The 60,948-nt window shown below is 42.4% G+C and overlaps 1 protein-coding gene and 1 long non-coding RNA gene across 2 annotated transcripts; one reads left to right on the top strand and one right to left on the bottom strand.

Annotated features, from left to right (window-relative positions):
* Nucleotides 1–939: 939 nt before the first annotated feature.
* Nucleotides 940–30,405, bottom strand: APCDD1 (APC down-regulated 1). The gene is made up of 5 exons (XM_084508287.1): nt 30,171–30,405; nt 21,174–21,357; nt 19,311–19,842; nt 7,526–7,847; nt 940–5,203 (listed from the first exon to the last, which is right to left on the bottom strand). The coding sequence occupies exons 1-5, from the start codon at nt 30,217–30,219 to the stop codon at nt 4,752–4,754; spliced, it is 1,539 nt and encodes a 512-aa protein (XP_084364413.1). The 5' UTR covers nt 30,220–30,405; the 3' UTR covers nt 940–4,751.
* Nucleotides 30,406–30,566: 161 nt separating this feature from the next.
* Nucleotides 30,567–34,801, top strand: LOC311432270. Its single transcript, XR_014689929.1, has 3 exons — nt 30,567–30,705; nt 31,314–31,471; nt 33,289–34,801. It is a non-coding gene; the product is annotated as an uncharacterized lncRNA (long non-coding RNA).
* Nucleotides 34,802–60,948: the final 26,147 nt, after the last annotated feature.

Below are 60,948 nucleotides of genomic sequence, written 5' to 3'. Positions count from 1 at the left end.
TGAATTCATCCATGCCCACAGCTTTGTGTGGAAAGGGTGGCCACTTCTTTCAGACTGTGGCTACTGCATTTGGAGTGCCTTGTAATTTAGGGCATGCTTCCTGAAAATCAAGCTCATCTTGCAGAGATCTGCTGTCACGTTTCCAAAAATCCTGAGTCACTTCTGAAAACTCAGAAATCGATCTAATGCAAAGCTTTTGAAGCTGGTGGTGGAAGTCTCATTGACTTCATTTCGCCTCTTCTCTTTGTGCGAGCGAGGGAGTAATGAAACTGCACAGCATTGAAGAAAGATGCTTTTGTTACCCTGTGGCTTGCTTTGCATTCTCAGTTCATTTTGGGTTTCTGTAAGAAAAGCGTCCTTTCTGCTCCCTGCTCCCTCCCCCAGGCTGTACCCTTAGAGCAAGTGAGATGCAATAGCAGAATAGCAATGCCGTTTCATCTGATTACAGTTCATTTATGAAAAAATATTTTCTTTCTGTGGAAACCACACCCTTTGTACTGACACGCAGCTGCTCCGACCATGCTAACCTTGCAAGCCAACACCAGCGTTGCTTGTGGTGTGCTTCCAGCCTGCGTTGCGGCTCGTTTTCTTCAGAGAACCTAAAGATGTGCTGCGAAGCCCAAATCACCCCTGCTGCATTCAGCAGAGCTTTTTCTAGCAATGTGTTCCCAAGTAAATGATATTTTCTTACAGGTGGTAAGAAACGAGCTTTTCTGTGAACAAGTCCCTCAACAGGGATTTTGGTTATCACTTCGAGACGTGCATCACTCTATACAGGTGGTGAGTCAACAGGAAACTAATGTGTAGGGTGCAAAGAAATTTTCTTTTTTTTTTTTTTTTTTAGATAGTTTTTTTATTTTAATCAATAGTTCAACAAGTGCTTAAACTTCCCCGGCAGTTTAATCTGGAACATCTAGTTGAGAAGAAAAATATCTTCAATAGCTTTACAAAAATAAAGAGATTTTCTTTTCTTTCTTTTTAAATCCTGCACTTTAAGCAAGCACACTCCAACTCAAGCAAGACAGACACTGCATCTTAAAACATGGACCTCTGGTCTTACAAATGACATTCTACCCCAGGGCAGCAGGCACAGTATGTAAACGGTATAGAAACAGAGCAGGAACAACTGTTACAGCTTTCTGATCCTTTTTTTTTTTTTTTTTTTTTTTTTTTTTGACAGCATGTATTAAAAAGCAAAGTTGCCCAAGAGATTCCTCAGATTACCATTTCTTCTGGCAGGTGGCTCCTCCACCAGAATATTACAGGGGTGACAAGTGGAAACCTTTCACCTGTTTTGGCAACCCTGGCAGTTACTGAAGATGCCCAAATTAATTGTTTCCCTCATTAATGCTTCTGAGCTTTGGTATGGGACAAACAGCTCAGCTTGTAGGTCTTCCACTGCTAAGCCACTTGTGGCTTAGCTCCTTCAGCAGTCAGGACTGCCAGCACACGAGGTCAGGCAGGAGAAACAAAATGAATGGAGTATATTGTCACAGATGTGTGTGGGGCCACGCAACAGTAAACTTAGCGCCTGATGAGATGAAGAGATCAAGGGAGCCCAGCTCCTAATCCTGGGCCTGTAACGTAGGAGAACCCTTGCAGGGCACGTGGGTTGACAAATAACACATGCACTCCGAAGGCTGACTTATCTGTGTCCAACTTGGCTTCTAGTGGCTAATAGGAAAATAAAAGGAAAATATGTAGGCACAAGGAGGGAAGCTGGTGCTGCAGCATATGCTAAAAACCCAGATCATAAAATCATAAAATTATGTTTCAAGTCAACAATACAAATAAACCAGAAGAACCATAATATACCAGAGCCAAAATAAACCAGAAGCAGATTTTTTTTTTTTTTTTTTTTTTTGGGGGGGGGTGGGTAATGCATCACAAAGGTCTCTTTCTAGCACTTCCTTTATAACCATCTCTGGGTGATAGGGAAAAAAAGGCACTTGTTTGGTTTTTATGTTGTGTCACGTTTGCATTTAGTGTAGCCCTATGTCTTGGCAAAGCTAGGTTGGTGCAAGTCAGTGATTCGTAATAAGGATTTAACTGGAGGTTTAGGTTTGGATGTGCTTTTTCGAGGTAAGAACTGGACAGGTCTTTCTCTTGAAACTGTTGTAATACTTCTGACGTTAAGCAGTTTACGGAGGAGCCACAACACAGTCATAAATTGCGGCTCCTTGCCCTGGTGAATGTGGAGCATCGTGCTGCGGAGTGGCTCTTGCTGTTGGGTTCAGTCCTGCGTTTCAAGGACGGGCAGATTTCAGCTGGGACTCGTGTTTGTGTGGGCCTTGCGTAGGGAGGGGTGTGAGGGTCTAACAGCTCCCAGCCATCTATATTTTTCCGGAGATGAGATCACCTAATGTGGTGAAAGAAGCTTGTCTTCTGTGGTCTAAGGGACATCACACCATACACATCCTTATAAATAGAAACTAACACGGGCTCACTCATGCACCTATGTCTTAAACAGAAGTTGGAGACTAAGCTACTATTTGAAGGAACTTGTCTGAAATCCTGTAATACCTCAACAACTTATTTGGAAACATGCTGGTGTACATTTGCTGAATAGAAAACTTGAGGTCTAGCTGGAGAAAATCAAACTCCTATCTGGTTTTGAGGTTCTCTTTCAGAGACTTCACATCCCTTTCTGGACCTTCTGGTTAAAGCTGTGCTCCTGATGCCTCTATGCTAACAACCATCCAGAACTCTTCAAGGTTTGATGGTGTGGAGCAGGAAACTATTAAGAAATGCTGAGCAGAGCAGCTGTTGTTCTCAGGGCTTGGTTTGTCATGGTGAGCTGGCTTTCAGCTCCTCCCAGTGAGCTGAAGGAGGATCTGGTACCAGGTGAATGGATGAGTGCTTTGTCTGCTGGCTACTGAGTCACCCTGAGCTCTGTTCTGCCTCTTGAGCTATTTATGGGTTTTCTGTGACATTTCATGTCTGGGGAAAAAATGTGAAAGGTGTGATGTGGTAGTGAGAGCCTGTGGTTGTTCCTTCCCCCTCTTCCTCTGGCTGTCTCGAAAACAGGTGAACTGATTTCTTTATCACTCAGGGAATTCCTGTCAAAGGCTGAAACCAGCTTGGAGCAAGCTGTCAAGAAGGCACAAACGTTGAGGAGGTAGGGAGCCTGAGTACAGCCATTTGCTACTTGGATGGCTTTTTCCTGCTTGCTTTGCTAGGAAGGTCCATGCTATCGCTGTTATTTCAAAGCATGCTTTTGCTGTAGCACACGGTATGGACGCTCACCTGTGCAAAGCTGAAAGAGCTGTATTCAAGATGGGCTTTTCCTATGATGCTAGAAATGACACATTGGAGGGTTCTTCCTCCTGTAGCACGGGACGGGGCAGCTAGAAGCTACTGCTGATGAAACACAGTGACCTTACTCCTTGTGTTGCTCTCACAGGTTCCCCATGTGAGCCAGAGCACGTGTGTATATCAGTAAAGGCCTCAAGGCTGAGCTGTGCCCTCAGCTTCCTCCCCATTAAAACTTGGGAGCATGGTTCATCCATGAGCTGTACCTCCTTGCTGGCCTTAAATATCTCCCCTGCTCTCTCTGCTTCCATCCATGTCAGTGTGTACACAAGAAGGTATTTGCCAGAGGGAGAAAATCCGAGGGTTTCCAGAGCAGGTGTTGTTGAGGGAAGCTCTCTGAGGGCTCTGCCTCTCCCAGTTTCCCAGCAGTGTCTCCCCATACCAGTGTGGGTGCAACCTTGGTGAAACCACGCTGTGTGTTTGGATCCTCCAGCAAGGAGAAAAGGGAGGAGGCGGCAGTGTTACAACATCCAAGCTATAACTACTGCACATGGAGTACACGAGGCCTCATGAACACGGGAACAGAACAAGTCATTTCAGGCTTCCATCAGCAACTTACCTGGGCTTTGTGTATCTGACAGAAAAAAAATGCTTTTTTCTGTCTGGCTTTAGGGGGGCTTGGTTGTAACTATTTACTCGATTTAGAGGGAGGTCCTGAAGCAACTACATAGCTAACGAAATCAATGAGAAAATGTTAAGCCACTGGTTAGTTTTACAACTTAATAGTTGTAAAAGGAAGTTGTAAAATAGTTGTAAAAAAAAAAAGTTGTAAAAGGAATTACAACTTAGTAGTTGTAAAAATAGTTTAAATTATTTGGAATATTTTTTTTTTACTTGAAGATATCAACCATTTACCACTGTCTCAATGGAGGGCTGTTGATCTGCTGTTTCTGTTGAGCTGTGAGATAAGGGCTAGATAAATCCTTGTAGGTTTTCTTCTTATATACATATCTACACCCGAGTCCTGAAGTCAGAGGGGGAAGCCACTGTCACAGTATTAACACTACACCGAGTTGTTCCCCAGAGTTAAATTCTGATGAGAAACTGAGTGTTGGGCTGAGAAAGTACCACAATGGTAAAACGGCAGAGACGACTGAAGCAGGATTGTAATGTTCACCCCAGCAGTTTAAAAAAAAATAATAATAAAAAGGAGACCCTATCCCTCCCCCCCCAGAAGTCTGCAGTCCTAAAGTGCAATTACTTTTGTGCAGTCATGTCAGGCCAGGGATCAGACTGGATGAAGTTCAAAGCACAAGAAACATCAAACGAGTGCTGTTTGTGATTCGAGGAGGGGGGGAAAAAAGGAAAAGAACAACAGTTCTCAGGCATTCAAGTGCATCAAGAAAATAAACGTCCCTTTCTTTCTGAAGAAAAACAACCCTCAGTCTTATGGAATCCTGGCTTTGTAGTCATGAAAAATAGTTCTTTTTTTTTCACTTCTAGCTGAGAATGTCCCAATATGTCACAGTACAAATAAACAACACCAAAGCAAGAGCTGGGGCGCTGGGATGTTTTGCCAGTGCCCTGCTGCTATACAGACGTATTTTATTTTCCTCTGGTGACTCCTCAGATCTGGGCACGGACGAAGCGCACTGAATTAAAGGCATCTGGTAGGACGTGGCTCTCTTTTCTGGTCGATCAGGGCTGGATCCGTCGCTGGGCCTCTGACCGTTGTAGAGCAAGTACCTGCCCCTGGCGTCCTGTTCCATCTTGAAGATTTCGTACTCGGTGTGCGGCAGGCGGATGCCGAGCGCGATGCAGCCATTGGTGTGGGTGACGTCTTGCTGGACCCCAACTTGCCAGGAGCCCTGCGCCCCGCACTCGTTCCCGTTGAAGACGTTGAGCAGAGAGGCTGTGGATACGTCCATGGGTGTCACCTTCATGTGGTTTACTGCAAGCGAGGAAGAGGGGGTATTAGCAGAGGGGCAAAGGCGACATGCTGCTTGGGGTATACCCAAGAAATCATCACTGAAATAGGGGTTCAGCCTTCAATCTGCCCATATGGGGCAGCACTATGTCCTTTGCAGGCAGGACCATAGCATTTGATGAAAAATGCACAGTAATATCAGTGAGGGAAGAAAATTGGAAAATGCTTTTGAAACTGACTCTTTTACTTCTGTATCTTATCTCTGCTGCTAGCAATGTCACAAAGGTTCAAGCAAGGCATGTTGCCAAATGGGTTTAGCGGCTATGGGGACAAGGTTATTTTAAATACGTCCCTTGTGTAGGTGCTGATGCTTCCTGAATTTGCTTAAGGATGTCTTTTGATCTAACCAATGGGAATTACAGCAGCTCTGAATCTCTTTGTTCTTTCTTAAATCAATTTTCTTATACTGTAGGTGTGGCCAGGAAATCTATTTGCATCATTTTACACTTTTGATATAACTGCTTCGGGTACTGAACACACACACACACACATTCAGTTGAAGAAAACCTGATGGCCGCATATCTCAGTCAGAGACTGAGCAGAGCTTTACATAAATTCCAGGCAATCCTTTCCAGATAAAGCCTGGCTGAGATACATAAAAGAGGAAACAATAAAACTCTGCTCATATTTTATTAACATCCATATTTATCCATAAGTAGGGCTATTTAGAACCTATTTTTATCATTTTAAAACATATGCTGCCTCGTAAAGCTAGTGAAATAATAATTTCCAATTGTAAAATTTGTAAAATACTACAATCTTTATATATTGCCTGTAGTATTTTGTATTAAGTATTTCTGAACTAGAGAGACTTCTTGTTATCTAAATGGTGACTGCGGCTTGCAGTATCAAACACAAAAAATGTTGCAACTTCTTCACTTCAAAATTACCTCTATACCTTTTGTAGGTATGCTACCTTTCATAGGGGTTTAGAGCACGTAGAGTTTTATTTTTCAGATGAGTTTAAAAAGTTGAGAAAAGCCAAATTGAAAGAGCCTGTGGAAGCTGAATAGAGATAGTTCTTGGTGTGCTTTTGGTACTGTATATCAAGAAAAGGGTTTCAGAATAGATTGGTGCTGACCAAAACACAAGTAAATTACAAACCCTCATGCCTCCCAACACACCAAACTCACAAATTCTTGCACAGGATGTTAATAATGTATGTGTCTTTTTATACTTAGATTTTTATACTTTATACTCAAATATTTATTCTGAAGTTTTACAAGCAGATATTTGACTCAAAGGCTCAACAGCTCTTGTTATTTGCTCTAGTTGGTATAAAAAGTAATCTATAGAGAGTGAACCGAAAAGTTTTAAAAGAACAAAATTAGTGACCTTGCTCTGTGAGGTAAATTGGCAGGTTATCAAACAGAAATTCAAGCAAAAACTGGATTTTATCCTAGGAGCTAAGCTGGAACATGCTGCATACAGCTAGAAAGAACAAGAGCTCTGACAGGCAGGGATATCTCCTGCCTCCTATGAAAATCCTAGATTAGTAAAACATTTCTCATAGTTAGATATTTTCCTAAATTGGAGATGTACAAGAAGCTATATGCTTTTCATATGGCAACTGAAATTAGGAGGGTAAGAGCCTACAGTATGCTCGGGGTTTCCACAGGCTCCGCTGGGGCTGGCACCGTGGAGGGACATCGTGTTTTGGAGATGTTTGTTTGTGCGAGTGGTTAAAACCACCGAGCTCTTTCTAAGTAGGCTGCTGTGGGGCTGTTTGTATGAAAAGGCTTTTCAGCCACAGGGACCTGGGTAGCGTCACCGCTGAGCGCTGCTTCCTGGTGTACTTGAGGGGGCTGTTAGATACATCCAGTATTCACTGCGGTGGGATTAATCAGAGCTGTCTTCAGGGACACCACTACTTGCTCTAGGCCCCCTTGGAAGCTGATGAAAAGACATATGCTACTGTATCTGTCTTTGCCAAAAAATGATTTATACCACTTATGACCTGAAATGCCTTCTGAAGTCACTTTTTTTTTTTTTTTTTTTCCCTCTATGCTGGAGGAGCCTTAGGACATGGATCTAATCTTGGGCACTTTGCTTAGATGTTTGAAGTCTGTCCACTAGGCTCCAAGACTTAGCGATGTGAAGACTTATTTTCTTGTGTTGCACTGAAGATCTCTCTATTTTGCTTCAAATGAGCATTGCTTCAGTGGTGTAAAACATCATGCATTGCCTGGGCAATCACAGAAGGCCTAAAACCACCCAAGAAAGGAGTAAATTCTGCAAATGATGAAATGAACTCGTTAGCAATCAAACCACCTTGAGCAACCCTACCTTTGAACACAAACTCTGTTCCGCCCATCACTTTGGACGAGTGCACTCCTCGGCTGTAGCGTCCCTTGGCGTAGATGGTGAAGGTGGGGTGTTTGCAGATGGGGTCGGAGTAGTGGTAGTAGTGGCCTTCCCAGGTGTTGTTGTTGTCGTGGAAGATGAAGTGCCGCGTGAGGAAGAGCACCTCCGGCCGCACCTCGCAGCGCTGGCTCACCCACTCGCCGTGCAGCCCGATGGTCAGGTCCGCCTTGGGGGGCAGGATGGGAGGGTGGTGCTCGTCCGAGCGGTAGATGATCCTGCACGCGATGCACGTGCGGTCGTGGTTCTGCAAGGAGGCAGAGAGAAACCCTCATTTCTTTGGGCAGTGGCCTGGGAGAACAGCAACCTGCTATTTTACACCTTTTCAGCTTTCCTGAGCCTTAACACAAGGTCGTGAAGCGTACCCTTTGTGTATCTAGAGGAGTCTTAACTGTAGCCTCTGCCAATTTTCTTCTCTGCGTCAGGCACACAGCTCTGCTGACAGCACCATGGATATGGGGACGTAAGTGAGCTTGCACAGAGCCCGAGGTGCTCCAGGCAGCAGACACGGCCTACTGTCACTGAACACAATGAAAGCTTTATGGCTCTTTCCACCAGGAATGAGGTCTGTGGTGTCTGTCAGGCCTGATGAAGGCCCACAGAAGAACCATTTTGTTGAGCACCAAACCTCTGGGATCCACATGGCCCAGCTTCCAGCCATGTCCCTGAGGGGTGAGGCCATTTTGTGATGCATGGATGGAGCTGCCCACCATGTGCTGCCCACCATGTGCTAATCACTTCTGCAAGAGGCAAAGACTCCAAAGCCAGCCTTTTCCATCATCTGTTGAGGATACCTGATCCCTCCTGGAGACAGGGGGATGAACAGGGTGGGTTCCTTGTGTCACCTACTTTGTTCAAGCTGTGAGGAGTTTCAGAGTGAACTGAGCTAAGAGCTGAAACTCCCACACAGCCACTGGGGAGAGGAATTTATATAGCATGAACGCTTTTTCTTCATGCCCCTTTCCAGTCCTCTTCTCTGTGATGTCTCTGAGCTCATCCCATTACATAAATTCTCAAATTCATCACTAATATTTTAAAGCCCACATGTGCTACTACAGAGTCATCATTTCTCTATTTGCTATCTTCAGCTCAGGGCACTCTTTAGGAAGCGCATTTACACATTCTTCATCTGTGCCCTCAGTCTGTCTGCTATTACAACCATAGGTAGCTTCTGAGAACCAACACACCTCAGGCAATGCATCCCTTTTACACATATTGAATAGGGTTTATATTTCCCTCCCCTCCAGGTCACATTGACATCAAAAGTCAGTGAAACCAATGAGTCCGCTGCCAGCTTCACCAGGCTGTAGAGTAATGGTCTGTCTGCAAAATAACTATAAATGATATAGCCCAGGGTGACCTGAACCAGTGTTGGCCAACAGAGCTGCTCTGAGGAGGAGGTGAGACCTGCTGACCTCCAGAGGGGCTTTCCACCCAAAACCAAATGGTCTTCTGGGGACCGTGTGTCAGCATACTACAGAAGAAGATGTCATTCTTTCCCATTGTGGAGCTTGTTAACTATTTTTAAAATTCATTTTCCAGCATCTGCAAGCAAGTACAAGGGCCATTGGTATGTTAATGAAAATACAAAGTATTTTTAATTGAGTAAATAAACTGAGACTGGTGAAGTTAGCAGATTTGTGCCATTGTAACTAACAGCAGAGACTGGTGCAAAATATGTAGTTCCCCTGAACACCGAAAGCACAGATAATACACAAGGACTGTAAAAATGGGGTGTTTTCTGAGACTGCGAGTTTCAATTTGGGCTTTCTTATGGTCAAGAGAGAAGTCAAGATCTGGCCTGTCTTTCTATTTTGCTACAGGCTTCTTGTGTGACCTTCCCATGGACTTAATCTCAGTTCACAGAAACAGACAATTACAGCTTTTCTGTTTGATGCATGACTTGTAGAAGGTTAAATAAAGACTGTGAGCTGTCGGAAAACAGACAGAAATGTAATGGGCCTGTATATGATAGATTGATAAATAAATATATTTGCACGTAGCTCTATTCATTGAGCAAACTTTCATGCACAATCTGACAGAAGTCCAGTGTCTTCCTTCCTCTTGTCTACAATAAATGCTCATCATCTGCAAGCTTGTTTGGGACTAATGAAGGGGGTCTGTTGAACCTCTAGCTCTCTTTAGAGGATATCAGTCTTTTTCTTTGGAAAGGGTTTGGTTTCACATAACCACAAAATCTGCTGTTGTCCTTGCATGGACAGTGAACCAGGCCAGGTGTCCATGAAATAAATACCTGTTTCTCCAGTATCGCTGTCCTGCCATGGGGCAGACAAGTGTTACAGCTGCCTAACACCTGGATGAAGTGGCTGTGGTGAATGGGCACTTGCTGCAATAAAAAGGAAGTAGGACAGGGAGAAGCTGGGGAAGTTATGAGGGAAGCAGGAGTATCCCTTTCAAAGCAGTGAGATACCAAAGTGGCTCAGGCATCTCTTAATGCCATACCCTGAATGCATTGCTTCTCTTAGATTAGTGCTTGAATTTAAGCCTACACTTTTCACTCTGATATTATCTTTCACAGAGTTATGAACTCTTTAGTGGAAGAATGTGCCACATGTAAAACCCGTCAGTACAATTTTTGTTCAAGTAATGTACATGAGAAAGATCTAGTTTTATTGTGAGTCAATTGGACTTAATTATGGAGTAATTCATGTTTAACAACTGAATGTATTTTTCACTGTTGCTTTTTCAGGTCAGCTGCTTTTGGTTCTTAATTGCACTGGCTAAGGCCTTGCAAATCACTCCCTTTCCATTTGTCTTAGGAAAGATTATTTTCTAAAAACAGACATTCAAAGAAAATACAGAACAGAGGCAGAAGACATTTGAGTCCAAACACAATCAAGTACTCTCTAATAAAAAGCTAATTTGAGCGTGACATAAACTAAAAAGCAATAAAATGATCAGTGGACAGGATGCACATCTGTTTCATGTTTCAAATATTTTAGGTGTACAGTGCAGTATTTTTAATACGGGGGTCTTATGGAAAGGAACAGCCCCAGGGATGGCCTCTGCTCGGTGTCTGCAAGATCCCTTCCCATGGAGATGAGGGGAAGGGAGCCTTGTTGAAGCTCTGCAATGCTGAATCCGTGCTGGCCCAGCTCCTCACCCTCCTGGGTGCTTCTCTGAAGCCAACTTGTGAATTAATCCATGAGGCCACAAGGGTTGCAATAAGCCTGAATCTCTGGCTGGAAACAGTTCTTGTATACTTGGGGAGAAAATAGTTTGTGATCTGAAAATTTCCATGAACATTTTTCCTTTTCCCTCCCTCCTGCTGCCTCAGCTGAAATGGTAACAGGGCCAGACTGCTCTGGAAGCCAAGCAGAGAGGTTTCTAATAAAAAAGCAAACAAGGATGAGGTTGCTTGATCTTCTTCCCAATTGCTGTGGATAGTCGGAAACACAAATCGTCTCAGCACATTTTATTTTTGTGCTTAAGTTCTATTGGATTCTGTGGCTGCCTAGAGCTAATTCTCCTCTAATCAATTCATAGTGTTTGTTATGGCCCAGGACAAGAAAACTATCGCGCAACTGGGATGTTCTCTCAGCAATGGTAAAATGGGCTTTGAATAACACGTAGAAAGATCTTTTTGGAAGGTGTTCTAGTTTTCTTTGAACAACTTTGTAGTTTGTTGCTGTTGTTGCCCAAGAAATCTATGGGCCAAACCCTTTCCAAAATGTATAGGAAATCTACTCTTTCCTTATGGTTAAACCAGAAGCTGAAATCATTGCTTAATATCAAAGAGAGGACCTGCAGGATATACTGCAAGTTGTATTTAGGGACAAAACAAACAAGCACAATTAGTAAAGAGGAGGTTGAAAATACAGATACTTTGAAAATACTGCTCAAAAATATTTACTCTATCCATTTTTATATGCTGAAAATGAGTCTGTATCTCAATTAAAAAAGATAAATGGTATTTGCCTGAAGCAGAGCCAGCTGATCAGCTTTTCCCAAGTTTTCCCCCGTAGAAGACTGTTTCTGATATTTTGCTATCATTGAATTGTTAAGGATGGAAAAGACCACCAAGATCATCTCGTCCAACCATCCCCCTACCACCAATGCCACCCACTAAACCATGTCCGCAAGCACCACGTCCAATCTTTCCTTAAACACCCCCAGGGATGGTGACTACTTAAGAGTCTGAGAGATGCCATGCATTCCTAGCAGAAAAGCATTTTAGGGGCTTTCTTAGGAGTTTTCTCAGCAGCAGTTTGTTTCATATCTGCAAGGTCTTGAAACTGACATGAAATTACACATTATTTTCCCAGAGTAATTTGGGAAATCATCTCACCTTCTCTTTTTATCTGGAGCTGCTGCACATCCTTCCTATCCCATAAGCTGGTTAGGAAATTCAAGCATCAGCTCTGACTCAGAAACACAGAAAAGTGCATGCTCTTTGCAGTCAGCTCTGCTGCCTTTGGACTCCCTCCTCGCTCTCCTCTTTCCTCCCAGTAATGCCAGTATCAAACGAAAACCCAACCCTTAAACTCCTGGCAGAGCAGTTGCTTCTTTCTGTAATCTCTCTCTTGGGGCTCAGGCCTTTCAACTTTCAGTTTTTATTCAAACTCAGATATTCCATGTGGCTACTCTAAGTACACCCATCCCTCCCTTTCCCAATATTATTGCCAGCTGGGTCTGTTCCCTCCTCCTGGGCTACTGTCACCACTGCTCCGTTACAATACCCAGTGAAGTCACATATTTCACATTTTTGTAGCAATATCTTGCCTTATCAAGTCGTATACTGACATTAAAAATATTTCTACAACATTCTTAAGCTGTTACGTCTGTTTTACCTGTGCCTCTGCAGGTGTAACATGGAAAGCCTGTTTGGAAGAACCAGGTTCTCAGCTGGCATAAACCCACCTTTGGCTAGCATTGATTTGCATTGGTTTCATGGCAAGAAGTGGGTATTATTCATGGCTGAAAGAGGACGACAGATTGCATCTGTACTGTATTGTGCGTGGCAAGGGCTAGCAGAAGACCTGCCACCAAGGGAAGATGCTCCTAAGCAACACGAAGCAGCCCAGGCTCTGGTTATTCACAAGTTTGTCTTGCTCTTGTGTCGGGGACTCCCCTCTTAGGGCAGATTCTGACCAAGAGAGAAAGCATTGAGGAAGAGGGGAAAGAAAAGACATGCTTAGCAGTGACCCCCAACTCCCACCTGAACGCTGTGTGTGTCATGGGCTGGGCTAGATAGGCCCAGGACGAGGCCTGCATGGTCAGAGTGCCTTCAGCCTCACCGCCCAAGAAGCCAGGTGCCAGGTTTTGGTATCAATAACTGCATGCTCCCAGGACAAGTACAAAGGCAAACCTCTGGAGAACATCAGCTGGGAGAAGGTGTCAGCTCAAGGAAATACATCCAAGTAAACAGAAAATGTTAGATGCTTTGCCTCACGCTGCCAAGGACCGAGTCCACCCAAAGAACACTTTTATGAATTGCTCAGGGTAGTATCAAGCTCCACTCTTCCACTGCTCCAGATAACTGCAGACCAAGACAACACTTTAACAAACGGCTACAATCTCCCTCTACCACAAAAGTGATAATTTGCAGGCTTTCCATGACCTCATATGAAGCTAAGTTGGCTAACATGCATTAGGCTGGCTCTGGGGAGTTGAAAAGCATGGTTGACAGAGTTGTAATTCAGCTTGCCAAAGGGAATGAAGAATAACAAAGATTTAGAACTTTAATTAAAAAATCTTGAAGCAAATGAAATGCTGGGGAGAGCGGTAACTCCTTTGCAGGGTTGTCAGTTTGGGATTTCTTTTGGTGGAGAACAGAGGAGCTGCATGCAGTAAGGAGGGTGGAGGTACGTTCAGATTTATCTACAAATATGTACCATATATTTTAAGATATTGAGGAATGGCTTTTATTAACTACTCCCAGGAAGAGAAAGATAGCGAAGGAATCTGAAGGCACTACCATTACACAACTGTCTGATCTATCACGTCGATTCCATTGCACAACCCTGCATAAAACTGAAATAAACATGACCGAAATGAAATACAAGAGTCTTCTGCTTGTTCCCTTATCATACAAGCTCCTTTAGCCTGCACCAAAGATGGGAACATAGATAAATCATGGCCTTTTTCTCAGATGAATTTACTTGCATGTCCTCTATCCAACAAAAATGATACTACATTTATAGTGACATGAATATTTTGGTAAGTATAAAAAAAATCCTGGAAAATATGAAGCAACAGTTTGATGGTCCGTCTTCAGGAGCAGAATATTAAAAAATAAAGCTGCCTTATGTGTCTATAATGCCTTTAAAAAGCAACCTATGTAAGCCTACTTATACTCCTACTATGCTACTGCATAGCAATATTGGCAATGAGTCCTCCATTCCCGCTTACAAAAGATGAAGTAATTGTGGTTCGATGCCAACGAGAAGGAAGGTGTCAGTAGTTTAGATATATTTGCTGCATTGATCTGAAGACCCTTCTTTTATTTTGCTAAACTAAATAGTTAACTCTGATCTGGGGTACTGTATTTGTGTTGGAGCAGACTTTTACTGTAATTGCAGAAGAAATGGTGATCAGTGAAGATGAATATGGTTTTAAAACCAACACAGCTTTTGAAGGTTTGGCTAGGAGCTGTTTGCTTCTCTTATCTTTGAAGTGCATCATACACATTGTTGTTGTTCATAAACCTGGAATTAACCTGTTTGAACAGTCTTCTCAATGTTCTTTCTTTGCTGCCCTCATAATTTCCCTAATCAAGAGTCTTTTGCCAGTAATAATGAACAAAAGAAACCCTTCATGTGTTGGCTTAATCTGGAAGTCTAGTAGCACTGCTCTGGCAAACAGAGGAGTTTTGTCCTCCAAAATTATGCTTTTTGATTGAGATAATATTTTGCGTATTTCTCTGAGGCACTTCACATGTTTAAGATCTATTTATTAACTTCTGCTTGCATTTCCTTGTGAGCACCTCCAGTACTCAGCATTCCCCCTACAGATGAAGTAACTGAGTTTCAAAGAGATGAACACCCACATTTTCAAAAGCTTAGAAAACCTTGTGCACTTTGTTCTTTTACCTCCTGGCTAAACCAAAACCCAAGCACCAGCCTCCATACGTGGAATCAGCTCCAGCTGCAAACACCGAGTGGTGCTGAAAGTCAGCTTCCAACGGTGAATAAACTTGTCAGAGACGATTGACAATTTGGGATTGCTTTTCCCTGGGAAAATTTTAATGAAAATGTGTGGCCAGCAAACGTTTGAACATGGCAAAGACAAAAGGAAAGTTACTCTAGCATGTTTTAGGATTCTTGTGACGTTCCAGACCACTCCAGCCTTATTCCTAATAAAAGATCTAACTTGAATGACCTGTCATCACAGCTGTGGACTGATCTTTCCTGTTACTCAGTCAGATGATAAAATAGCACAAGGAGTTCTTTGTTTACAAAATGGTATTTCTGAGGCAATTAGATGTGAAACCAGTGTCCTAGTATTGCTGTTGTAAACATTTCCTGTGTTTTTAGACAGAGCAGATGTCTCGGAAAACATCTTCTGTCCTTATGCACAGCGAGCGAATACTGCATTCAAGCCTTCCTTCATGCTGCAAGTTCCCCTATAGATTTGCAAATCAGGTGTGTTTTTATGACTGGTCAGCCAGGCTCCTTGGTATTGTCCTAATCAGTATTTTTTGTACAATACAGATGATGCCATCCAAGCAATTCCACCATCCTGCCCTTTCCATCAGCATGCTCTTTCCCGCTGGGTAAAGAAGTTCAACATGCACTAGCTTGAATCCCTTTCTAAACTCTCTACATCAAGACACATCAAAGACACATTCAACCCACATCATCAGCAAGTCCTAATTCATACCTTGAGCAAAGCTAGAGGACTGCTAAGATAAATCTATACAGTGACCTGTTAAACAGCTGCACTTAAGAACTTCCATGTATTTTACAAGAGGAATTTGTTTAAGGTATGCTCTTATCTACGAACATTTGTAAAGCTTTAAGAGATGACATATGAGATATTTTTAAAAGCTCCCTGGTTTTATATGAACACTTGAGATATGGTAATCTGTGAAATTATTCAGATTTGTAGCTCGGTATAAAGCTGTCTGGTTTTTGGACAGCCCTTTTGATTTACCATCCTGTGGTGAAATCACTGCAGGAGTTTGGAGAAGGTCCAATTCTATTTGTTTAAAGTCCTGATCATGTGGCTTTGGCATTCCTAGCATATCCAGCAATCATTTGCTTTTAATTACCATTCATTTCAACCACATAAGTAATGAACGTGGCTACCACATCCAACTTACAGGCTGTGTAAACTCTTGAGCTGGGTGGAACTTTCTTCTATATACGGCTTAACTATAAATTTAACTCAAAATCTGAATCCTCTTAACTTATTTTAGGCAGGCCTTTATAAGTATAAAATAAAAATAAATAAAAAGGAAATGAAAAAAGCCTTAAATGAAAGATTCCACACAATACACCTGATTCACTTCAGAAGCAATTTCCTGGCCTCCCCAGCCTCTTGGTATGACTGTAGAAACCTTAAAAAAACAAGTTGATTTAACGTTTCTATTTATTCATGGTGTCCAGTTTCCAGAGGAGTCTGTGACTTGTAGTTTTAAACTCAATTTAGCATTTAAACTCATTTTCAGCTGGGTCCCAGTGGAGCAACAATTAGAGAAGGAAAGGAGTTCAAAGAAGAAGGGTTATAACCTTTCAGTGGTATGTTTGCCTGAGCTTGAAAAAAAATGCATCTCTGTTACTATTCTTCCTCCATTCAGCAAACACCAAGTCATACAGCCAGGTTGAGAACCTGTTAGCAGACAGAACTTCATGGCTAAGAACAAATCAAAACCCACAAAGTCTTTCAAGGGAGCTAACGCTAAGGTTCATTTTTCAGGGGTACTATTAATTGTGCTACGCTGAAAACCTCTATCAGCAAGCCCAACTTCTCTCAAGATAAAACAAATCTCACATCAAATCTGAACAAGATTAATTCACCAAAAATACGAAGAGAACCTAGGCTGCCGCACACTTAAAATTTGAGTTCTACCTTCCCATCTTCTGCAGTTGAGGGCTCCAGCTGAGAATTGGTGTCCCTGTAAACCAGACACTGTATGTACACATGCATACATTGTAGGAGCCAAAAAGGCTGTGCAGGCAAACATTTGAGGAGAAACAGAGGTAAAGTAACTTGCCAGAACTCGTAACTGGACAAAATGGGTGTCGAGCACTGGTCTGAAAGTTACGACCTGGCAGCTCCATTTGTGAGGCTACAGGGGTTTCATCACGGAGAGCTGGAATCTGTATGTATTTTGGTGTACTCAGAGTTAACTTGTGCTTTCTATAGTAACAGCACTTTCTGTAGCCAATAGTACTCGTGTGAATGGCATTCCAGTGACAGAAATTCAGCCTCAAGATTCAGCCTCTGCCAAGATCTGGCTACCAAAAGTATTATTTGGAAGCACTGTACTTCATGAATACCAATGGATAACTTATTGGCTTGTCTGCCTTCCTACTCCCCCAGTTCTTGTAAACATACAGTATGAGATCCACATTGTAGGTTTTCACTCATTTCAGAGCATGCATAGCTCAGGACAGGACCTGCCCACCATGCCACGTGGGACTGTGGGCTAAATGCATACAGGGTGGCTCAGACAGGTGCCCTCCATGGTGCCACAGCTGGATGATACATCAGAATACAAGCTACATCATATTATGCCTAAGATAACGGGCTTTGTAATTTTAAGTGAGAGTTTCACTGCTCTCAGATAACTGTAAGGTCTTTAAGTTTTGTTTTTTGTTTTTTAACCTGGCTCGAGAAAGAAACCTCTTTATGCAAGATTTAATCCTTTTAATTGGAGCATTACATTTCAGAGGCATTATATTTGAGAGGCAAAAAAGTGATGCTATAGTAGTACAAGAGACAGGCAGGAAAATTGTGACTAGCCTGTCCTAAAATTACATCGGACTTGGGCAAAAGTCTTATTTTCAGAAAGCTGGTCAACAGCACACCTGATCATTCTGACTGTAATGAAATTACTACCAGGTGGAAACGCATTTGGCATTAAATACATTAGGCATTTACTATGTCATCTATCAGCCCATAATAAGATAACTAGACTTGACCAAATAGACCTGAAAATATAATCAGCTGGGATGGATTAAATCAGTAGTTTTGTCTCTATACATGTGGTCTCTGTACAGGTGGTCAGAAAAAGATCTCCCGTATTTGTTGAACTAATATAACATATTAGTTCACACAGCTGGTGTCAGATAATTTGACCCTACAGATTTCTTTCAAGGAAGAGATTTAGGAAAGAACCTTCTCTCCCAAATGAGCAAAGAGAAAGTAGATGCACTTGTTTGAATTAATTAAATAAAATGTAAACTGCCAAATCCAACATTTTTGATGAGGAATGTGCTGTGGTTCGTCTACTGCTGCTGAAACCCTCCAGTTTGGGAAGATGTATGTTTATAAAGAAGAAACACACTTGTCCCCGGTCACTTGAAAAGAGCGTAAGAATAACAGAAATGACAGCAGCGTTTGTATAGAGGCATAGATATGCAGATATCCATAGATATGCATAGATATGCATACTGCAGATTAAAATTATCACCAGACCAGGATATTAAAATGTTTCAAGTAAAGTCCTGAACTACTGAAGTTCAGAGGAGGAAGACACAACACAGGGCAGACAGAGCAGTTTTGAATGAAAGGGAAAGCCAAGGTTTTCTCATCTAAACTCTCACCTCCCCTGTTATGTTTCCTGCTACTGCTGATAAGCTGTGCCTGATGTTTGAATCAGTTGCAGTGAGATGATAAAAAATTCTGATAACCCATTAGCTGGAAGTGATCCCGCAGCAGTACCTAGCTGGAACATACTGATAGCAACTGCAGCCTGCAATGTGGTTCCAATTGCTGCATTCCTTTGAAACATCACCTGTAAAGATGTACAGACAGACCTCCTGCTTCTGGCCATCAATGTCTACTCTTCCTGCTTGATTTTTATTTGACTTACTATGGGTTGATCAGTTCTCAGTGAAGCTAAGGGCACTCTGAGGCCCCTTTGAAAACTGAATTATCAATGAAATTAGAGACCCATTCAAAATGCACCTGTTTTTCATTTCATTAACATGTGTGCGTGCTTCTGGATTCATGACCTGCAAAATCTGTCAGTTTTTTTTTCCCTTCACACTGTCCCTTTCATGTCTCTACCTTCCAATTTCCTCTTTTTCTCTCCAGGTTATGGATCACCTACCTTCCAGATGTTGATACAATTTGACTTCCTCTCTCCCTGACGCTCCTGCAACTAAACAAGCATCCACTGATGCCTCTTTCTCTTGCCTTTTTTCAGTGCTGTATCAAACTTTCTTTCTTCTCTGCTGCTAGCCCACAACAATAGTCCCAGCCAACAACTCTCACCTCTGCATACATGTCTTTGATTCCTTCTCCAGACTCAGAGTGGCCTTTGTTGAACTTAGCTCATCAGACTACTTTTCACACATTTGATGCAGTCTCATGAAGCACAGAAGAGTTTCTATTCACATGATATATGTTCTGTGATCTTTTTATAATTGACTACATCACCTGTAAGGCCACCATCCATCTCTTATTTTAGAACCACATCTGCATTTTAGATTACACTAGTACGCTGATTCAGAAGAGCTGAATAATGCAGGCTTTGTCACTGGTATCTTAAAAAGATGGCATTTATACACACACGTACCTTGGCATTTTGAAGAGGAGGTTGGTAACTAGAGGGTCGGTAGTACCTCCTCTGGGTAGCATCGGTATGAATGTCTCCGAGAAATAGCTCCTCCACAAGGTGATCTAAGTTGTGATGCAGATATTGCTTCTCCACACGGATCAGCTGGAGTTCATGCATGGCAAAATTCAGAGCTTTGGTGCATTCACAACCGTTCTCTTCTCTCAGCAAATCATAGCTCACATCCTGCTCCCAGGGACTATCTTCTGGTATAAATCCAGGACACGTGTGGTTCACCAACTCACTTAATTTTTTGGCTATTGCTTCATTGTGGCATATGATCTGTATGTTGCGTAGCTGATAGTCAGCCTCGGTACCCCCCCGGATGATCCAGGATGCTTGGCGAAGTCGAATTTTGCCACGTATAACTAACGTGTAGATAGGGTTTGTGCAGCGATTGCCACCATAATAGAACTGATAGGCTTTAAATGTGTTATTGTGGTAGAATCTGTATGATCTTGTGATGAACTCGGGGCCTGCTCTAACTTCGCAGCTGTGGGAAGATAGAGAGTGATGGAAACAAAATTTTAACAAGGCTGCACATCATGTATACTTCAGGTAACAAGAGTGAGCAACACTGCATGGGTCTACAGAGATACCTGGGTGCTCATGTAACTGGCATGAATGGGAGGGAAATTGGATCCAGGTATATACACCTGCCAATTTGCCAACCATTCCCTCTACTATTATGCTATTATCAATATATTTCTTCATGGAGATTGTATCTACCTAAGGGCTCTGTAGGTTTAAATACCTTGAGTCATATTTTGCTTTTCTTTTTTTGTCTAAGTACTGCCGCATGACTCAATTCTCTGAAAAAAGTAGCAGCATATTAAACATCTATTCTTCTCTTTTGCATGGTAGATTTAGCAAAAGGGCTGATAACATCAGAAAGCAAAATGCCAAATATCCACAGAACAGTGCAAAGAACAGGTTTCTACAGCTGCTGTACAGGCTTCTCAGTGGTGCACCGCCAGCTCTGGTCTGCAAAGGACCTGCAGGATCTTGTCCTCAGCTTTTGCACTCAAAGTTTCAACAGGGGTGGCAGTTAATGCAAAACTTCTACTTGGCTTCAATATGGACCATGTAGTATTGAGGTTGCTTAATGGAGTGTTTTTACTTTATTTTTTTTTCCTGAAGGTGTAAATAGAAGCTAAATTCCACTTCCTCTAGAAAATCCTTTTATACCTTCAGACTTGTCCCCCTTCTTTGTCATCCACACTGTTTAACATAAATACACTTCTTCCTGTTAAAAATCCCCAGACTTTCCTACTATAAGTCACTTCAAATTAGTGGGTGAATATTGCCTGCTGAGACATGGAAAGAAAAATAGCGCTCTGAATTAAAAGTCATCATGTATAGAGAAGAACAGAAGTGGTGAAATACAGTTTCTTAATTTCTTTGCTAATAAAACTTGTGCTAGACAAATGCTCTGAAAACAAGGATCCGTTTGATGGATCTAATGCATGTAGTCAAAGATAGTATAATGCTATGTTTGAATAAGCATCCATTTTGGCAACTCAATGGTCTCTTTCTTATTTGAAAAGAGATTTAAAGATACTTCACAGCATGCTGTTTAAAATCCAGACCACAAATTGATTCATCAAGACAGCTTTATAGCATGCTATTCCTATGTACATAACGCAGCTCCTTCTCCTTTTATGCATAAACATATATAAAGCATCTGGAATTTGGAGCATCACCATATTAAGGGAAGTATTTCCCCTGCTGGTTGAAGTGGGAATATTCATACTTCCTCTCTGCTTCCTTCCCCTTTTCTCTTCCACATACATCACTCAAGCATCTTGTTTGATCTTTCCTTACCCAGTGGATACCCAATGTCCCTCAATATTGGGAGGCATTTGCACAGTGATCCGGGCTCCATTGTGCAGATGTTTCAGCATGTGGTGACACTGTGACTCCTTGAAAGCCCTCCATGCACTCTTCTCCAAGGACCGAGGGTGGGACCTGCTGTCCGGATGAAGAAGAGCAGAACCTTCTCCCAGCCCTGCAATAGAAAAATAAAAATCATCAAGAGACCCTGGTGAGATCTCTTCCAACATCATAAAGGAGGTTATGAACATCTTGCATTGAAAGACACTTGTTCACACCGTTTTGTGCCTAGGAAAGCACTGTTTACATTCCTTGTCTCATCTGGAAAATAACTAAATATGGGACGCTCTTCCTTCATATCAGTCCATGAACAATCAACTAAGTAGTCTAGCTTTATGAAACATACTGGAGAAAAGGGCTTGAGCCAAAGTATTGCATTTCTAGACCCAGAGACGTGACCGAACCTGACTTTTACAGACACCTCTTTAGCCTCTGGTAAGGAGAATCAAAAACCTGGGCCTTGTAGCTTTCAGAAGGTCGCATCCAGATCCGGACGTCAACTTTGCGGTTTCAGCCCACCTCTAATTTGAATGCTTCTATAATAAACTTGCAAATAAAGACTGCTCTTTAAAGCCAAGGGAAAACAGATACTAAAAGCAAAGCCTCTGCACACAGGAAGCCTCTGTGATGACTGAGGTGGTCAATTAAAGGCAGATCCTGCTATTTTTATTTGAAAAGGGAAAAGGAATTTCAAAAGCTAATTTTATCTCCAGCACACAGTAATTTTGGTTTCTAGTAATGTATACATACAAAACCCACCAACGATCTTTCTACACAATATTAATTGGACAAAATGAATATGTAGCTTCAGAAGGAATGTGCCTTTACTCTTTTAGGCATCGAGTGCTCTTAGATATGTTGGAAAACACGGATCAAAAGAAAAACACACATCTAGAGGTTAAGAGGTGAAAAACATGAACCTTACATAACACGTTGAAAACCGTATTACTTTGCCAAAAGGAATTTAAGAACCGCTGGGCTAGAAAAAGAGTACGGGGTGGACTGGAGGGGCTGGTTGTGTGCCCTGGAAACCAGGTTTTTCATTCTGGGAGAGGGAAAACTTGGTAACACGTGCTCCCAGGGACAGGGGCTAGGATCTGCCCCCTCTTTTTTGTCGCTCTCTTCCCTGGTTTGGCTCAGGAACGGGTTGCTTCTGGTTGTGTGTGGCACAACCTCTGCTTGCACACCCTATGCAGCGCCACAGCCACCTAAGGCAGACCCTACTCTGTGTTCCCTAGGCCAGACATCTAAAGATTAAGCATGAAGAGCAGCCTCTAAATGCGAGGTCTGTTGTTCAGGGTAGTCTTGTGGCTGTGGATCAGTCCAACAGTGCGTGGTATTGCTAAAGAACTTGTAGGAAAATCAGCATTATTCATTTTTAGATAGACACCATTTCAAACCTTTGCCATTTCCTACCGCTAAAAGAAAACAACGTCAATGACTCATTATGTTCAGTAGGTCCTACATCTGCTGGAAGAAACTTGGGGTAATACCTGGGAAAACGCCATTGCCAAAAATATACATACATGTCAACTGTTTTCAAAGAGCAATTCCTAAGCTAAACAAAGGCAAGAAGTTATCCAGTAGATAAAGAATGACCAGAAACAATACTATAAATACGCGAATGTAAACGGTACTCATCACTGAATGATCTCAAGGTTTAATGAGAGTAATGAATACAGCCTCACAAAGTCTACTAGAAAAACTGGTAGCTTTGTTGCAGGTTACAAACAGTTCTTCCATCCGAATGAGAATTTATGGCCTTACTTTCTAAAGGGTAATAAACACGAGAGATGCTTTGATATTTGAGCATGCCGTCGGAGATGCCCTTAAAGGAGCCTGACTTTCAGAGGGTCAATACCTCTGCCTTGCTGAAAGTTCGTCTTCTCAGGTGTTTCTGCATTGCTGATCAGTCTCACTTAGGTGAGCACCAAACAACCGTCGTTCTGCAGCCAGAAACAGCAGTGCCATTTCAGAGGTGGTATGGCCACGCCAGGGCGATGCTCTGCTGGAGCTAACGATCTTTTGAGAGGCAGGATTTGCTAGACCGGTTCGGTCCTTCATGCACATCGCCTCCTGGCCTTAAGCCAGCATCTCTGCACAGCCCTCTGCTGTGCCTGGTCTGCAGCCCAGCTCACCTGGAACAGTACTCGGCTCCCTCAAAAGCTCGGGCTTATCGGGTTTATCTGAAACCTCGTGGCTATGGGGTTGATGTCACAGGCCCTTACACTGCCAGAAGAGCAAGTTCAGCCAGGTCCGTGTGAACTTACGAGTAGACTTATTTTTGTTGTTATGAATCACAGCTAGTGACAGAGACCTGCCCTTCCAATACCCTTCTCCACCTCTACAGCTCCACACACTCAAAAAGCCCACGTTACTTCAGCACGTCACTCTGAAATGAAGTGGAAGCTCCTCTTCATGGGTGCTGAGCCTCTTTTGTGTCAGCAGGGACGCTTCCTGCAAGGTACCCGCTCAATGCTGGAGCCATCAGTACTAACTGTTTCAACAGAAACACAGCTGTCAGGATGTCTCCTGCAAAGAAATTATCTCACCCTGAAAAAACCTTTGAAGATTTACATTTCTGACTTGATTTGTTAAGCACTTGAAATCTGCCATCAAGAGAAGGTTTTGAAATGGTTCAAGTAACTATTTCCAAGGCATATTTGTTATGCAATTTGCTTTTGGGCAGTTGTTTTTCCTAATTCATGTCATATGACTCATGAATACAGATGCACTTGAAAATGAACGATTTATCCCTTTTAACATAATTGAACATTTAATTTCTCCAAGCAAAAATCCTTTTATAGGAGGATACCATCTTTTATGTGTGCATATCAAAGGAGAAAATGCAGTAACTATGTTATACATTGCCGATTATTCCCTGGAGGAAATAATGAAAAGAAGGGGTTTTTGAAAAGGAGACAAACTTTACGTGACATTATACAGCATCTTTTTGATATTGCTTAAAAGCCAGTTGGGTCCCAACTCTCCCTGGATGTACAAGTGGATGTAGTTCTGTTTTGCAACTTGCAAGCAACAAACTGTACCCAGCAGATGCAAGGAAGATTTGCATCATCAGCCACCGAGATTTGTACCTGAAGAGAGAGTATTTGCACAGGACTCCATCCATCAAACTGTGACAAATGAGGACAGGAACAAATTTAGGTGATCAAGACAGGCACAAGGACACAAGGAACACGTCAGAGACTGAGGAAGAGATGTAGAAGATGCGTGCTAGGCAGCATCACATAGATTGGACATGACTATCAGGATGGGAATTATGGTGTATGATTAAAAGGCATTGATGGGACCCTTACCTTGCTCACTCCACTTCGCAATGTTTGTGTTGCAAGAGCAAGGAAATACTTAATTTAGCACAGTCTCCACCCTCACTGAATAATCATTTCAACATTTTTGTATGCACCTACATATGCCTGCATACATGGCTGCCATACAGAGGTGCCATAACTTCCCTTGAATCACCTGAAGATCCCCTGCAAAGACTGGCGATGTGCTTCCTACATAGGGCATTAAGCTGAACACCATCTCCCTGTGCTTTTCCACAGAGCAGGTAATCCGAAGCAGCACAGTGTCCCCTGCCCCCCTTTGGCTGTGCACAGTGAAGTGTTCTGCAAAACCAGGCTCTCAGGGGGCTGATGGCACTCATTTTAAAAGGTCCATTTGGCGATGTTAAGTGGGATGCTGCTGGAAGGCTCAAGGTTAAAACGTGCTTTCACAGAACTGGCAAAAGAATTTCATGGCTCTTAAAAGCCCACATCGGAGCCTAGACACAGTTGCAACATACTTGGAGCCACTGCTTTCATTCAAAGGGATCCAGCTCTGCTATTCTCTACTGCACAGACAGATGGTAGGCACCAGCACCTCCAGGACAAGCCATGTATTTCAGACTCAAGGTCTGACTTGCTTTATTTATCTATTTTTTGTGTTTGCGATATGAAGGAATCTTACACATTTGATAAAAAAAAATCCATCATGTTATCACTCAAAAGCTTGACAACCTTCAAACAAAAAACATTCTTTGCATAAGGCTAATAGCAGTACTTCTGTGAAGCCTCTGGTTAACACCAACTTAACTACACTATGACCATAGGCCATAAGATTTTATCTCCCTCCCCATGATGGCTGTTTAGTCAAAGGAGTGAGCCCAAAAGGAAAAGGAAAATTCCAGAACTTGTCAAAAATACCAGCCAGAAAAACAAAACAAAGAAAAACAAACACATTTTTGATGCATCGATATCTGTCTTCATTTCATAATCAAGCCCAAGTAGTGTAGATCACAATACAGCTTTAGCATCAAAGTTTTCATGGAAGACAGCACAGGAGGTGCTACAGCTCCATATTCTAGCTGGGAATCCCCTTCCAGGGCCTCACAAATCATGCGTTAGAGGGCAGACCCAACATCCATCTGAATGGGAAAGCGGAGCTGTGCTCAGCTGCCAGGCCAGTAAGGCACAGCTGGCAGCACGCACTGTACCAGGTGCTGATAAGGAAGAGGGTTCAGGCTCCGGGGTTCACCCATAAACCTCTATCTGATGTGGGAACAACAACTCTAGATAAAAATAATTGCAAGGGAAGATAGGTTACTTTCAAGTTCTTCAAAGATTTCTGCACATAGCTGCGAGTGAAATATGAATCTTAAAAGGGCAATCTGCTGGCAGCCCGTTACCCAAATGTGTTTCAAAAGTAGCTCTGTAAGAGCTCCCCGCCAACATTTCTGAAAATAAACTGTGAGCTGCTACACTAAATGGCTCGGTTTTCTGAAAAATAGTATGCAAATAATGAACAATTGCAGCACAGATAATGATAAGTACTGTTGTGCTTGAACACAAATTCTCATCTTTTAATTCATACCTAAACACCCCGGCCAATTCTCTTAGCTATTCCTGGTTGCAAAAGTATAACTCGAATAATCTTAAATGTTAAACTGGTTAGATTTAATCAGTTTAATTAACAAACACCTCTACCAGAATCTAAACCATGGCTTCAAATGTGGTCAAATGTAGTGCTGCAAAATGCAGGCTCAAAGCTCCTAGGCTTTTGGCAGGTTCACCCTTGGCTGAACAGGAGAATAAAAGTTACCAGAAAGTAGGACTCAGAACTGGATTTAGCTTGGGATTGCTTAATAGGAACCGCTTTTTCTTCCATTTACAGCAACGTAGATCCAGAAGAATACCATTTTGTTATAAACGAAAACAATCTTGAGTGGCAGTCCAAGTTCGCAATACGTGATGGCTTCACCTCCGACGGAGACATCTGAACATTTGTGCCGCGTTTCTGCAGCAAGCCCTGCTCAAGTTTGAACTTGCTTGAAACTTAAAAAACTTTACCACAGATGAATAATTGGCCGGCTTAGGTTTATAGCTCTCCTTATCTGGGCAGTTGCCCTGCACAATTAAATAAATACACATTTGGATTACGCTCTTTCTTGATGTGGGAGCGTGCTAGATAACGCCCATGACAGGCCTTCAGCTGCAGTGCAAACTTGTGTAATTGCAGTGGAGAATACAATGTCCCGTTACCAAGCCGCTGTCTGTGTTTACCAGTGTTTTCCCTGTGCTCGAAACTTCAAACACTCCTCGCAGGATCGGGACCTAAATTAGCTACCATGAACAAAGGGGCCGGGAAAGGAAACCTGAATTTCATAGTCGTAAAAGCGGACGGGACAATGATTTCCTTTCACAGGTATCTGCTGCCGTTCTTGTGCGTGCAGAGTTTTTGGGCATGGCTTCAAAAGAGACTTGTAGCCTTATGGAGGGAAGTAAGCATTTCACAGTGTGGAAGATCCCAAAGACAGATAAAGTATCTTTAGATGGGAGAGCAAAAAGGAAACTCCTCCAAGGCTGGCTGGCCCAGGCTTAGACCCTCCATCATCTTACAGCCCTGTCCTTGCTCCATGGCCCTGTTTGGGAGAGACCAGAGGACCAAGTGCCAAGCAATTGCAGAGCTGAGAAACTCTGCTAGGTTTAGGTTTGTCCATTATCTCAGATCACTGCTTCCTTCTGCAGCCACCAAGCCCACCTCCACGCGGGGCCGCGGGAGCGCGGCGGGTGCAGCTCTGGGCCGTAAGTGCAATTCAATATCGACAGTAGTTTGGTCTTGCCCCCTTTGAAGCCGACATCTGGTCTCCATCACAGACATCTGCAGCACTCTGCCGCGCGGGCTGCACACCCCGGCTCCATCCTCCGTACAAAGCACGGGTGTTTGTTCAGGTGGGACTCCCTTCAACACCGATGGGACTTTTGTCCGAGTACAGACAGCGCTAAACAAGCTTATTATGGGTAATCCCACCCTCCACCAGCACTACCTAAAGCACTGCATAGATTATAAGACACTACTGTTGCTTCAAAGAGCTGAGCCTATTTGCCTTCAGCATGCTGTATGCGACTCTGGGGCTCCACCACCTACCAGCCTGGATCCTCCAGACACGCTGCAGAGTGCCAAAATCACCCCTGCTGCTCACAACCACCACTCCGTACCACTGTAAGCCCACAGACAAGCCACGGAGATGGGTGAAATCGAATTTACAGTGATGAAACTGTGAATAAAACTCTGCCTGTTTTCCAGCTCTCCCTGCTAACTCTAGAAGGCTTACTGCAAGCGGCGTGTCTTTCCCTTTTTTCCTCTTCGTTGTCTTCCAGATTCCCATCTGAAGTATGTTACTGAGGGAACAGATCTTGTACGCCTTTAGCATGGAGCTCAGTTCTTGTCCATTTTACAGACGTGGGTATTTACATCCTTATATATTTACTTATTGTTTTCCTGAACGGGTTCTGAAATTAAGCACTTTGCAACTAATTTAAGCAATATTGCCAGAGAACTTTTAAAAGCGTAAACAGTTTTGCTCTGAAATGCCCAGCAGTCCTGTCTTCATCATCTTTATTAGGACTATTTCCATGACGTTATCAACAAATTGTTTTAGTTAGGGTTTCTAATTCAGTGGTAACATAATCAGAAATACACTAAAGTTTCTTCTTAGCATTTGTATTTGTAAAGTTTACATTTACAAAAGAAATTAGCCAAATTTGTTTTGAACCCACTTGGAGGTGGCTCTTATTAATCAGGTTTTTTGGAGCTGAACGATCTTAGCATCTGACATCTGAAACTTCTGTGGCTTTTTGTCTAAGCAAAGAAAACAGTGATAATGGACAACTTCCAGCTGCAAACCTCTTTTGACATTGTACAGGTTTTATTTTGACTAAGGAATACAAGTTTTTCCAAATTGTAATTCAGCAACGTTAAATTAGGCAATTCTTAACATAATGAAGGCATAAGCTTTAGTCTTACTGGACATTTTAACTTGCATTATAAAGCTTTAAACCCTAAATACACACACACCCTCTCACTCACTTTTAACCTTTAATTTGCCGTGTACAATAGAAGAGTTTAAGACAACATCACGTGATGTGAAGAGGCTTAGCACTACGATCCCCTGGGATTGCTGGTTATTCTTATGTATTACCAGTTCGGGCTAGCCGCTGTCCGAAGGATGCTCCTGTTGACTCTGTGGCACACAGAGAAAAGCTCTAGGCCAAGTTAAAGCTAACAGGGTAAACACATTTCGACTGGCAGCACTTCAAATGCATAATGTGAGTTTTCGAGCTTTTAAGAGGGCAGCAGTTTCCCCACGCTGGAAGCTCAGATCCAGGCTGTGCACTGCTACATTACTGAGGTGTGTATGTTTACACACCGAGCTGCTTCGTTCTACAAGAATGTAGGTATACGTTATTAGGTGAAATATAACTGCAGATGGAAAAAATGGACAATTTTCCTACTTCATCCTCTTTTGGCAGCTGCTGTTTTGATCTGATCATCGGCCCTGATTTGTTTCCCGCTCCAGCCAGGGTTCAGCACTGCTCTGTAATTCCAAGCAGATGAGCCAGGGAGTCCAACCCTGTAATTACACCTCCTCTCCTTACCCTCTAACTTCAAACCTCCCATTTCCACTTTTACGTCTCAGTTCACAGAGTTTTAAGGAACACCTTTGGTGTCCCAGCAGGTCTGGCTTAACTAAACATGTTTATGCACTCTCTAGATTTCATAGCTGAGCTGTGAGAAGGGTATAAAACCCCCTCCTGGGGAACGAGGTCTCTTGCTCTTTGTCTCTCAAAACAAAATACACAATCAGAAGTCCATGCTCTTTATTATTTATTGAATACCATCTGTGTGCTTAGCACTTGTACAAACAGGGAGAGAGACAATCCCTGCTCCACAAAATCAATCCCAGGAATAGCTTTGAAACCCCTACCCCCCCTCACAGACCTCACATTGAATCCATGTAGGTTGCTTGCATCGTAACAGCTAAATTCCTCTTTTTACGAGTAAGCTTGAGGTCCTGCAAAATTTAGCAGAAGGCGGCTGGATGCTGCAAAGCACTCCTGAATTAGGAACATGCTTCCAAACGATGCTGTAGCTGAGTAGCTTGAGTCACTGACAACAAGATCTCTACCCGGACTTTTCAAATCTGGCTGCCAAATGTTGGACATACCTCAGCAGCTAATTAAACAGTTGCAGCTAATTGAAGTTGCTCTTGAAGAACGCCGGGATTCTGGGCAAACGCGTTGTCACCTAAAGTTGTCTTGGTATGAACGTACGAGCTGAATGCAGCACAGTCAAGTCCCATATGCCAAGGGCTAACATTTTGCCTACTGTGCAGCTTCAGAGAAATTTCACCCCGGGGCTAAGCTGAGAGAGTTTCAGAGCTGGACTGCCCGCAGAGGCACCCGGGCTCTCTTCCACTCGGGCACGACCCTAGGTAGTGCCAAAACTGCTGCAGCCCGCGGCTCCCCGGCGATGCCCCGCAGCATCCCCGCGGGAGATGCCCGGCAGCAGCCCCGTCCCGCAGCTTTCCGCCGGCTCCCACCCGCACCACCCCGACGGCTTTCCCCGAGGGGGATGCCCCGCGCTCACCGTGCAGCAGCAGGGCTGGGAGCAGGCACCGCATGAGCCTGCCGTACATCTCCGCTCCGCTCCGGGACCCGCGGCTCAGCGCCGCGGCGGGCAGCCCATGGCCGGCGCTAGGGGGCAGGCGGCCGGCGGGACCCTCTCCTCGGGGCTGCCGCCCCCCGCTGCCCGCTGCTCGGGGGCTCCCGCTCCGCTCCCAGCCGCTCCGCTCCGCTCCGAGCCGCCGGCAAGTCTCCGCGGAGCGCGGCGGCGGCCCCGCTTCATATTTCCCCTTCCAGCGGGAGGAGGAGGAGGAGGAGGAGGAGAAGGAGGAGGAGGAGGAGGAGGAGGAGGAGGAGGGGGCGGGAGGTGGGGACAGCGCGGCCAGGGAGGGCTGCAGGGGGCGGCCCCGCTCCGCCCGGCACCCCCCGGAGGGGTCCTCCCGTTGAGGGAAGGGGAGGACTGACACCCCCCCACTCCTAAAAACCCCAAATCCTCCGCCGGGAGGGTGCGTGGGTCGCTGCCGGGGGTGCCAAGGTGACCCCAGGGAGGCTGTGGACAGGTACGGCACCCCCAGTGCCCCTTGCTGGTGGGCACCCCACCGTGAGGGTGCACCTTCGTGTGGCTGCATGGCTCCGTGTTAAAAGCCAAGGGTGGGCGCCTAGGTTGCCTTCTTTGGTGCTGCGCTCCTCTGCACGCCTTTCCCCCTGTCTGTTGTTGATTAGTTTTGATTTTTAGGCTGAGCTTAGGCCCTGGTCGTGCAAGCGCTCAATGTGTGTGCTTAGAGTTGTACACGCGAATGACTCATGGGACTGGGTTTGAGCACGGGGCTTTCTTTTATAACGTCCTCCGCTCAGGGACATGAATCTTGCTGGCTTTTCTTTGGACTTGTGGGCTCAGCCGTAGGGTCCCATGGCAAAGAATGTGTAACAAATTGGAGAAAATCAACAGATCGGAGTTTTGAACTCAGTTTAAGCTAAAGTGTTTACACACTGCATGCTTACAAAGAAATACAAACAATAATGGCTCCTTCCAACTCCCTTGAGAAATAAGAATCAATTTAATCTTCCTCATTTGTATAGGGAGGAAACAGAAACAAGTAAGTGGTGAGTCAGAATTCGAGCTCCGGTGCTTTGGATTCTCAGGGTTAAACATTTTCCTTCAAACAAGTGTTTTTCAGGACATAAAGAATTGTTTCCAGAGCACTTGGTGGCGGTCTCTACAAACCAGTAGTGTTTGGATATCCGCTCAGTGACCTGGAGACAGATGCACAAAGAGCTACTTCCTTCAAGAAGCAGGTGCACATGAACAGGAACAAGTAACATGGGGTACGGTCATAAAAATGCCCTTACCCAATGTTATTTGCTCAGCTTCAACCCTTTTGTCTAGCTGCCACAGAGATGTTTGTCAGCTGTGCGTGTGGAGGGAGGTGAATCAAAGGGTTATAGTAAACGGGGTTACTTCAGGCTGGCAGACAGTCTCTAGTGGGGTTCCACAGCGCTCCATTTTAGTTCTCTTCAATGTTTTCATAAATGACTTCAATGTAGGACTTCACGGTATACTGAGTAAGTTTGCAGATGATATTAAATGTGGAGGAGCTGTTGACTCACTCAGGGGCAGAGAGGCCTTGCAGAGAGATCTTAACAATTTGGAGGCTGGGCAATCACCAACAATATGAAGTTCAACAAGAGCAAGTGCTGGATTCTGCACCTGGGACGGGGCAACCCTGGACAGATGTACAAAAAGGGGGATGAGGGGCTGGAGAGCAGCCCCATAGAAAGGGATCTGGGGGTTCTGGTTGACAGCAAGCTGAACATGAGCCAGCAGTGTGCCCTGGCAGCCAGGAGGGCTGACCATGTCCTAGGGTGCATCAGGCACAGCATTGCTATCTGGTTGAGGGAAAGGACTGTCCTGCTCTGCACTGTGCTGGTGCTGCCTCACCTCGAGTGCTGTGTGCAGTTTTGGGTGACACAATGTCAGAAGGACATAAAACAACTAGAGAGTGTCCAAAGGAGGACTACAAAGATGGTGAAGGGTCTGAAGGGGAAGACGTATGAGGAGCAGCTGAGGTCCCTTGGTGTGCTCAGCCCCGAGCAGAGCAGGCTGAGGGGAAGCCTCATGGTGGCCTGCAGCTCCCTCATGAGGCGCTGAGCTCTGCTCTCTGGGGACAGCAACAGGACCTGAGGGAACGGCATGGAGCTGGGACAGGGGAGGGTCAGGCTGGGGTTAGGGAAAGGTTCTGCACCCAGAGGGTGGTCAGGCACTGGGACAGGCTCTCCAGGGACATGGTACAGCACTAAGCTTGCCGGAGTTCAAGAAGCATTTGGACAAGGTGCTTAGATGTGGTCTGATTTTTGGGTGGTCCTTTGTGGAGCCAGGAGCTGGACTCGATGATCCTTGTGGGTCCCTTCCAACTCAGGATATTCTGTGATTCAATGATTCAATGCTGTATACCCAGAAAAGCTGTCTGGGAAGACTTGTGTACTCCACTTGGCTGTTTTTAGGAGGGGATCAAGATTAATCTAGGGCAAAAATCTTAATTTCACCACCTGTAACAATCTGACAGTAGCAAAGACACCGAAGTAGGTTTTCTTTACCTGCAGGCTCTGTAAGGGGAAATAGGCCAAACGAGCAAGGAAAAAAACAACCTTCACTTACATACAGTACGGACATCAGAGTTTATGAGTCTTGGGGACCCCTGACCTACTTGAGGTACGTTGCCTCCCCTAAGGGATACAAGGATGTGTGAAAAACAAAGCAAGTGAGAAAGTGAGCTGCCCTGAGCAGCACACTGCTGCGAGGGGGTCCTGCCTGGTGGGACACAGCCAGCTGGAAGAGTCTCTCTTGTTTGGCCAGAGTACAGACACGGTGTGTAGGAAGGCTCTATTAATGTAACCCACCCACTACTACTGGTTAGTGAGTGTGTGTCCCTTTAGAGCCTGGCAGATACTCCTGTTGTTGCCCCCTCCACGTGTCCAACCTACAACCTCTCCTGAGGAAGCAGCGAGTCAGGGGATAACAGAAATGCAGACCCAAGGTGTAAGGGGTCACTGGGAACACTAATGAAAGACTAGTAGTTTTGACGTGTAATTGTATGGAAGTAGCAACATCCCAAGGGAGAATTTTTTTTTCTTCTTTCCTGTAGAAACCATCTATTCTGCCATCTTTGAATCAAACAACAAAATTATGTGCAAAAGGATAAGACTGGGAATTGTCTGCAAAAAGTCAGTTATCCCAAAAGTGCACAGCTCGTCCCCTGGGAAGTGAGCCCCACATCAGCAGCATCTCTAACAGCTTTTCATAAGCAGAAAGGGGAATGACTTTATTGCTTCACCGGCCAACTTTGTAAATTAGGCTCCGCTTGTGATTTACTATCAGCGCAGCTTCAGATGTGGTAATGAAATAAAATGAAATCAATACCCAGCGGACTCAGACACGGTAGAACTTTCCAAAAACAACAGAGACTATACTTTGTCTTTTACTCGCCTTTTTTATTTTGCATTATTTTAAGGACGTGGGATTTTTCAGACCGATGCACAATATTTATTTGAAAATACGCCCAGTTTCGTCCTACTTGTTTCATTACTGTGCCCCTGTTCTGAATTTACTGTTGCTGTAACGGGAAGCGGTGACAAATAACAGCTCTCCGCACTTTGATCTAAGCAGCATGTCACATCCACGCCCATTAAAAATTATATTAACCAATCCAACCATGACTTTCTGAACTTGGGCTCCTGGGGCAGGGTATGTGCTTAATGTCGATATAAAGTAAAATCATTTACAAAGGCATTTCGTCCATGTTTTCAAAAATATCGTGGGGGGGGGGGAAAGTGTTTTAAAAAGGAAGTCAGCAGAATCTTGCATGGAAAGTAGCCGCTCTGAAAAATAACCTAATGGGAAATGTACTTTGTGGCTGGGCCCCTCTGCAAAAGTATTAAAATAGGAAGAAAACTAACTTGTTGGGCTTGTTGCGTGACACTTCAAAGACCTAGGCGTATCAGCACGGCACTCGTCTAGCTAGGGTGCGGGCTTGCTGGCTGGCAGCCAATGCCAGTCTTGTGGTGAAAGACATTTAAAACAGAGACACGATGGGAAAGAACGGAGGCCGCGAGCATATGGGGCACTTTATGCTGTGGAGAAGAATGGGATGGGGTAGTTCCTTTCCCCTCAGTAATGCTTTGGCAGTGCCACAACTGTGATTTGCTAATGGCTAAATTGTGTTTTTTAAAAAAACAGTATGTTCTTTTGAATAAGGCAAAGAAGTAGGATGTAAAGAATTATTGGAAAGGAGTGGAGTGACTAATTCATGAGGAATCAAAAGTCTGTCAGATTTCTATTTGTGAATTGTCCGTGTCAAATTTGTCAAGAATTAAGTGAAGATTTGAAGAGTGGTTTTGCTACATGCCCAGCTGAAGTTAGAACCCATGAGACCAGCTTAGAGCCTGTTTGATGCACAGAAATATGCATTGTATGACTTCTTGCTTGGGGTTTGGCCATTTGAGGGAGAAGTTAAATTGTTTTACAGTGTAAAACAAATGTCAATCAATTTGTTTCTCCATTTACACTGGTCTGAAAAATCTATAGTTTGTGGGGTAATTCAGCTTCTCAGTTCCTGCCTCTGTCATTTTTATATTGTTAGAATAAGAGCTGTAACCAGACTTTTTAAAATTATTATTAGTATTATTTTCTCATTCTTTGTTAACAGAAGGAATTGTCAGAGACTTTGGCAGTATTTTCAAGACGTTTGGCTCACAGAGTTGTGCAGAGTGTTTCATCTTCCCCCAACGGGGGCTTCGTCTTCAGTGTAGCCACTGAGGACAGTGGAACTTTCATGGTTATTTTAAGGGATGCTGAGTCTGGTTTAGTTGCTTAGACCTGTACCTGTGGTGATGCTCACCTGCAAAGCGTGGTTCTGAGAGTGAGACTGGTCTGTGAGGTGGTGCAGGTTGCCTCCGAGGTCTGTCCTCTATTGTTCTTCTCTGTTTAGGCAGGCAACTGCTCTGAGAAGTGTATTTTGGAAATGCTTTTGTTTTAGTCTTGTAAGACACAATGCACATGCTGAAGGTCTGCTACCTAGGAACAGGCATGGAAAATATAGAACAAACAGTGAAAAAAAAAGGTCTTGTGGCCATTGTCAAGATAGGCAGGCTTTTTTACTCTCTCTCTCTCTCTCTCTCTCTCTCTCTTTTTTTTTTTTTTCAGATACATGCAGAGACATGCACACGTGCATATGCACACCACACAGAGCCCATCTGCTAGAAGAGGCTTGGTTGAGAGATCACTGTTTGCACAAAAATGTGGTTATCTGAGGCATTTTTTTCAGTTTTCCTAGAGTAGTCTGAGAAGTAGTTGGGAACAAGGGTATAAAAGAACAGGAAGAGCAGACCCTGCAGAGCTCAGGCAATCTCAGACAAAAGAATCAAAGAAAAAAGCAAAGCACCCGAGCAAAGCAAACGGCTTTCCATAAAACATGCTCTTCTCTTCACATCTTCACTTGTTCCTGGCATTTGAAACGTGCTTGTGATTGGATTGCTCAAAGCCAAAGCGCAACTTCTCCGTTTAGAATTACTTCACTACGAGCACGGGCAATTTTGCGGGGCTCTTCCTGCAACCAGAGCTTTGGGGCCAGCTCCAGCTCCCAGTGAACCCAGTAGGGGTCTTTCCATTGACTGTAATGAGAGCTGGATCAGGCCCTAGAGGAGGCTGCTGGAAGTGCCAGCTGGAACGGCTAAAGCTTGTATGCTGGCGGTGTTAATCTGGAAGCAAGAAAAAGGGGGAGCGAAGATATTTCTTAATCCCGTGTACACGCTAGCAGCCATCCTCACCCTTCCCAGTACTGCTGATTTCATTCAGTCGTGGCATTCAAATGCCATGAAAACCAGCTTGGTAAAAATGCCTTCATACACATTGTTTATGTGCTCCATTGTTTGCACAGCGGCTTTCTGATGTTGTTTCTTAAAGGGAAAAAAAAAAAAAAAAAAGCAACAGCCAGACCAACCCATTGAAAATTTGTTACAGTCTGGGCAAAAACGCTCTCCATATATCTTCTTGCTCTGCAGAGTTGTGCAATTGATTGGAGCAGTGACTGTTTCCATTTCTGAAGACAAAAGAAGGCTTCTGGAAAAATTTAAACACAAGTAGAGTGTTGTTCAACACTGCTTATATTTTCTCAGAGTAAAATTAGACTTTGATTTTGATTAATTTCTTAGAGAAAATGGAAGTTCTGGCAATTTTTTATAAACTACCCAAAGAAGCAGATATTATTTTCAAACTGAAAAATGGATTAATGCGGCCTGCCAAGCTTACATGAGACTCTCAAATAACAAGTAGCTCCTATAAAGCACCTGGGAGTTACTTTCTTAGTTTATATTCTTCCTGTAGTCCCTTTGGGACCATTGATTCTTCGGGTTAATATAAGATCCTTTGGGAAATGTGATTTTTGTCCCTTGCAGAGCACTGCCCGTGGCCTTCCTTCCACTTGACAAACCACAGCAGAGAAAATGCAAATGGGAGAGGGAAGGAGTGAGAACCATAACCTGCTCCAAGCAGCCCCGTTACAAAGGGAGCCATTCTTCAGAGAGGAGAAGGCTGTTAGCAGCTGGGCACTAAGGTTTATCCCAGGAGGAGAAGGAAAGTGGGAAACTCTGTCTTTGCTTCCCTGTTGCATGCTCTCCTCCGTGGCAGTGCTGGCTCCATGTGAGTGCCATCAGATGGCTGGTTCATCATGCTCTTTCCCACCACAGCTGTTTCTCCTTGTCCCATGGGCCCTGAGTGTTGCCATAAGGGAACAAGTGGGAAATTTGCTTTCACAGTTTCATTCAGTGTTGGTGTTTAGTGATAAGTATATTGTAACATGTTTTAGACACACAAACAGCCAAAGATGAGTCTCAAGTATGACACTGTTTCACACAGCCACTGGGTTTTTCTTGTGGCCCTTCGACCAGGAGGCATCCAGTCTTATTCTCACGCTGAGGCTGTTTATTTCTCAGTGTGGTATTACTGCAGCCAGTTTCAAGCTTGATTTCGCATCACGGGTATCACATTCTGCTGCTATCTCAAAGATGAGCAGGTGTTTTTTCTTTGCTCATTACAAAGCTGAGTTTTGTTCAGGTTTTAGGCAGAATTTTATCCTCAGGATCCTGGCTCTGAAAACCGCTTGTATGTTGAAGCACAAGCGCGTTTTGAAAATGCTTCCCCCGAGGTGGGGCTAAGCAGCATCTTGCAGCAAAGGAATACCACCTCAATGCACTGTCAGACTGTGACTTGATCAAGGTGTCGTCGTGGCCACTGTGGGCTTGATTGCCTCTGAAAAAAACACAGAAGAAAGTTTTCCCAAATCATTTGAAAATAAGGAGGAGGAAAAAAAAGTAAGCAACTAGAAGTCTTGGGGAGTTACAATTTTCTAGCCTAGGCAGCTGGCATGCCAGGGGCAAGCCTCTGCCCTGGCTGGTTGTGCAACGCTCTTGCGAGTTGTTTGGTTTCCCAGGGCCTCCGTTTCCCCAGCCATGGAAAAAGTGTACAAGTCTGAGGATAACTTCGTAGACTGAGAGCAATGCATATACAGTATGAAGTATTACTTTGAGTGGGAGTTCATGCACAGATAAAAAGGCATTAATATGGCTTTCAGTGAGGTATATACATTTTCTCAGGGTATTCCCAATCAACTGCAGTAAGTTTTGAATTCCTTCTATCATTTCCATCTATTTACGCATGTAAAAGCTATGTTATATACATACTTGCATGGGTGGCATATGAATATATTTAATACTTACATATGTCTAAAATGTCTATTATATATATATATATATAAAGTCTTTGAAACATCTGGATAGTGCATTATCCAAGTGCATGCTCTTCAAGTCCGTAAGCAGCCAGCCAGCTTGCTGACTGCCTGAATTAAATGGCAGTCTCCTTTCACAAGCCTGTCTGCAGCTGCAAGGTGTTCTCTGGGCTACTTAAGAGCTGCCAGATTTTGCAGGAAAACTGCTTATCTGCCGAGAAAATATTACCAGCAGCTTCTTGGAGAGCAGTCAGCTAAATTACAGTTGTAGGTAATAAAAACAGAAGAGAAGAAGGAAAAGAGAGACACTGACTGATGTCTCTGGCTGATTTCTTTGCTCTTCCGTTTCTGTACTTGGTACCAGAAGTGGGAGTGTAAGAGCCGATGACAATGGCTGGGGTGGTGTAAAACATTCCTCTGTTTTCTGGGGCCAAAGCTATTTAGGCTCCAGAAAATAGCTAGTGAGTAACCCTCTGGAGTAACAGAGAGCTGCTGTGCCCACTTTTTCTATATTAGAGACAACTGTGCAGAAGAGCTGCACGGTCTCTGTGTCTGGAGGATGCCTTCTACCTCTGTTCCTGCCCTTTTTTTGGTCTGGACAATGTTGCATTTAGCTTGCATAAAAAAGCACTTTGAGTTACTTTCTGTTCCTGCCATGGAAGGAATTAATCGCAGTGCAGAAGGGATAAAGGACTTGGCATCCTAGAGAAGGATGGGAGTGTGGGGATCCTCGTGGCAGCCTGCGCCCTGAGTCATCAGCATGGAAAGCTGGTGCATCACCCCGGACACCCTACAGGCAAAAAACAGGCTGTGCTCTGGCTGGCTCTCCCTACCCAATCATGCCACCTGTGTCCTGGCATGTGGAGGATGCAACCCCCGGGGGGCTCCAGCAGCATCTTCTCCAACCCTCCTCCCAGCCCCATCCCCCTTGCACTTGCCTCCCAGCATCAAGGAACACGCAGCTGTGGGGGATTATAGAAAATACCTGGCAAAACAGACATATTCACACCTCTGTTGCCTTGTGCAATAAGGGGCTGTGCAATGTGTGTGATGCTCGGGGAGGAAAACAGAGCAAAGATGTGGCCCACAGACAAGGTGAGGAATGCTGACCCCCGCACTGTTCTTCCTCTGTCAAACACACGCATGCAAATAAACACCCCCTGCACAGGCGACCTGGGGAACTGTTTTTCCCATGGGAATAATCACAGATCCTCCAATTGTAACTGCACTTGTGTGCGGCTCACTCCTGGCTCACTCCAGCGATCTTAAAGCTATCGAGTTACTAAAAATATCCCCTTCAGCCTGCTCTTTAATTACTGAACTGTTCCCCATCATGTTAGAGAAAGAAGAAGTACATTTGGTAGTAATTTTCTTAAGTGAAGAAGTCTACACACAAAACTCTCTGCTCCTAATGCAAATGTCGTAAACTTGGTGAGATATTTTCAAAGGAGTGTTTCGTGTAGATTGTCTCCATTACGAATCCAGGATCAGGCAGCTTTTTCGCTTTTGCTTTTACTCTTCCAGAGCTGGAGGAAGCTAATGGGATCAGGGTGTTGGCCATATCAATGTCTCTGCATTGATATGTGAGTGGGTAGCAGAATTTTCTTCTGAGCTCAGTTGTTTGAAATGGGGGCAAACTGGCTGCAATGAAGGGAGCTGTTTGGCAGGAAGAGGAGTGGGTGAAATTCATACAAATTCCATAATTTCTTGGGTGAAACTAAGGCCTATGTGCCAGATATGCCCCGTGGATTTTCATTTTCCCTTGGGGAGTACAGAGAGACCCAAGCAGTGGATAGGCACTAACTTCTCACTCCCAGAGTGCAAAACAAGAGTGCCTCTTTGGAGCTATTGTGTATTTGTATTTTTATCCCCGTATATTACGAATATAGTCTGCAGCATGTCTACTAAATCTTCTGAGGGTGCAACCACAACAGGATCCACCAGCCACAGTAGCCTAGGAGCTAATGCCTCCGAGAAGTAGAGGGAAGAGAAGTGGGGGTGGCTGGGTGTAAAGGGCCCTCTGCAACATGCTCCGCCGCTCACTGTCTCTCTCTTCTCTTCAACATCAAGATTGGGAAATCAAACACTATGGTGAAGTGCAATTTGATTGTTCACATGCTTTCACGGTCAACCATTACCAAACTGTTATTACTCATCTCATTCCTGCCTGACATGAGTCTGTAGCTACTTACGAGATCCCCAGATTTTCTTCTGCTTGCTTCTACTTGATTTTGGGCACCTTGACAGTACAAAAGTTTGCTCTGAGGAGCTATATATTCCTTATTCACTAGTGAAATGTCCTAGGTGCAATCACCAGGAATGCTTTACGGCATGATAGGCAGGATAACTTGTATCCCAAGAACAAAGCTGCACAGATGTCTTTCAATTAAGGACAGCAATTAGCCTACTTTTTACCAACCCTGATGATCACAATGAAAATATTTATCGCTTTATTTGCTCATTTGATTTCCAAGCACACCAAGTCCATAGTTCCAGGTTTTGTCCAGGTTTATAGTTCTGTAGCTTCCTGTTGTAGTCAGTGGGAGTTTCACCTTTGGTTTCAACAGAAGTGGGATAGGTTGTAGGGCTAGTTACAAGTCCTTTATAGTTCTGTTTGAAAGCAAGTGCAAACAACTGAAAGAAATGTCTTAATAAAGATAATTTGCATGTTGAAACTTACGTTGCGTAAATGTGCCATTAATATCATTAATATCTTCCTGGAGATAAGATGCAACAAACTTCTTTGAAGACGAATTGCTCAACTCACCCCTGGCGTAGCTTCAGTGGAATCTCACCCACTTCTGACAGTGATTTATTTTGTCTGGAGCACTTTCCTCTGGGAGTCCAAGATGTCTATCTTTCCAAATCAATACAATCTAACATCAGAGAACTCAAGAAGCAGGACTCTCAAGTTCCAGTACTAGCTCAGCCATAAACTAGCATTATGCTGGTTATCTCATTTAATTTTCTGTGGGCCTTGGCTTAAGGCATGCTTAAATTTCTTGCAAAACTTTTCAGAATCTCACTTTGAAAGGTGTGCTCATGAAAAATGTATACTACCACAAATTAAATGCTTCTAAAATAATTTGCAAGTAAAGCAGGAGATTTATTCCCACTAAAAGGAAAGTAAAGGAGGAGATGTTCCCTGAGGCTGTTGCAGAAATTTTTCATCATGCCTACTATGATGGAGTAGCAAAGAAATATTCTTGGGGGTTTTGTTTGCAACAGAAAGCTTTCTCAGCTTTCTCTCTTGTTTCACTGGTGTTTGCATATTCAAAAGAGCGGTCACTTCAACTATAGAAGTGGCAGTGGTTCAAGCTTAAGCATAAGTTGTGGTGGGCTGCATTTAAAATGGGTCACATTTGACACAGAATGAAAAACGTCTGTTAAGAAAAGATATGAGCATTTTAATCCTTTATTAAAGGATAAAACAGCTGGGGTTCTCTAACCCACTTTTATGCCACCTTGATGTTGGGTAAGAGCTGTTTTGGGTCAGAACTGGCTTTAAGTGTTCATTTTCAAAGGCCTAAGATTTAATGTATATTTTGTGTCTTGTCTTCAAGAAGGTTTGAATAATATTAGTGGGGATGGAGGCATGTTTCCACAGTCTAACTTTCAGGGCAATTTGCCACTATTACAACAATGAAAAAAGGTGCGCTTTTTTTTTTCTTTTTTTTTTTTTCTTTTCTTTTCTTTCCTTTTTTTTTTTTTTTTTTTTTTTTTTTTTTTTTTTTTTCAGTCAAATGACAAAGACTACATTTTAAAACACACATACTTTAGGAGTGTATGGAGCCCTCCTTCTGGTCCTCTGCTTTCATACCTCCAGTCTTCTGTCGTACCTCACCATTAGGTTTTAGGAGTTTAGGGTCCTTCTTCTCTCACGAAGAGAGGGGCTGTGACCGTGGCACAGAGGAGCCCCTGCTCTGGCCTGACCCCTTGCATCACAGAAGCTTTTGATTAACAGCCCCGTCACTCGCAGCTGAAGTCAAAGAAACCACGATTCAGCTAAACAGTCTCAGACACTTGGGCAGAGCAGAGACAATTCAAAACACTCATAGGCAAACTCCATTTTATTATAATGATATAGGGAAGTAACACCCTCGGAGATATGGTGACAGTTAACACTTAGAGAGATGTGCTAACAAGAAAAGTTTTATAAGCTTTTTACAAAGAAATATTTATCTGCTGATGAAGGACACTTGGTAAACAGTTGCAGCTGAAGAAACTCTAAATAGAGTGGGGTGCAGTTTATCATAACAAGTATATTATATTCTTCTGTTACTATTTCTCTCCTGCATATGAATGCTAGTGTAAAAATGCTTAAATTGTCATAAGTATGTGTCTGTTCATATATGTGTTTGTATATATAATATACATACACGTACACACACACACACATATATATACCAAATCCTTTTATGTCTAAACTGTAGATTGTGTCACAAGATTAAGCATCATGGTTTTGTAAAACTAAAATAAACCAGCTGTTTGGAAAGGTCCTGGCATTGTAAGGAACTTTTGCAGCCTGTGTCTGCATTCAGTGAACATTAGCCCACATAAGTTTTTATAATTATTTCAACTCAAGTAATCTCATCACATACATTGAGAAACTGAAGCTGAAAGATGTATTGTACTTAAGCAAATGCTTCTCTTGAATTGCAGTTGTTAAGCTCACATAGTGTTCTCTGTGGTAATTTTTTTTTTTTTTTTCTCCTACTAGGTTGTGATTTTTTGAGCTGTCTGAGCTAGGTCTCTATGTTTCTGTGAAAGGCAAGAGAAAAGGTTTGCCTTACCTACCAGAAAATGCCCTTCTGTGAACCTAGTGAAGAGGCCTGGGACTAAAGCAAGGAATCAGGGAATCAGAAAAAAAAACACAAACCACTTTTTTTACTTACATGGAAAAAAGATGACTCCATCCAAGGCATCCAAAATTAGCGGACATTTTAAAAATAATCAAAACAACTTCTCCCAGGTCTTAGAAATACATGTAGGTCTTGGTACCCTCTGAGATGCACAGCATCTCAGATCTACAGGTCTACAAGACATCACTGCTTCTTGGACAGAACCAACTTTGTTTATTTAAGTTTCTCATTGACTGGAAGGTATATTTACCCATCTGTGGCAATCATTTGATGATCTACCAGGGCAAACCACTGTCATTGCCGTGCTTTCACGATGCTGTTGGTAAGGACTGGCTGCCCGATGTACAGATGAAGCAGTGCAGTGCATGGAGGTCTGTCTGTCCTCTGGGAATCAGATCATTTTATGCTACACCATAATTTTTCAGTACTTCCTTCCCCTTAGGTAAGGTAGCTCAGATTTGAAAGCTTATTCTGGGAGTGGGACAACGACAGAGAAAGCTGTTGTCTTTTCATCAACATACCAAAAACTGCCCTAGAGCAAAGAAACGTGATGTTGCTTGGAAGAGAACTGCAAACTGTCTCAATCAGGCAGAAGGAGTCTTGAAGCTATTTCCACTTCATGCAGGTCATTTTGCATGCCACGTTCTGCTCCTTACCCTTGGGCCCTGCAGAGATTATAAGCTCTGAGCAGCTCCAAGCTCTTCGTGAAGCTTTTAGGAGTAAGGCTGTTCAGTCTGGTACACATAGTGCTGGGTGCAATGCCAGTGGACCAGGTCCTGTACCTTCTAGATGTGTGGATATGGAAAAAACAAAAATGAATATTTTTAGAAGAGCAAAGACCTAAATGTATAGAGTATTTGCTTACACGTGCAGATGGGGGCCCTTTAACATCATTACACATCCAAGTAATTGCACTAGACTTCCAACTCCTGCTCTCTTATCCCTACACTCATGTCTCTTCAACCACGCAGACTAAACAATCAAAGTACAGAATCACTGCTTTTCAATTTTAGTCCCCCTTTTTTTCCCATATGCTTTGTGTTTTGGTTAGGCAACTGGCTAAGACCTTAGAGACTACTTATTAGTATCCATGTGGATGTAATTTAACTGTCTTTTTCTTTTTTTTCCAGTCATGCTTTTATTTGAAAATTTTAAAGATAGTGGTACAATGCTGAAAAGAAACAAAAAGATTTAACACGTGATTTCTTTCGGAAAAGACACACTGTTCTATGAAATGGTGGACCACTGTGAAAAGTAAATAAGGCTATTAGAGAATAAGAATGAGAAAGGAGAACCAATAAATAATAACAAGTATCAGTGTCCAGCAGTACTAATGCACTGGCTAGATTCCACATACAAAGTTTAGGCGCCGTTCTTCCATGTGCTTACATGTATTTTCTTGAATAATCTCCTACATACAGGAAGCCATGCATACCCGTGTCTGGGGGACGTGGCTCTGTGTGAACAGCCCTGGTGTGTGGAATGAACTTATGCATCCGTTTCACTGTTGCAGCTGTAGGAAAGTATCACTAATGCATTGTATTAAATCAAATTGGATCAAAACTTTCCTGTAACAACCTTGTAGGCAAGCGTTATCATGTACAGGCAAAGATGAGGCACACTGTGCATTTTCACGCATGTACCCTCTATATCAGGCAGCTAAATTGAGTTTTGGCTGAATTTTATTTCCTTTCTCCATTAAGTGTATTACATCCAAGCAGTGTAATATACACACCTTGTATGTTGAATGAAGTAAGACCTCAGACCCACATATTTTATTTCTGATGAAACCTCATCTCTTCTATTTGTAAACATTGCTATTTCCTTTCTGGATGCTCGTAACATTATGCATAATTTCATCAGATTATAGCATAACCGTTCCTGACATACAGCATGCTAGCACATCTAGCACATGCAGACAAAGCGTTTACAGATGCCAGCATTAACTGTGCTCTCATGGAAGAATGGATTTGCTTTTACTCACTGCCTTTTTTGCCTAGAGTCAGGCTGGCAAGCGATGTGAAGGTGGGAAGTCCCTCTGACCTGCAGACCTGTTTCCCAAAAAAGCAAGGCACTCACATGGGGAGCCCTGCTGGGGGCTGTTGGTCCCCTGTGCATGGCTGCTGGCACCCCCGGGACCAGGACCAAGCTGGCAGGAGCCAGGAAGCCCAGCTCAGCCTTCCCAGAAAAAGGGTCTGTGGCTTAACCAACAGTATCTGAAAGAACTGGGCTTGACTTTCGACTTTCAGATACTTGTTCCCATCTGGAAGAGGGACCACAGCTTCTGGCCAGCACAAACTGCTGCTTGGTCACCTGGTGACCTGGAGCAGGGAACTCATTTGCCCCAAAAACAACTGCTGTGCCTAAACCAGCACCAAGATCATTAGTAAGGAATGCTCAGGGTGATGTGGTGCTCCATAGGATCCTGCAGTGCTGGACCATGAGCAGGTCCCGGTGAAATGGGCATAGAGCCAGGGGAAGGGCTCTCATCTGAGTTTCTGCTGTAAGGTGCTGTGTGGTGGGTGAAGTGAGATAGATTTACATTCAGTCCTTTGCCTATTTAAGTGGAAAAAAAGAACACACAAACACATCATTTGACCTCTCTGTTCTCTCATCAGTTTTGCTCTGTTGAGTTTATAGAAATACAAAAATATTGTGCTTTCTTTCTTTTTTTTAATGACATTTTTCTTTTCAGCACAAACTTAAAGATAACAGAGAGAGGATTGTGAGTTTTCTCCTGCTTTTAAAGTATCAAATGTCAAAGCTTTTAATAAATGCACAAAAAAATCAGTTGGGATTGTTCAAAACCCACAAACATCAAAACTCTATGTTTAAAAAATTCACATTTTTTGATAGAAGAAAACCTTTGTTAATTGAAAAAATGCCTACCATCCCACTGACTGAATTATACAATGGTTTGGTGACAGTTCCAGGAATGAAACCCAGAAAATTTAGTTCTTCATGTCAAGCAGGCCACATTACCCTGTTCATTTCCAAGCAGAGCCAATTCTTCATGAAAGATCTCTTCCTAGCATAAAAGATCTATTTTGTGAGTATTTTGAAGATGAAGATTTAAAATTTGGGATGAATCTAGGATAATTATTATTTATAACCGACCCTTTTTAGACTGAATATTAATAAGTAAGTATAAGGGTTTTTAGCTTGACCCTGTCAAAATTAAACAGCCAGGATTGTTGTTGGATGTTGCTGCATTAGTGATTATGCTTTCAGTGTATATAAATAAATAAAAATACCATAAAAAGGGGAATGTTTGCATGTAAGTAACCAAGACAAAATGTTCAAGGCAGAGGCCCTGAATTTGCAGTTACAGTCAGATGAGCTAAAAAATACTGTAGTTCATCTTGATAATCAAATATATTTCCCCATTTCCTCCATAACCGCTGAAATTTTGTCTTCAGGAAGTTTTTTTTTTTTTTTTTTAAATTACTTTTATTTACCTTGGAGGACAAGATAATCCAATATAGATCTTGAATTAGCGTATGGGTATATATACAGGACATCAGTAGAATGGGATTATTATTATTATTATTATTAATTGACACGTTTCTTTTTTGCTTCAAACTTATGGGTCTAATACGGCCCAACCTATCTTTTGGCCATTCTGCTCCAGCATGTCTGATTAAGTGCCCAAAACATGGGGAATCAGGTATTCTATGGATTAGTTTATCCACTTTTTAAACACCTTCTGTACACTGCAGTGCAAACAGAAGAAACTGTTGTCATCATGCATGCTTCCATATGAGTGGAAGTCACCTTATTGGTGGTTGAAAGTGAAGATGAAGTTGAAAGATGATGGTTGGAAGTCAAAGATGAAGGACAGAAATGTTGGCAGAAAAGAGACTAAAGCAAGCTGCCATTGACAAAAGAAGAGGGTTTGCCAGTAACTTGAATATGAAATGGTTGAGGTATTAGCAAAAATCTGACAGTAAAAGTAGCTTTCAGCTAAAGGTAGAAAATAGGAACATGAGAATAGCTGTGTTGGTCAGACAGGGCACCCACCTAACCTAGGGTGCTATCTCTAATGTTAGGGAGCCGTGGCTGCCTGGGCAAGAGTAGAACAAAGCTTATTGCTCAAAGCATAGTACTTGCCTGGTGTGCTTTCCTGCCAGCCAGCAATTCAGGGCTTAAAAATCTCATGAGCTGAAAGTTGCATCTGTAAATTGCAGAAGTCTGTGGTGAATGTTTATTTTGTGAATGTATCCGGCTGCTTTCTGAAACTGCTGTTATCCACAATATCCCAAGGCAAAGTACTCCAGAGCTTAATAGCATGCTGTGTGCAGAACCACTGCCTTTTCCTTGTTTTGAACCTGCCACCTTCTCATTTCACGTTATGCCCCTGGTTCCTGCCCTGGAAGGGACACTGTTCTCATTGTTCCCAACTTGTTCTTTCCGTGACACCTGTGATTTATGGACCTCTGTCATATCCCCACTCCGTCATTTCATTTCCAGCCTATTCTGTTTAGTGATTCCTAGTTGGGAAGCTGTCCCACACCTTTGATCATCCTTGTGACCTTTTCCTGAACCTTTCTCAGTTCAAATATATCCTTTCTGAGGTCAGAGAAACAAACTGCACACAGTATTCAAGGTGCAGGCACATGAGAAGCACACGCAGTGGCATAATAGTAGCTAATTTGGGTCTTTTCTTAAAAGTTCCCACTGTTCAATTTTCTGTGCTGATGGCTTCTTGATACCAAGCCTGTATTTAAGTTAAAATGTCTACTTTAGGCGTGTTACTTAAGAGGGGTAATCAGCCATAATTTCATATCCGTCTCTGTAAAACTAGACTAGATGAAGACGAACAGCAGTAATACCAAAAAAGTTTGTTTTAACAAAAACAAGATAGTATGATTATTTTAAAATTCAGAATCAAAATAAACATTTTTAGGGCAACTCACCCAAATTTTCCTTTTAAACTTTTATTTTAAAAGGTTTTATTTTTCTTTATTTTTCTCTCATTTTTATAGGAATTCTTATATCGTTTGAGAGACCATTTAGGAATATTCCAGCCATAAACCTTACATTCAGACCTTGCAAAAAACTAGATCAGTGAAATAAAATGAATCTAGAAGACCATAATAGGCCTTTGCAGTGGAAAGTTGAGCTGGGGAAGCTTGCTGGAATTCTTTGAGTGTGTCAATAAAATGCTCAGAGGATGAAGAAAAATATGTTGATAACATTTATTTAGACTTTGAAAGACCTTTGACAGCAACTGTTAAGAAATTAAGTAGTCACCAGTGACAAGTCAAAGAGTTGTTATTACAGAAAAACCAGGAAGGGATCAATTTCCATCAGTGATCAGTTTTCATTACTGCAAAAGGATAAGGGGAGGGTCTGACAAGTTTCTATATTAGGGACGATGTTTGATGTGTACAGTAATAATTTGGAAATGATGGTGAGCCCACAGGCAGTAATTCAGCAGCAGATGTCTCCCACATAATTTAGGTTAACCAAGGTGAAAGAAGTAGGTAGGAAGACAGAGATGGGGAGAAATTTGGTGAACACTAACAAACCAGACAAATGAATCACTCATAGCAAATAGAGTTTGGTTTTGCTAAATGCAGTTTATAAATGCAGTAATAGTTATCAAAACAATTGCTAAATGCAGTGCAAATTTACAAAAGTGTTCTGTACACGGCAGAAAGAGTTTTATGCTACTGGAATTCAAGAGAAAAAAAAAAAAGTAAAAACCGCTGCCAAGAGTGTAGCTACGAGGCTGCTGGATGTAGCATATACACTAGGCAAAGTTCTACCCACACAAGAAACAAACTATTCAGGCAGTCAAATCATTCCTTTTTAATTTCAGAAGTCCCTGAACCACACAGGTTTAAAAGACAAAACATTCATAAAGAGAATAATTTTGAAGATACTTCTTCCCTCTGCAAAATTATCATCTTGGTAACAGCCAGAAGAGTGTTGTGACTGGCCAAAACCCCAACTTTAACTAAATTAGGTTAATCGTCATTCTAAGTTGTTTGAAGATTATAAAGATAACTATCTTTTGATGTACTGATATTTCCAGTACGTTTGAGAATGTTCTTACATCACCAGCTTAGTTTACTTAAGACTCATGAAGTGGCTTCTATTTTGTGATTGACCAGTGTAGTAATATACCCCTGTTTCTTGCAGAATTAGGGGAGAAAGCACTTTTTTTTTTTCCCCCTTCAATATGCAACATTGTGTATTTCTACCTTCTACAAACATTTGAGCTAATAAAACCTGATATCATAAATAGACAGAAAAAGCAAGCATAAAAGAGCAAAAAACGTGGAACATTTGTTTAGAAAGTTGATTAAATATTTACAGACTTTTTTCCCCCCCTTTTTCACCCTCCAGTATTTACTCTGTTATGTAGGCACAGAGATAGCTTTACTTCTTTAAGTATACGATACTTTTTACCTGGACATCTCCAACCCCTTTTACAAACGAGCTGATATATAAACTTCAATTCAATATTACATTACTGTCATCTGAAGTCTGCTTGCCGGTGGTGTGAAAGAGACAGTGCACATCAATCCAAAGCAATCTTCCTCATTTTTGAGAGCATGTCAGCATTGTTTCAAGGGGACAGAATAAATGGTAGAGATGGAATTTGACCAGCACCCTTTAATCAACACTGTCATTGTAATGAAGAACACCCTGTGTGTTTTTCTGACTCTATAAGTAGGAAGGGGCAGCACTTCAACCAAACCCTCTGGTTGGCTCAGTGGGTCAGGGTGGGGATGGGAACAAGGTGCAGAGGTTCTGCAGTACTCCAGTGTTTGTTAGAAGTCCTGCAGTAATGTGCAGCTCTTCCAGCTGTTTTTAAAGCAGGAGGAAGCATAAAAGGCTTCAGAGAGCAGTTGGTGTGCAACATGCATAGGGCAGTGAGTGACCTGCTGTCTGCCTCTCTTTTTTCTTTCCTTTTTTTTTTTTTTTTTTTTCCAGGTAGATTTGCCACAGCTTGAATCAAATGGATTCCATTTGTCAGTTTTCAGGGTTTATGCAGTATCTTGCCTTACATCTTGATTGACTTTTCACTCTGTGCTTTTTGCTCTGCAGCTGCTCACAATTCTTTACTGTAAGTTGTCACAGATGTAGACTTTGACTCACATGCTTGCAAAGTGAATCAGTGGCAACATCTGTTCCCCCAGAGGCATGGGTGCACCAGCCTCAAACCACCCACAGCGTCAGTGCCTATGGAAGCTGGTATTTCCTGGCCCGCGTTCCTGCAAGCATGTTTGTTAAGGGGGAGAAATCAATCCATGCTCCTATGCTTTTGTGCATAGGTGTGAAGATCTCCCCTGTACTCAGAGAGACAGCCTTAGAGAATGGGAGTCATGTGGCATTAAGACCAACATGCATCTGAATGTTTCAGTTTAATCCAAGGTTCCCTATATAATTACTGCAGTTAGAGATGCCATTTTGCATGTGGGGCAGATGTTCCAACATCCTGTAAAGAACTATTTTTTTATTAAAGCAGAAACTACTTTGCATTTTCCCCTCTGTTGCTCTAGTAGACACACATATATCTGAAGCAGACCTGTCGGGATATTCCACACAGAACTGGAAGTGGATCCTTTTGGGGTTCTACTAATCCACAGCGGCATCTGCAGTCTGACAAATGAAACGTGGTGGGATTTGGGGCTGTTCGGAAGAGGAGGTACCATGGAAAGGGAACACATGCGTGAGGTTGATTAGGTGTCAGTTTCAATACTAAATCACGACCAAAGTCTACAGTTCTTCTGTGAGTAACTGTATATTATCTTTTAAAGAGTTCTGAAAAAGATCATATGATTGAAAACTCTCCAACTTCAACGGTAACATGGAGGGAAGCCAGAGATGAACAGCCAGAGAGTTAAGATCAGAGGAACTGATATATGAGGAAGGATTAAAAATGAAGGGAGGTTTACCAAGGTGGCTTGTTTCCCCTACCAACTACTAGTGACATAAGAACCATTGAGAATTGTGGGTGATATGATGGCAAGGGAGTCATGACAAGGTGTGGTTTCACACCCTGTTTGTGGTTGCACTAAGTCCTGAGGCATCCTATATGGAGATTCTGGTGGTCAGTGGAAAAGTCTCCTTGATTCTGAGGAACTGTGACCAGGGTACAAGATGGCTGAGGGCTGCTTGGACCATGTATATTTGGAGTGTTTAAACATCTTATTTCTATAGTTTTAGGACAGAGGTTCAGTTACAGAATCACTGGGTGGTTTAAGTTGAAAGGGACCTCTGGAGATCATCTATGAGGACCATTATTTTCCAGGACAAAGTCAGGTGGAAATATCTTCATCTCTGATGTCAGCAAATACCGTATATGAACAAGCAGTCTGAGATCTCTGTGGTTTGCAGGCTGCAGCTGTGCTTAGGGAATCACAAGGGATACCTCTTAGCAGACCCTTAGGACACTGGTGTACAAACAAGAGGTTGTAGTACTTAAGAGATGGCCTGATGGGGACTTGATTGCTGGAGTAGGGCTTGCAATCAGAAGTGGGGTCATGAGCCTGGAAGTGCAATGGGAAGTGAGTTCGTGAGTGGAAAAAAAATGAGAAACTGCCCTAAAAGATGCATTTAGTGCATGTTTGCCCTTGCCTCTTTTATATGCTCCTATTGCTGTGTCCTTAACACTTCCACAGAGGACTAAAAAAACCCTTCCTGATTCATGAGAGTATTCACTTGAATCCCATTTCATTTTGTACAGTTCAAAACACTTGCCAGCAGGTTAACAACAATATCCTTTGTCAATGTGAGGAAAAACCTGGGAACTTTGTGATCAAGGACTATTTCTCTTTTTCATGAAAGCAACAGGAAAGGGCTGAGCCACAGGGGAGATATTTAGAGTCAAAGAATAGAACTTGTCTCAGTAAAGCTATAATGCATACACACACACACAAAACTGCATAGCTTAGAAATCCCAAAGTCTGTGAGAATGATCATTGCCCTTTGATTAATGTTGACTGTAATGCATAAGAAATGAGATTTAATAGCTATTTGTAATTATGAAAAACTATTTGTTTATATATGCCCTTCTCATGAATCCAAAAAGAGGCTAGTTTTTCTCAGTCTAAATAAAGAGAAGGTCAAACTTCTCTCATTCTCATTTGAAACTGTGTTAATAGAGAAACTAACGCAGAATGTGAAATGATGGTGAGATGTTTAATACTGAACCATTAGAAAGCGAGATGGTTCATTGTTCTGTGCAAGCAATATAATAATTTTATGTGATGGCTAATCCTTTTACTGCACAATATTTATGGTCTTCTAGTTTATATTTGATTAGGAACATTTTCCTGAATGTGCAATAAGATCTTTATCTGTATATGTTAATTATGTCCCCTTATAAGGAGGCCTTAGAGAGGGTTTCTGTTCTTTACAAGAGGCAAGAGAGATGCAGGATTTGCTTAGAACTGCATTTGATCTATAAACAAAGTTCCTCTCCATATCTCTGAAAGCTTAAATGCCACCTCTTAAGCAAGAAACAATAGAAGTATCTGAGTTTGCCAGTTTTGAATAATTATTTTAATTGAGAGCATTGGGTTGTGTTCCCATTCCTACACCTAAATGTCTTACAGGCACAAAGAAGAGGAATTATTTGTGGAATGCAGCATCAGCCAAGTCTCAACACACACGCTGGGAGGAATTGGCATAGGCTCACCTGGTTTTGTGTGTAGTGGAGTGTTGAAATGTAGGAGTTTGGACTGTTTATTTATTTATTTATTTTAAAATTCTTTTCATTAATATTAAAGAATAGCAGATCTAAATTACCAGTTGCTTGCTTGCTTTTCACATTTCTCTGAGTCAGAGGAACTGTGGCTGTCAATAGGACTTACCTTCTTACAGACAGTATCAGACAACTCTTCTCTCTTCTCTTTTCTCTTCTCTTCTCTTCTCTTCTCTTCTCTTCTCTTCTCTTCTCTTCTCTTCTCTTCTCTTCTCTTCTCTTCTCTTCTCTTCTCTTCTCTTCTCTTCTCTTCTCTTCTCTTCTCTTCTCTTCTCTTCTCTTCTCTTCTCTTCTCTTCTCTTCTCTTCTCTTCTCTTCTCTTCTCTTCTCTTCTCTTCTCTTCTCTTCTCTTTCTCTTTCTCTTTCTCTTTTTTCCTTTTTCATGAAACTAAATCATACTGTCTTTTACTTAGATTTGCTTTGCACACCTTCCCCTGTTGCAGAAATTTCTTTTTGTAGCCTGGAGTGCTTACAACTGCTGAGCAAATAAGACCTAGCAATTGCAATTGATAAATGAATTATTAAGGCTATGCAAAGCACTGTTCTTTTTCTATTTTTTTTTTCTTTTCTTTTCCCTCTCTTGACCAAGTTAAAAAAAAAAAAAAAAGAAAGGAAAAAAAAAAAGATTTTGGTTTGGATTAAAATGAATTTAGACTTTTTCTATTTTTTTTTTCTCCACAAGGAAGAATGAAATCTCAGAAAATTATGTTATATGTTGAATGAAACATTCTGTTCAACCCAAAATGAAACATTTCGTTTTCCAAGCATTTGCAAGAAAAGCAAAGGAAATGAAGGGATAGATTCACAAAACTGGAAAATGAAAAGGAGGAGTCAGACACTTTTATCCCATTGCCAGAGAAATCTTCTGTTTTGTCACTTTTCAACTTTGTATAAACATTTATTGGAACACAGACATGAGACCAGAGGAGTGTTCCAACTTGCAGACTACCTATGCCTCCTCCTGAATCTCTTTCCCTTGAACATTTTAAAAACTGTTTAACAAAAAATTGACCAGAAGGCACTACTTTTACTCAAATCTCTGTTCTGAAGTACAGCAGTGGTAAAGATGCAGGAAGAGTTTATATGCTCCTCCTTTGCATGGCACAGCCTTTAACCACTTCTGACCTGTACAGTTTCTTTCTTTTTCCTTCTGAAAGTTTTGTACTTTCTATCAGGCTGCTGAGTCAAAAAGCAGTGAATTTAACTTCCACCACTGTAGTAAACAATTAAATTATCAAGCTTTAGTGGGGCCCTATCAGTCCCTTCTGTTTGAAGCTTTTTGGGCAAGAAGGCCAATGGCATCATGGCTTGTATCAGTAATAGGGTAGCCAGCAGGACCAGGGAGGTGATCATCCCCCTGTACTCTCCTCTGGTGAGGCTGCACCTCGAGTGCTGTGTTCAGTTTTGGGCCCCTCAGTACAAGAAGGACATCGAGGCCCTGGAGTGTGTCCAGAGAAGGGCTACAGAGCTGGTGAAGGGCCTGGAGCACAAGTCCTGTGAGGAGCGGCTGAGGGAGCTGGGGGTGTTTGGTCTGGAGAAGAGGAGGCTCAGGGAAGACCTCATTGCTCTCTACAGCTACCTGAAAGGAAGGTGTGGGGAGCTGGGGGTTGGCCTCTTCTCTCAGGTAACTATTGATAGGACTAGAGGGAATGGACTCAAGTTGCACCGGTTAAGATTCAGTTTGGAAATGAGGAGACATTTCTTCTCAGAAAGAGCAGTCAGGCATTGGAACAGGTTGCCCAGGGAGATGGTGGGTCACAGTCCCTGGGGGTGTTTAAGGAAAGGTCACGTCTATGTTTCTATGATTCTCTTTCACTCTGCAAATCATTTTTTGATCCTGAGACAACTACAGCAAATTAATGTGACTCCCTACCCCAATGGGTAGGATGCGCAACTGAAAGGTGGAAAACCTGCAGTTTAGTAATTTCTTAAATTCTGTGATTATTAATGAAACTTGAACAGTTAACAGGGCAGACCGAAAAAGATTCCCTGTCCTGAATACAAAAAGTGTTGATATTGTGGGTAAACTTCTGGGAGGTGAGGGCTGTTGGTTACATATCCTCTAGCAAAGGAAGGAAAATGGTGTTTTCTCACATCCGCCTAAGATCTCCAAGTGCTAGAATACCAGTTAAAAGAACACCACAACTAATGCTTTCCTGTGTCTAGCTTTTTAAACTTTTCCTCAAACCAAAATGATTTGTTGAGTTTGTCCAGTCTGCCCTTTGCTACATGTATTACATGGCAGATATTCCACCAAGTAAAAAAGTCCATGTGTGAATTTACTGTGTGAGTCCAGAGTAAACAGCAATCTGAATGAAGCCTTTGAGATGAAATTCACCTTTTCTTTCAGAAAGCTCTAGAAATCAAGACCATGAAAGGCATTTCTCTCCACACAAGCAGAGCTATAGCAGACTGCTCTATGGGCAGTGAAGGACTCTAAATTGTAGGTTTTATAGTATCCTGTAGGTGCAGTTTTATACTCTAAAGCCCTTGACTGAATAGGCTATGCTGAAGTTGCTTTCAGCATTTGGGTGTCTACAGAGAGAATATTAAAGAAGGATATAAGGAAACAGCCACTTCAAATTACTCTAACAATGAGGAATTGCTGAGAGAGACCTCATTTAGGACTGAACAAACTTACCAGAATTGTACCTCTCCGTGATGGCATCTTCACTGTTACGGAAACTTCCCATGTTTTCCTGACACAGACAAGGAAAAAAAGCTGAGATCGAGATGATTGTTCTGTATGAAAATAATTTACTCATATTTTGAACTGTGGAGACTTGCAGACTATTTTCAATTCAGTTTTAGAGTTCAGTCTTGGAAAGTACTCTCATTGAGTTTATGTAGAAAATTGTACCCATGCATTTTTCTACATACAGGTAGAGAACTTTTGTTGGCAACCTCAACTCATGCTCCGAAAGTCTAATGTAAGTCAAGCAAAGTGCACTAATAACAATCATGTACTAACATTTATGCCCTGAGGGTAAAAAAAGGGAGGGAGAGAGAAATGAGATTTTGCATTCCAATTTGGTTAGAAGAAAGAAGATGAAAAGTAATTTTGGAGAAATGAAAAAGTTTCATTTTGTCTGTAATAATTTAGAAAACTTAGAAAAAACTTAAAAGGGAGAAGTAAGCCTTGTCTCCAGAGTTCCATGCATGATCTCCACTGAGTTTCAGTTTAGTAGCTGAATTGAGGACATTGGAGTAAACTACTGACACAATGTTGACCCTAAGTGATTTTTTTCCTGTTTTGCAAGACCTTAGTATTAAGGCTTTCTTGTGGCATTAAAACATGATATTCAGTATATTTTAGAATAGCAAAGAAGAAAATGACAGTCTCCACACTTTACCACTGTGGCTGAGTAAATAGATACACGTAATTTGCTTTATGATTGATATAACTGCACATGTTTACAAAATGTTAATATTCATGCTAAAAGCCACATACCCATATGTAATTATACTATAAAAACAAAAATAATTTAAGATTGATCAAAACCTTTTGTTTGACTCAAAGTCAAATATTTAGTTTCCTTTGTGGGATTTTTAATTCTTTTAAAAACTCTTTAAAGTAATTGGACAATTTTAAAGTTTAAAAAAAAAAAATAAATTTTGAAATGAGAAATGAAAAGAACACTGAAAATATTAATTGAAACTTTGCCTTGTCCTTCATCTTTCAAAGATCTCACTGCCAAAACCATTAATTAAATGTAACCTATCCTTCCCCTGTCTGATGTAAAGTGTTTTCAGCAAATGAAATACTCACTGAGAATAACTAACCTAATCTACCCTGGAGTTCACCTTTTGCTGTACTTCTTTCTCTAGTTTACGCACATTGCCTTTGTTATTATTTGCATGCTTAAATAACTGCCCTGATATTCACTTACACATTGAGCTGTGCACAGAAACGTACAAGAAGTACTCTTCAGAAGTTTAAACAGAAAAATCTAAGATAAAAACATACTATGACTGCTGCAGGATCTGAGCAGCTGTCCTACTAAATTTATTTCCAAAAGCACAGTGAGCAATGTCAGTTTAAGCACTGATAATGTCATGCTATCCTGTTTTCAGTGACCTGCTTCCAATGGGTCTTTCTTTTCTGCTTCGTCAAGGACTACTGTGCTGGTTCTGCAGAACTTCAACTTCGGTTCTGCATGTTAGCAGAGGAAATAGGATTACTTTTTGCACATCTGTATATTTGTTTTGTTTTCTTCTGTCAAAACCCTTTCACCTGAGAAAGAAGGAGTTAATAAAAATAGGATTTTTGCTCTTGAAATGTCAACCACAGTTTCTCATCACCCCATGAAAAGCCCTCTTGTTTCCTTGCTCAGCTCCTCCTGAACTTCAAACAGTCCTATAATCCCTTTGACCTTAGAAGGTCAAAGATATATAAAAAGTATCATTGTTTGTGTAAAAGCACATTAATCATCCTTACCTAGCCCTTTACTCTCTTTTGAAGACTCTATGATATTTTAATTCAATAACTTTCTTCTAGTATTAACATGTATCATTTCAGCTCTTTTCTTAGGCTGGTAAAAGACGAGAAATCCTCTCCATTTCGATTTTTTTATGCTGACTCCCTGAGTACAGGCATGCAATTTATTTTCATGATTAATTTAATTAAATAATTTAAATAATTGATATTCACTCAAAATACACCTATGTATATGCAATTGTACTATAAATATAAATAAAATATTTAATGAATGGAGGTATATTTTAAAGGATGCTGCTATCCTTTTCTATGAATTTGACAGGACTTGACAGTGCTGAGACTGAATCCTGCTATCATTTATGTCAATGCAAATATGGAGTTTAATTTAAGTCAGTGAAAAAAAACAACTCTTGTCCCTCACCTAAACACAGAATTCATCTCCCTTGAAGAACTGTATCCTGAAGCAGAGGGGGAAATAGGAGACCAAATGAACATGCTGCTAGAAGTGACAAATCACAGCCAAACTTAATTAACTGTGTGGAGCCTGTCAAAGGTCAGCACGAGATCACTGCAGGAAATACAAGTGCAAGACTGAAATAACCCTGGCAATGGGAAAGCAAGGGCAAAAAGAGAAATGGACTTTTCAGTAGGCATGGCTTCATGCCAGAAAGCCATGCCAGCCCTTTGGTGTGGTTGGCACGCCTGCAAGGGAAGAGCTCCTGTCTCCTTAGATCTTGTCTGTGACAAGAGATTAGATGTGTTTTGATGCCACTGGGCAGTAACTGTGCTTTTCATTGAGCGTGTGCTCAGTGCACTGATGGATCAGGCCCCAAATTCAGTGCAGGCTGTGGAAAGTGCTGCACCAAGGCAGGCAGTGGAAACTGGGCAGCCTCTCAAGCTGCTGAGAGACTGACTCATGCTTTCTCATCTATCCACACCTGATGCATTTGTAGGATTTTTTTTTTCTCTTTTTCAAGTGAAAGATCTGTGCACTGGTGCTATACATTTTATTTTATTTTATTTTATTTTATTTTATTTTATTTTATTTTATTTTATTTTATTTTATTTTATTTTATTTTATTTTATTTTATTTTATTTTATTTTATTTTATTTTATTTTATTTTATTTTATTTTATTTTATTTTATTTTTACTTTCCAGTAGGATTCTGCATGATTGCCAGTGGATTGGCAGGATAGTTTTTAACTCTAATGTAATGAGCAATGTTGAAACCAGCAGATTTTACTATATGTTTGATTGGAGGATGAGAGGCGGTGCGCAGAAGCCTTTCTGAATGGTGTGCTTCAAGGGAAAACCACATAACAGCTTCAAAGTGCCAGAACTGTAACAAAAATCATGAGACATCTCTCAATTATTTTTCAGTGTTCTTGGCAATCTGGAGAGGTCCCAGTTGAGTGGAAGGTAGCAAACATTGTTCCAGTTTGCAAGAAGGAAGAGCAAAAAAGAAGACCCTGTTAATTACAGGCCTGTCAGTCTCACTTCAGTGCCTGGTAAAACTGTGGAGGAGATTATTTTGGGAGTTACTGAAAAACACCTGAAAGACAATGTGGTCATTGGTCACAGCCAACATGGGTTCATGAGGGGAAAGTCCTGTCTAATGAACTTAATTTCCTCTTATGACAAGGTCACCCACTTAGTTGAAAGAGAGAGGGCAGCTGATGTAATCTTTCTGGATTTCAGCAAAGCTTTCAATGCTGTTTCTCACAGTATCCTTCAGGACAGAATGTCCAGCATAAAGCTAAACATAAAGTGATGGGCAAACAACGGGCTGACAGGTCCAGCTCAGAGGGTTACAGTAAATGGGGTTACATCAGGCTGGCTGCCAGTCTCTAGTAGGGTTTCACAGGGCTCCATTTTAAGAACAGTTTTCTTCAATGTTTTCATAAATGACTTCAGTGTAGGACTTGAAGGTGTACTAAGTAAGTTTGTGGGTGATACTAAATGGAAAGAAGCTGTTGACTCCCTCAAGAACACAGAGGCCTTGCAGAGAGATCTTGACAAAATAGAAACTGAATCTGGGCAATCACCAACAATATGAAGTTCAACAACTGCAAGTGCTGGATTCTGGAAAGGGCCAACCATGTCCCAGGATGACATGGCACTTCTAGCGAGTCAAGGGAAAGGATTGTCCTGCTCTGCTCTGTGCTGGTGTGGTCTCACCTTGAGTGCTGTATGGAGGTTTGGGCACCACAATGTCAGGACATAAAAGTGTTAGAGAGTGCCCAGACGAGGGCTACCAAGATGTTGCAGGGTCTGGAGGGGAAGACATATGAGGAGCAGCTGAGGTCCCTTGGTTTGTTCAGCCCCAAGCATAGCAGGCTGAGGGGAGTGCATGGTGGCCTGCAGCTCCCTCACAAGAGGAGCGGAGGGGCAGGCGCTGAGCTCTGCTCTCTGGGGACAGCGACAGGACCCGAGGGCAAGTCATGGATCTGGGATAGGGGAGGGTCAGGCTGGGGTTAGAGAAAGGTTCTGCACCCAGAGGATGGTTGGGCACTGGGACAGGCTCCCCATGGCAGGGAGCCTGCAGAGTTCAAGAAGTGTTTGGACAACGCTCTCAGACATTGGGTCTGATTTTTGGGTAGCCCTGTGTGGAGCCAGAAATTGGACTCAATGATCCTTGTGGGTCCTTTCCAGCTCAGGATATTCTATTATTATATGAAAAATCCCAAGGTGATACCTTCTGTATTGAATTTATTTTTTCTGTTGTAAACAGTGTGGTACCAAAAGAGTACAACTAGCAGCACTGACAGCTTGAAACTAAATGGTTTATACAGCTACAAGCAGGATGATACGGGAAAAGTAGGAAGGGGAGATGTGAAAACAGAAGGTTAAAATGGAAGAGAAAAAAAGAAGGTCCATGCCCTATTTCTTATTCATCAGTTGAAGAAGACAAGGAGAAAGCTGGGTCTGAGAAGGCCTTTTTACCACACCATTTATCACATGATGGGCTCTGGCCATGTCTATAAGAGTATTTGGTTCTAGTGGTTGCTGTGTTGGTATGCCAGGGAAGGTATACTGATGTGGTTAGACACCTCCACCTTTTTCTGTCCCTGCTTTTCTAGGATAGGAAACCAGCTATGGGGCTGCACTGAAATTTGGGTACCCAACACAGCTGTTCTCAGCTTCCTTCAGCCTTGCTGGCATTATTCCAAGACCAGCACAAAGCCCTTGTGCATCCCTTTCAGTCTTGGGAAAGGACAACAAGGTGATCAGAGAAAGATCACTCAAAAACAAACAAACAAACAACAAACAAATAAAAAAAAAAAAAAAACAAAACACAACAACAAGCAAGCAAGCAAACAAAGAAAAAAAAAAGGAAAATATCAATTTTTTAATGTGATCTGTCTCCACAAATGCTGAGGCAAAATGTTTCTTGCTCGTTGTTGTCTCCCACTGGCTATAGAAAGGCTGTTTCTGACAGTTATGTGATTCACTGGTATTTTTATCTTTCCTTCTTTCAGAGTTAGGCAGCTATGAAGTTCTCCTGGTTCTTGACATCATATCTATCTCAGGTAAAGGACTAACCATCAGCCCACTGCCCTGCACACACTTGTCTGATTCTGTCCTTTGACACCACTGCCTCTGCAGCTCTGAACTTTACTCATGAGCTTTTCTTAAGTCTTTTATTCCTTGTAGCGTAGCGTGACCCAGCCTCCTTCCTGAAATCTCTTCTCTCTTTTCCCAACAATACAATTTAAAATTCTGTCTTCCCACCAAGGAAGAACATAAAGGACTCCTTCCCTGGGTTCTAGCAAAAGTGTAGCACTGTGCTCCAGGGCTGTTTCTCCAGATATTTGTCTCTTCTTTTTTTAAATATCTTCAGGTATTTTTGTCCTGAAATATCTCTCTGCCTCCCAGGGAAGTTATCCATTTTAACCTCCTAACTTCTGCTCCAAACAGGTCTTTTATCTACCTATAGTTATGCATTATTTTGGCCACTGAGCCAAATGACTGTGCAGAGGAGGCTCTTCCTAGTCCTTTTCTC

Source organism: Aythya ferina (genome assembly GCF_964211825.1).
Source record: "Aythya ferina genome assembly, chromosome: 2".
Classification (NCBI taxonomy): Eukaryota; Metazoa; Chordata; class Aves; order Anseriformes; family Anatidae; genus Aythya; species Aythya ferina.
Note: the sequence above shows the minus strand (reverse complement) of the source record. Positions and strands in the feature narration are given on the sequence as shown.

What these genes read in the sequence shown, in the direction of transcription:
- APCDD1 (XM_084508287.1), bottom strand. Translation starts at nt 30,219, where the DNA reads ATGTACGGCAGGCTCATGCGGTGCCTGCTCCCAGCCCTGCTGCTGCAC. An exon ending in CTCCTCTTCAAAATGCCAAG is followed by an intron (nt 7,848 to 19,310) that starts GTACGTGTGTGT and finishes GCCTCCTTGCAG; the next exon opens with AACCACGACCGCACGTGCAT. An exon ending in AACAGAGTTTGTGTTCAAAG is followed by an intron (nt 5,204 to 7,525) that starts GTAGGGTTGCTC and finishes CCTCGCTTGCAG; the next exon opens with TAAACCACATGAAGGTGACA.